The 64,982-nt window shown below is 52.7% G+C and overlaps 1 protein-coding gene across 1 annotated transcript; it reads left to right on the top strand.

Moving 5' to 3' along the window:
* The first annotated feature begins 30,817 nt into the window (after window positions 1-30,817).
* Window positions 30,818-64,669, top strand: FAM167A (family with sequence similarity 167 member A). The gene is made up of 4 exons (XM_030879184.3): window positions 30,818-31,040; window positions 36,821-36,920; window positions 46,647-47,426; window positions 63,026-64,669. The coding sequence occupies exons 3-4, from the start codon at window positions 47,058-47,060 to the stop codon at window positions 63,287-63,289; spliced, it is 633 nt and encodes a 210-aa protein (XP_030735044.1). The 5' UTR covers window positions 30,818-31,040; window positions 36,821-36,920; window positions 46,647-47,057; the 3' UTR covers window positions 63,290-64,669.
* Window positions 64,670-64,982: the final 313 nt, after the last annotated feature.

Genomic DNA, 64,982 nt, shown 5'->3' with positions numbered 1-64,982 from the left:
CATCGTATGAACCAAGACAAGCAAGTCTTGGGTAGAAATCAGAGGTTAGTGGAATTATTGATGGCTCATATCTATTTCCAAAAATTTTTTGTATTATATGATTCTTATAGTTTTAAAGAAAGGAGGTAAATGATAAATCTGTACGAAATCAGCCTATTCTTCCAAATGGCTGTGGCGGATCTCCTGTTTCTAAGTGGCCCGGCCCTTTCTGTGGCTTCCCTGTGAGCAGGTGAAGAAGGAAGGCCCCCGGCGGACCTGGTCAGAGCTCCGCAGACCTCACGGAGCACAAAACCCCAGGCTGCAACTGGAAGAGCGGAGAGAGCGCATCCTTATTCCTAGGCTTGGGTCCTCGTCATCCGAGTCTGGGCTGACAGGGAGACTGGTTCCTGCAAACAGCATGAGGGATTTCACGTCTAAATGTACGTGACCTTCTGCTTTTTAGATTCCCCCCATCCACAAGCAGAGTCAGAACTAAAGGACACACCCAGGTGACAGACCACTCCCCTGCCAAGCTGGAAATAGACACAGGGTCCCCGCAGGGTCCGCATGGGTCCTGGGAGTTTAGCTACTCTCACAACAGCCACCAAGAGAAAATTGCCAAGGATCTTCCTGCAGTGCAGCCAGCTGGGGGGTGGGGCGGGGCAGCAGCAGCTTCATCAATAAGGACTTGACCTTCTTAAGGTCATGGTCAGCGCACTAGTCATTAGCATGGAGGCTCCACAGCCCAGCTCTGACCTCAGGCCTGGCTCACGTCCCTCAGGCGAGCTCCTAACCGCCTCCCTCTCATCTCTGCAGCCCTGCAGCTCGGGGGTCGTGAACCGCGAGAGCCGCCATCACCGCATCCTGCACATGTGGCTTTTCCTTCCCAAAGCGCTCAGCACAGGCAGGGCTGCCCTCCTTCTGCAGCTCCTCCACCGAGGCTCTGCTGGCCCCTAGAGAGATGAGTGGCTACCTCGTCTGATGGCCCCGAAGCCCGTGGCAGGACCTGGGGGACAGCCCCGTCACAGACAGATCAGATAGGGGTGGGCACAGCGGGTGCACATCTGACCTCACAGAGACTCTCGTTTCTGCTCCCTCGGGGCCTCGCGTGAGTCTGGCTTAGCGCACGTGGATGTGGATGCCAGGGTGTGGCACCCTGACAGCCTTGACCCGGGGCAGAGGCTGGAATAAGACATCCCAGCAGCGGCCTGCGTGGATAGAGAAGTAGGATCAGATAGGCCACCTCAAAGGCCTGATTCCCTTGAGCTCCCCACCCCCAACCTCAGACCCAACCCTGGAGAAAGGGGGAGGGTACTGAGCTCACTGGGGGTTTTTCCACTACCCAGCAGAAACAAAGATGCTCAGACTAGATGTTTCGTTTTTGCACACTGAGTGTGGCTGAGATTCATACCCTCCCACATGGGTCCACACTCTGCCCTGACCCCCCCCTGAGCCCACCAGACATCCTTCCAGAGGCAGCAACACCTTCATCATAAACTTGCTGAACCCGTGCTGCTACCGTCTGTGAAGCTGGTGTCCTTGTCAACAATTTCAGAGGTTCCCCTTAGCGTCATTGTTCTCACAAGCAGGACATTCTTCTTCTTCTCTATTTGAGGGTGAGGGGATAATAAATGAGCCAAATACTGATTCCTGAGTGTTCCCAGGCTGTGCGGCCTTGGGAAAGTAAAAGAGAGTAAAGCAAGGAAACAAACTCAGCACCGCGCTGTCCTCCCCTTAGGTTGGCAAGCGCAGCACGGGAAAGCTTCAAGGCAGTCTTCAGGCCAGACAGACGGAAGTGAAGAGTGACGAGGGCCAGCCCGAGGGCCAGGCCAGTCACCGATGATCTGTGTGACCTCGTGAACGGTACTCTGCTCTCTGGGTGTGTGGCTGGGAGTTGGTGATACAACTGGGGTGTGTAAATGGGACCTGGGATGGAGACCGTGCCACCCAGCTTGAAGCCCAAAGTCCTTTCTCTTAAGCTCCCTGCTGGGCTCCATGGAGGGAGCCTCTAGCCAGGCCCGGGTGGAGGGGAACGGCCATAAGAAGCTCACGAGATTTTAGAGCTGGACCTTCGAGGTCCCACAGGATCTCTCCCTGGGTAGATGGGCATTTCCGGCAGAGAAGAGGATTTAACAAAAGCTCTGAGTTGTGGTGGGCCCAGTGAGCCTGGAGGTGGACGCCAGGAGAGGGGACGGAGACCCAGACGGTCTGGTCTCTGTTCTCAGTCATCGAGAGGAGTCAACAGAGATTTTACCCTGACTGGTGACAGGGCCACGTTTGACCTTTAGAAAGACCTCACTGGCCACATGCAGGATGGACTGGCGTGGAAGAGACTGGAAGCAGACAGATGAGCTCCCAGGATGTGCAATCATCCAGGCTAGAGTAGGGGGGACCTGAGCTAAAGCGATGGAGACCTGGGGGCGCATTTGAGAAAGGAGAAGTCAGTGTGATCACGGTGCTGCCCTCACACAGGGAAGCCTGGGGAGCTCCGGCCGTCCTCTGCCTTTGCTACGACTCCTGCTTCCCCTGCACTTCAGGGCTCCTTTGTAGGAACACTCCACACTCCTCCCGGAGATGCCAGGGGAGCTGGTCACCTAAGCAGGAGATGGGAGGAAGGGCTGGCAGGGCTCCCAGGGATTTCAGACCCGGCCTGTCCTGCAGAGTGTGGAGTCAGTCCAAGGAACACCAGCCCCCGAGGACGGGCGGGCCTGGCACCTCCATCCTCCCCTCTGACTTGCCCACAGCCCCAGTCCCAGCCCCGTGCTCCCGCAAACACGCCGGGCCCGGCTCTGGGTGGGAGAGTGGTGGTAGGTGCTCTCGGCCCTCCCGAGACCCACTCAGAGCAGAAGAAGACATGTCTTGCCATTTGATGACAGAAAACATTGTGCGGTAGAAAGTATGAAGGACTTTGGGGAGGAGGTGCTCCAGCGACTAGATTTCTCCAGAATGGAAGAGGCCTGGAGATCTCTTTACGGGGCAGAATGGATTCATTCACTTTTGTTGCAAATGCAATTTGTTGTGCTGGGTGGTTTCTTGGTGTTGTTGACAAGTGTGTGTGTGTCTGTGTGTGCGTGTGTGTGTGAGCACACCTACATCAACAAGCCCCTTGCCTGCAACAGATTTTCTTTTTCGTCTTTCTAGTATAAAATTCTTAAAACAGGGTCCAAAAAGGACTACCGCACCAAATGCTGCATGCCGGCAAGTTCCAGCCTCCTGAGGCTAAAACCTCAAGGCGTCCCGTCTCAGGGGTGGGAGATGGGGGCGCGCTCGTCCGTCACAGGGCCCCACGGAGCAGCAATCACCACACTGGAAACATCTTTTGAGCACCTGCTCAGGGGAGATTGGCTAGGGGCCCCTCCCACCTACAATGAACTGAAAGTATTTAACCAAGAGAATTCAGCAAAGACCTTAAATATAAAACTTCTGACAATATTATACACCTGGACAAAACCAGCTCCTGAGGCCCGTGTTTTTTTTTTTGTTTTTTGTTTTTGCGGTACGCGGGCCTCTCAGTGCTGTGGCCTCTCCCGTTGCGGAGCACAGGCTCCAGACGCGCAGGCTCAGCGGCCATGGCTCACGGGCCCAGCCGCTCCGCGGCATGTGGGATCTTCCCAGACCAGGGCACGAACCCGTGTCCCCTGCATCGGCAGGCGGACTCTCAACCACTGCGCCACCAGGGAAGCCCCTGAGGCCCGTGTTTCTCTCCAGTCCTTCTTACACCTTTCCCTTCCCTTCATTGTCAAGGGCCTTTCCCATCAACAGGATGAGAAGGGCCACACGTGGTGACGGTGACGCTTTCACAGGCAGGCAGCCCCCGCGGCAGTTCTGATGGCACACGAACAGACGGGAGGAGGGCAGGGCGCACATCACGAGAGGGTGGCTTTCTCTGCAGGCTGCAAGTAGAGGTTCCACGCGCCAGGATGAATGTGGCGGAGCCATTTGCACGGATGTGGCAAACGCCGAGTTGCACCCACCTCGGTCCACCTGCGTGTCCCTCAAGGGGCCTCGAGGAGAAAGGTGTTAAACCCTCCCGACGCCACCAAAGTGTGACCCTCCTATGAGCAAACTCTTGTGCAAGCAAATGAGATCCTCCTGAAGACCAGAAGGAGCGAGCCAGTCACAGGGCCTGTCCCCTCGGCGCTGGGCCAGGAGCCTCTCTGGGGGTGTTATTTTCGCTTCCCGTTTGCGAGTTCTCAGAGGGCACTTGTCTTGGTGACAATGGGGCGTGGAGGACCCTGGGAAGCTCCATCTGACCAGGAGGGGAGGGTGGGAGTGGGCGCCTCTCACTGACTGCCCAGGTGGGAGCAGCCTCAGCGGGGGTCAGGCCGCGGCAGGAACATGGGCTCGCTGAGCCCCATCCTTCCTCCACACCTGTGACAGAGCCACCGGGCCCGGTTGTCAGGGGCGACATCTGCAATCTCAGCTTTGACGGCTGGGAGCCACAGCACTGTGTCCTGCACTGAGCCCCGGTCCCCTCTAGGAAGCGTCTCCGCCCACACTTCTAGGTGACAAGAGTGGCAAAGGCCTCCCCTGCGGGGGCCACCTTGCCTCATTCTTGGAGCAGGTCCCAGGAGTACACAGAAAAGCCACCTTCACCCCTTGGAAGTCAAACAGAAGCCAATCCTTCCTGTGCCAGCAGCCCCAAACCTTCCTGAAATCTGATGAAAGCTGTAAACGATCTTTGCTCAAGACCTGTCCATTCCACAAAAGCTTGCATGCAAGTTCAAGGAGGTCATAGGCTCCATGAAACTCAGCAGGGGTCCATGATCTCCAAGACTTAGGTCGCCAGCTGCAGCAACAGGTGCAGAGACACGCCTGCTGTGGGGAGAGGGTCTCCATCCAGGGCCCTGCACCCCTCCTTTTTCCCTGCCACAAAGCACACAGCAGGACCACCGGATCCCTGGGCATCTTCTGCCAGGCTTGGGACTCAGGAGAGCCCAGGAGGCAGGTTAGTCTCTACTCGGTCCTGCTCAGCAAAGCCCAGATACAGACAAGGCACAGATCTGTACTTTGGCACTGAGATATTATGCCTCTCAGGCAGCCATGTGCTGGAGTCAGCTCACACTGGTTTGTAAGAGCCAATTGTTAAATTTGGGGGGTATTTGTGAGCTGTTTGTTAAGTACATTGTTATTCAAAATTAAAATGTACGAAATTAAAATTACATAAAATATAATTAAATGACATTAAAAATGGAGGTAATACACACTCAAACCTCATCACTTCCTAGATACTTTACTCTTGTCTCTGCCCCTGAAGGTACTTATATCAGTAGTATCTGTAGGGTGGACACAGTATAACTGTGTGCTACGTCGCCTCTTTCCAGCCTCCCAGCTTTGCGTTCAGCCAAGTCATGCTGGCGGCTTGAAATCAGCTACGGCGAGAGTGTTTACACCACAGGAATAGGCAAGGGCTATACATCTGGGCTTGATCTGTTACGCTGATCTTCCCAACTTAAGACAGTGATGGAGAAAATGTTGATAATGTTGATTTCATTTAAAACTATTTGTAGCTGTGAATAGCACCCCCCAAAATGGGGAAAATTTTTAAAGTAATAAAAAACTATTTTCCAATTTAGTAAAGAAGTGGGTCACCACACAGACTAACAAGTGCGGTTCCGACACGTCTTTGTGGTTTCAGTCTGATCTTACTTCTTGGCATAAATGAAAATATCAGTGAAGTTCACGTGCATCGATGGCAACCATAGCTTGACTTTGGATACAAGGGTTTGGCAAAAGTCCACAAAAGCATTCTGTGGAGAATCAATGGGCTATATGGTATTTATAAGAAAGGGATTGTATATATTAATGTTTGTAAATTATGCATCATACATCCTTCATACCAGTAAAACTGATGATTAACTTATACGTGTGAATGTTTGCTTCCCGGAAAGCTGGTAGTTCAGCATGTGACAGCACATCCCTGCTGTCAGTCCCAAAGACTCCTATCTTAACCTGACACATCCCTGACAGCACTGACAGGTGCCAGGGAGTCTGCCAGACCGACCGACAGAAAGACAGACGGACACTACAAAATAGAAATGGCTCTCATTAGGAAAAGGAGACTTCAGCCTTTCCCATAAAGCCGCCCAAATAAAATCATAAAATGGCTCATTACTTTTGGTCCTATCTTCAAATGCAATACTTTTTTATTTTTTAATATTTATTTATTTTATTTTGCTGTGCCGGGTCTTAGTTGCGGCACGTGGGATCTTCGTTGCTGTGTTCAGGATCTTCGTTGCAGCATGTGGGATCCTTGGTTGTGGCATGTAGCCTCTTAATTGCGGCATGCATGTGGGATCTAGTTCCCCGACCAGGGATTAAACCCGGGCCCCCTGCATTGGGAGTACGGAGTCTTAACCACTGGACCACCAGGGAAGTCCCCAAGTGCAATAATTTTTTTAAAAAAAATGAATTTATTTTTGAAAAGTCCCATTTACTTTAGAAATGGTAGGAATAAAAAGAATCTTACCATGAAATAATTTTATATAATCTCTGTAACAATAGAGGCTAGAATAACTGTAAAAACAGACAGTTGAAACAGGCTATTTGTCTAACTACAATAGACTCACAGCTGGATATCTCCCAATAGGTTGGTCTACGCTTTGTACACAGAAAGGGAGCTAATTCTTATTGAGTACCCTCACCACACAGCAGGCTCTTTCCAGAACACTGTCCTGTTTTTGTTTACTTATTTATTTATTTCCTGATGTTTCCAAAAAGATTTGGGGCCACTTATAAAAATAAATATGAAATAACAGGAGAGAAAAGTAGACAAAGAAATCAGACCAAAGGGTAAGTTAGGGCAGGAAAACAAATTTGACAGTAAGGCAGGTACACAGAAATACAGACCCTGAGATGGGGCTCCCCAGCTGCTAATATGGTTAGATGGAAATTCGGCTCTAAGTGTCCTGGAGTCTGAAGCAGCGGGTGGGAAATGACCCGTTGGAAGAGTTGGTGTCTCCCGGGTCTGGAGTCTGAGAGGAATTCTCCCGAGGCTCCTTTTAGGGAGGTGCTGAGTGCCGTGGTGGGCGGCGGTCTCAACAGCGTTGCAGCAATGATGCCACAGTGAAGGGCCTGCCTTGTTTCTTACAGGCGCCTTTAGTATGAGCCAAGCACAGTGTGTCCTTGCCAAGCTGGGTTCACGGGCCTGATTCAGGAATGTGGTTCCCTAAACAGCCCAGGCACTGAGATCCAGACACACAGCTCTCGGCCCAATAAGCTCGACACAGGGGGAGCACCCAAGGCACCTAGATTCGTGTTTCTCAATCTTATTAAACCCATTTCCTCTTTTGAGAAACCAAATCACACTCTCCCTTTTCAAGATTTCAAGATAAATGTTGTGCGTACAAATAAATCTAAGAAGTTACAAATGTGAAATGTGCCTTTTCAAATTACAAGGACTCCTCTTACAAGGAGAATTGATTCTTCCATGAAGCCCTGAATAGAATCTAGATGGAAATATTGTGTCCTCCTCAGCTTCAATTCACCAAAGAATTAGGGCTTTGGAGTTTAATTCTTATAACACTGTGATGTGCTATTATCAACAAATAAAGAAATGAGACTTAAGGGTATAAGTCCCCTACTGAGATAGGTGAGGCTGCCAGTATAGCGTGAGGTCAAACAGTTGTTATTTCAGGAAGACATTTGGTGACATGCCTGAGGTGCGACAGCCAGGAAGTGGCAGGACTGAACCTTGAACTTGGGCCCTTGGGAAGCCCAGGCATCCAACCTCTCAGCTGTAGGACCCCTCGGCCACGGCTGCTTTGTCTCTCTCCTATGCCCAAGTCCCTTCCCCTGCCTTGTACATACAGCACACTGAGATAAAATTAAATTATCCTTCCTAACCATCGGACTTGGTGAGTCCAAATATTTTGGGGTGGACAGATCCTTTTGGGAATCTGATGAAAGCTATAAATGCTCTTTGTAGAAGAATTCACGCGTCCACAAAGTTCAGGGAGCTCACAGGTCCCGTGAAACTTAAGAGCGGTCTGTGGTCTCGAGGTCAGAACTCCTGACTTAATTCATTAAACACAGAGCATCTCATATCCGTGCAGACATGTGAATATATTCGACCATCCCCTGCAGCTGAGCGATCCTGAGAGGGTGAGCCTCTTTGAATTCTGTACCCTCGGAGCCCCACTTGCCTCACCCTGGTCCCGGTGCAGCAGCCCAGGTAACAAGGTGTGCAAAGAGGTCAGCAGAGAGTGGCCTTGACAAGGCACCTGAGATAATCTCTTTCTACCCCATGGTTTTGGGAAGCATCAGGCCTTTGGTGAGGGGGCATGCACAAGCCACACAGTGGCCCATGGGGAGCTGAGGGGCCATGGCAGAGCCTCCATGCTCCAATGATCTTGTTCAATTTAGTTCTCTCTTCTGTACCTGGAGCTGGGTGCAACTGTTTCCCCTTTACAGAGAGCTAGGTCATTTGCTCAACCCTCCCAGATCCCCCATAAGTGGCAGAGCCAGGTCCCAGTGCAGGATTGGCTGACCCCAAGGTCCAGCACCTTCCTCTGGTCCACTCTGCCTTGCAGGAGCAGAACATGCTGAAGACCTAGTGACACCCATCTCCTTCTGCAAGGGCCCCCATTAAAGCCCTGGTGTGGCCATGGTCCCGGAGTCCACTGTGACTAAGGGTGATCGTGAAATCTCACATGCTTTTCCCCCTTCCAGCTTTCTTCCTCATGTCTTAAGCTTATTTGCCTTCAAGAACGTGTCCTTGTTTCTGTCCCTCAAGAACCACTCCACAGGGAATCCACCCTGTGCTGGGCACGTTCTGGGTGCTGGGACTCAGAGGGAAGGGAGGAAGGGCCTGGTCCCTGTCCTGGAGGAGCGCAGGTCCAGAGGGGCAGCACACCAGCAAGCAAATAGCCCTAAGCATGTGCTGGAGGCCATGGGGACACAGGGATGGGTCTGGGCACTGGTGACAGAAGAGAAGACATTGGTCTTCCGATCCTGAGAATCAGGACAAGCGGGACTTGCCTGGATGAGGGGTGGGGGGCCCAGCAGGAGTGCGGACCTGTGGAGGAGGTCCAGGAGCAGTGAGGGAGCAGGGGACATGACAGGGAAGGTAATCTCCGCTCTTTAATTTTGGTCTTCATCTAAGTGATGTGATTTTCATCTAAACGCTATCACCCCACAGCTTCATAATTCTTTCTTCTTTCTCATCTGCTTCCGCAGCGTTTCTCTAATCTGGCTGAGATATCACCTTCAAACAAGGGCACACCTGCTCTGCCGGGCCTGTGGGGTGTGCGTGCGTGCGTGCGTGCGTGCGTGCGTGTGTGTGTGTGTGTGTGTGTGTGTGTGTTGGGGAGGTCAGGCTTCTCTGTCTCCCTGGTACCTTTCCAAACACCTGCCCCTTACAAGCAAGGATGCTGCCCCTAGTGGTCTCATCTGGATACTGCAGATTCTAGGGCAGTGCAGGAGCTGGCTCTTCAAGAGTCCCGGTTCCGCTCTGCGTCCCTCTGGAGATGCTCCGCTCACGGGAGAGCGTCGGCCAGCACAGCTCACTGCTGCTCGGCTGACCACAGATTCTGTGGGGATGGCTGAGCTCAGGATGGCAGAGTTCAGCGGGTATTCCATGCTGGGTCTGGGCCCTCCCTGGCCTCCATGCTCGGCCTCCTACTTCCTCACTGGTGAGGGGCCAGTTGTGGGTAGCTAGGCATGTGCTGGGGGCCCAGGAGCCTGAACCAGCGCAGTGAGCTCTGCTAGGAGACAGAGGTGGGGTGTCGGCCCTAAGTCCCCTGACACAGAGTGAGGGCTCAAAAAATGTGTGCTGCATGAAAAAATAAATGAATCATGAGAAATACTATGAAGAGAGGGAAATAAGGAGCTTTCTGGGAATAAGGTGGGGAGCTCCAAGGCGATAGAGACTTCTATCCAAGAGGATAGAGACTTCCCATACATCCTTCACCCAGCTTCCCCTAATGTTGGCTTCTTTCCTAACCATGGTACATTTGTCAGAACTAAGAAAGGCACAATGATAGTCATTAGACTCCAGACTTTATTTAGACTTCACCTGTTTTTCACTGATGACTTTGAGGTTGTTGTTGGTCCGGAATCCAATCCAGCCCGGATATGAATTCTGGATTTAGTTGTCATGTCTCCTTCCTCTCCTCTGATGTGTGACGGTTTCCCCATCTTTACTCATTTGTCATGACCTTGACAATCTAGAAGGTCAAATAGTCTGTAGACTGTCCCTCAATTTGGGTTTGTCTGACGTTTTCTTATGACTAGACTGGGATTATGGGTTTGGGGGAAGAATAGCACACAGGTGAAGTACTTTTCTCCTTGCAGACAAAGTTACGCAATAAATACAATATGACTTGTCCCTGGAGATGTTAACTTTGTGGCCAGGATTCTCCACTATAGTGTTACTGTTTTTTGCTTTCCATACATTCTACTAAGTCCAGTTCTCACTTAAGCTGAGGGGAATCAAGCTCCCTTCCAGGAGGGAGGACTATCAACATATATTATATGGAATTCTCTATAACTACGGAAACGCGGTGATAACTCTTTAGTTCATTGGTAATGTGGGCAGTTGAGGCTAAACACAGCGGTGAACACAGTTAGGAAATGACTAGAAAAGTTGTCAAAATCCTAGAATGTTTAAAATCCTTTCAAAATATGTTGTCAACTGTTCTTTCCTTTTCACAGTTGGCCAAATAGATCTCTTAGCCCAAAAGGCCATCGTTAAACCTATTCCATCACCCTACCCCCACATGTCTGAAAAATGGAAAACCTTATTTAAAAAAAAGAAAAAAACCCAAAATGAAACAAAAGCAACAGCCAATCGTTGACCTTGAGCCAGACGCTCCCATGCGTCACCGCTGGCCTCCATCAGCTCTGCACCATGGTACCTTTACTCTCGCTTATAGGGAAGCTCTTGCCTGGAGCCCACAGCTGCCGTGAGTGCCCACGCATCTCGCCACCACCCGGTCCAGCCTCCTCCTCTCTTTCCTCTGTGGCACATTTACCACCTTTTCCAGCTTAGAAAGCCTGAGAAACAGAATCTACCCTGGATGGATGAACTTTTATAAATCAAACAACTCTCTAAAACAGAAATGAACAAACAACAGGGCAATCTGTTCATAGCTGCGGCTCGGATCCTAAGAATGTCTTCTCTCTCCGCCCATAACCCCCATAGCAATGTTCCTGCCCGGTCTCCCACCCACAGGCCTCCGGGCACTGTTGGCACCATTTGAGGAAATGAGACGGTCGGGAAGGCAGAAGATGCATCTTACCTTGGCAATGCTCAGCGGCCGCTCACCATAGCTCTTCAGATCCCCGCGCCTTGTGGGGCAGTGTCCTTCCAGCTACAGCCAGCAGCTCGGAAGCAATCCCAAAACAGGAGCCCATCCCAGGTGTCTCAATCCGTTCAGTAGCTCGTAGCTTCCTGCTGACGATGGCAATCACCCGGCCGAGGTGGCAGGCTCCCCGGTCTGTGGTCACAGCTGCCCCCAAGGAGCCCCGCCCCTCCCGCCAAGCCCTTCAAAAGCTTCCGTGGGCTCACTGGGTCCAGGAAAAGCCTGCGAGGAAGGCCCACAAGCAGCTGGTCTTTCTCTGGGCCTGGGCCGCATCGGTAACAATGCCCCTAGGCCACTGGGAAATTTTCTCATGGGGTTTTGATTGAACAACACAGATGTTGTTTTTCCTGCAGCAAAGCCTGGCAGAGTTAGTAACCTCCAAGCTAACTCGGCAAGGTATTTCGCTCTGCTTTGCAGTGTTTGTCTTCAAGGCAAGAAGGAGCCTGGGCTCTGCTGCCTTGTGCCGTCTGGGTGGGCAGGGTGGCCATTCTCCCAGGCTTGCTGGATTTTTCTTGTCTTCCAGATAGTCCTGACAATACCTAGCCCATGGGATACTAAGAGCACAAACGACAGAATGAGTGAGAGGCGGCACAGAATCAGCTAATTCCCTCGTTTCTAGCACCCTAGCCAGTCCTTGATTTTGATCTCAGAGCCTCTTCAATTGTGCTATTTCACTCAGCTGTGAAAACTCAGAGGAACCGAGAATGATGCGGGTGATGGGGAAGGACCCTAACACCCAGAGTGGTGAGGTGCTGTCCTGTACCACATTGGCAGAGGGACCGATGGGACCAAGAAGGTTGCTGAGATGACCTCTGGAGACTTTGCTGGTCCAGCCAGACATGGTGAGCCACTGGACACCTGCTTTCTGACGCACAGACAAAAGGGAGCCAATGGGTGGCTTCCTCTCCTGCCTTTATGTCTGGGAACCTCAGTGAGGGTGCGGCAGGGATAGAATTTAGACAGATCTTCTTCTACTCCTGCCCTGGGACCACAGTCCAGAATTTCAGCTTCCTTATGGCGTTTCTCTCCTTGGATTGTAGGACTAAGACAGTAATTCTCTGCGAGTTCCCGGTAGGAAAGAGCTTTTTGACAGATGTTCATGGCATCAGCAGCAGAAACATGGAGTTCGTGGGTTCTAAGGCTCCTTGCAAACAGTCTGCTTCATTTCTCCCAAAAGGTTTTTTGTGAGAATAAATGGATTAATATATAAAAAGTCTCTATTACAGTACTTAGCACGTAGTGAGCTCCAGATAACTGGTAGCTGATGTGACTATGCCTAATCTAAGTCCCAAATCTGATCTTTTAAAAAAAACTGCTTTGTCTTCTTCTATCCTTGAGAGCAAAGGGACCAGAACAGGGCCCAGAACCAGCTGTGCTCACTGAATCACAGGTGTTATTATTTTTGTATTCACTTCCTGACACCTGAGAGTTGGACCTAAACATTTAAACACAAGTTCAAGGACTCCCAAGCTTATGATTTAAAAGTTACTGTTTGAGATGAGATGATTCAGTCTTGTTATTTCAATTCAGTTAACACAACAGACTTTGGTGATTGTTCGCCCTAAGCACACACCAGACGCTGGGGATACAGATATAATAGGCACGGCTCTCCTCTGAGGGACTCAGTCTAAGGAGCCTGGGAAGGGGTCTGGTAGACAGACAAGTATCATGGGATGTGGTAAGTGCAGCCATAGACGCCTCAACAAGGCACATTATTAGAACAGAGGCAGGAACAATAACTCCATCAGGGATTATTGGGGGATGTTACCAAGGGGACGGCCTTGAACATGGTTTATCACTAAGGATCCTGCAAATTCTCAGAGGCAGACACCTGGGTTGAGTCTTTTACTAACCGAAGGTCCAGTGACGCTGCCTGAATTACATCTAATTTTTTTTTTTAATCTGTGGGGTTTGAATCTGTGGGTTTTGAAGAACTTTTATAGACTTGGACCCAAGGATACAGAGAGTACAGCAGGGAGCAGGAAATCTACCTTTCTAAAGAGAAAATCCATTTCCTCAAACTCAGACTGATCTATTCAAGGTGAGGGTGAGAGGGGATGTGAGAAGTTTGCAGGGCAGGGAGTTCAGGTAAGCTGGTTTTTACATGATCTGGGGAAAAAAAAAACCTTCACCTTTCTGTCCACCCCCAACAGACAGGGGTCGGAAAAAAACCCGAAAATGTATTCCAGCAGCCACTCAGAAAAGAACAAGGAAATGACCTTGCTCTTGAGTTTCAGTTGTTTAAGCAGAAGTGAAAGTTACTTTCTGCTGCTTTCATCCTGACAGTCATAGAATCCATGCAAAAGGCAGGGGGAGGTAGGGGGCGAGGCAGGGCAGAAGGTGGGCAGCAGCGAGATGTGTTAGGTGAGGCTAGGGGTGTCCTTAGCAGAAACATTTGTTAGAGCACCCTGGAGAGGGCTCCCCGGGCTGCGCTGAGATTAAACCCCAGCTGTGAAACCCCCAGCTCGGTGTTCAGCCTGGCTGGCTCCCCCATTTATTTTTGCACATTTAAAGTGATTTATGCAAAATTCGGAGCTATCCTTCTATGTGTTTGCACCAGCCTTCTGACATCAGTACATTTCTGAAAAAATCAAAAGCTGTGGGCAATAGAATATTTGAAAGGAAGAAACATTGAAATAATCCAGTCCAAGATTCCCTTAGGAATGGTGGTATGAGAAGCTGGTCAATTTCCCCTTGAAAAAAACAAGTGTAAAAACCAGATAAAGTTGTTAAAACCAACCATTTAAAGGCACTGGAACATGACCAAAGGCAGAATAACAAATTGAGAAGTGTTTAATCTTGAAAAACTGCTCTTGCGGCACAAATTGAGAAGTGTTTAATCTTGAAAAACTGCTCTTGCGTCAGAATGGCCATGAGTCTGTGGTCTTCTTGCGTGGAGTTTCTATCCCTCACTCCCACGCCTTAGATTGGGTGATGAGAACCACAGCTCTACTCGTGGGAATGATGGACTTGTTTGAGGGCTGTTAGTGAAAACCAACAGCCAGGTGGAGGTGACAGATCTGATCTGGAATGGGGAGGTGAAAACCTGCCGTTTATGGGTTAAAAGGTCATGGAATCAGTTCAAGACCAAAGTGAAAAACTGCAGCTTTTCTGGCTTGAGAATATAACTTCTGTCCAGAGTGGCCTGCAGATCACCCAGGAATGTAATGGGGGTAAATCCTGGAAGTAAGTTAAGAGAGCCCCCAAAGGGCTGAAATAATAAACTCCCCACATGTCCCTCACTGACTCCTAAAATACACACGAGGGCTTCCCTGGTGGCGCAGTGGTTGAGGGTCCGCCTGCCGATGCAGGGGACACGGGTTCGTGCCCCGGTCCGGGAAGATCCCACATGCCGTGGAGCGGCTGCGCCCGTGAGCCATGGCCGCTGAGCCTGAGCGTCCGGAGCCTGTGCTCCACAACGGGAGAGGCCGCAACAGTGAGAGGCCCGTGTACCGCAAAAAAAAAAAAACAACACACGAGTCACAGAGACCAGAAAGAGTCCAGCAAAAAATGAAAACCAAAGGAAACCTAAGGACTTACTGTAGATTTGAATTTGTTCCTCCAGCCATACACAGCTTGGGCAGCTGAAGGTAGAAGGCTCACATGTTCAAGGTTGCTGAGCGTAACCTCTCTCCAAATTAAATAGTGCACAAAAAGGGAATACCCTTAGGGAGCCAGACTAAAAAACAAAGTAAATTACTAAAAGTAAAAACTACACGGTGATATCAATGGCTGCACACCATGGAGGAGACCACCTTTGCAATTCAAGTGCAGAAAAGTTAATAAAGCAAAACACACCTTTCAGCCAAATGAAACAGAATTCAGATATAAAACAATTCACGGCAATGTCCAATTTTCAGCTAGAAATTACTAGACACACAAAGGAACAAGAAACTCTGACCAGAAAAAAAGCAACATTATGATGCCACATGGACCCAGATGCTGGATTTAGCAGACAAAAACTTCAAAGCAGCTCCTATAGTTATGTTCTAGAAATTAAAATAAAATATACTCAAAGAATTAAAGGAATTTATGTTAAGAATGTGTCAACAATAAGGGAATCTCAACAGAAAAATGGAAGTTGTAAAGAAGAATCAAGGGCTTCCCTGTCGGCGCAGTAGTTGAGAGTCCGCCTGCCGAGCAGGGGATACGGGTTCGTGCCCCGGTCCGGGAAGATCCCACATGCCGCGGAGCGGCTGGGCCCGTGAGCCATGGCCGCTGAGCCTGCGCGTCCGGAGCCTGTGCTCCGCAACGGGAGAGGCCGCAACAGTGAGAGGCCCGCGTACCGCAGAAAAAAAAAAGAAGAATCAAGTGGAATTTCTAGAGTTGAAAACTACAAAAACTGAGGTTGAAAATTTAGTAGAGAGGCTCAACAACAGATTTGAGATGGCAGAAGAAAGATGCTGTGAATTTGCAGACAGAGCAATAAAAGTTATGGAATCAAAAAAAAAAAAAAAGAGAGAGAGAGCAAAAAGAGTTAAGAAAAATGAACAGAGACTTAGAGACCTGACAAACGATGTAAAATGTTCAAATATAAATGAAATAGGAGTCCCAAAAAAGAGGAAAGAAGAAAAGACACAGAAAAACTATTTGAAGAAAAAATAGTTGAAAATTCCTCAGTGTTAGTGAATGACATTAACTTAAAGGGTCAATGCTATGGTCTAAATAGCATTTTGGGTGTTCCCCCAAAATGCATGTGTTGAAACCTGATGCCCAATGTGCCCAACCTAATTAGGAAGTGGAGCATTTGGGAAATGATTAGGCCACGAGAGTGGAACCTCACGTAAATTGGATAGAAAAAAATCCCCCACTTTTATTTATCTGGAAAAGAATAAGAATTAGTGCCCTTATAAAAGAAGCCTGAGAGAGCTATCTCCTCTCTTCCACCACGTGAGGCTCGAGCAAAACGATGGCCATCAATGAAGCGGGTTCTCACCAGACACCAAATCTGCTGGCACTGTGATCTTGGGCTAGCCAGCCTTCAGAACAGTGGGAACTAAATTTCTGTTGCTTAGAAGCCACCCAGTTTATGATATTTTGTTATAGCAGCCCAAACACACTAGCACAATCAGAAAACGAATGAACCCAGCATAACATAGACACAAAGAGAACCATACCGAGACATCACAGTTATACACTGACAACCAAAGAAAAGAGATTATCTTGCAAGCAGCAAAAGAAAAAAATGATCCATCATATTTACGGCAACAACACAATTAATGGTTGACTTCTCATCAGAAACAAAGGTGGCTGGAAGGCAGTGAAATGCCTTTTTTTAAAAAAACATCTTTATTGGAGTATAATTGCTTTACAATGGTGTGTTAGTTTCTGCTTTATAACAAAGTGAATCAGCTATACGTATACATATATCCCCATATCTCCTCCCTCTTGTGTCTCCCTCCCTCCCACTCTCCTTATCCCACCCCTCTAGGTGGTCACAAAGCACCTAGCTGATCTCCCTCTGCTATGCGGCTGCTTCTCACTAGCTATCTGTTTTACATTTGGTAGTGTATATATGTCCATGCCACTCTCTCACTTTGTCCCAGCTTACCCTTCTCCCTCCCCATGTCCTCAAGTCCATTCTCTACATCTGTGTCTTTATTCCTGACCTGCCCCTAGGTTCTTCAGAACCTTTTTTTTTTTTTTTTAGATTCCATATATATGTGTTAGGATACGGTATTTGTTTTTCTCTTTCTGACTTACTTCACTCTGTATGACAGACTCTAGGTCCATCTACCTCACTACAGATAACTCATTTTCGTTTCTTTTTATGGCTGAGTAATATTCCATTGTATATATGTGCCACATCTTCTTTATCCATTCATCTGTTGATGGACACTTAGGTTGCTTCCACATCCTGGCTATTGTAAATAGAGCTGCAATGAACATGGTGGTACATGACTCTTTTTGAATTATGGTTTTCTCAGGGTATATGCCCAGTAGTGGAATTGCTGTCATATGGTAGTTCTATTTTTAGTTTTTAAGGAACGTCCATACTGTTCTCCATAGTGGCTGTATCAATTTACATTCCCACCAACAGTGCAAGAGGGTCCCTTTTCTCCACACCCTCTCCAGTATTTATTGTTTGTAGATTTGTTGATGATGGCCATTCTGACCGGTGTGAGGTGATACCTCATTGTAGTTTTGATTTGCATTTCTCTAATGATTAATGATGTTGAGCATCCTTTCATGTGTTTGTTTTCAGTCTGTATATCTTCTTTGGAGAAATGTCTATTTAGGTCTTCTGCCCATTTTTGGATTGGGTTGTTTGTTTTTTGATATTGAGCTGCATGAGCTGCTTGTAAATTTTGGAGATTAATCCTCTGTCAGTTGCTTCGTTTGCAAATATCTTCTCCCATTCTGAGGGTTGTCTTTTTGTCTTGTTTATGGTTTCCTTTGCTGTGCAAAAGCTTTTAAGTTTCATTAGGTCCCATTTGTTTATTTTTGTTTTTATTTCCATGAAATGCCATATTTAAAGTGCTAAAAGAACTGTCACCTAAGAATTTGCTATCCAATAAAACTATCTTTTAAAAAATGGAGGTGAAAGAAATACTTTTCCTGATAAATAAAACAGAGAATTTGTTTCTATCTGACTAATCCTACGGAAAAAACTAAAGGAAGTCGTTATAACTGAAAGAAAATGATACCAGATGGTAACCAGTTGACAAAAGGAAATGAAAAGCACTGACAATGGCAACCATGTAGTAAATTTAAGAATATATAATAATAAAAAAGAATATATAATGATATATTATCTTTTCTTAACTTAAAAAAAACATATGATTGCTCAAAGCAGAAATTATAACATCATACTGTGGGTTTGTAGCACATATAAGTATATATGCCAATAATAGCACAGAAGAGGGTGTAGTGAGAAACGGAGCTACATTGTACAGAGTTTCTTTTTTTAAAAATTTTATTTATTTTTTGGCTGCGTTGGGTCTTTGTTGCTGCGCACGGGCTTTCTCTAGTTGAGGCGAACGGGAACTACTCTTCGTTGTGGTGCACGGGCTTCTCATTGCAGTGGCTTCTCTTGTTGCAGAGCATGGGTTCTAGGTGCGCGGGCTTCAGTAGTTGTGGTGCGTCAGCTTAGCTGTTCTGCAGCATGTGGGATCTTCCCAGACCAGGGATCGAACCCATGTCCCCTGCACTGGCAAGTGGGTTCTTAACCACTGCACCACCAGGGAAGTCCCCAGAGTTTCTTTTTGTCACCAAAAAATCAGTATTAATTTAAAGTAGATTGTGATAAATTGAAGAGGCATACTGTAATCACTAGAGCAAACATTAAGGAAAGAAATTGAAGAAAGGTATAAAAGTAAAGAGGAGGGCTTCCCTGGTGGCGCAGTGGTTGAGAGTCCGCCTGCCAATGCAGGGGATACGGGTTCGTGCCCTGGTCCGGGAAGATCCCACATGCCAGCGGAGCAGCTGGGCCCGTGAGCCATGGCCGCTGAGCCTGCGCGTCCGGAGCCTGTGCTCCGCAACGGGAGAGGCCACAACAGTGAGAGGCCCGCATAGTGCAAAAAAAAAAAAAAAGAGGAGAAGTGATCTCAGCAAGTTAGCACACTAGGAAGTCCCAATGTTTGTCCTTCACACACACACACACACACACACACACACACACACACACACACTAATAAAGAACTACACGCAGATGAAATAGCATAGCACTGGCAGAGCTCTGAATGAAAGAAAGAACTTGCAGCAACTCAGTGGAGCACAAAACCCAAGGATGACTGCATAGAAGATCGTAGGAGGCATCTTCCTCGGATCACCCCATCCCCCAGTCTGGCACAGCTCAGTGGCAAGAGGGATGCCCTCAGCAGGACCTTCCCACATGGGGGAAGGGAGATCAGGAGGACCACAGCAGCCCTTGTCACCACTGAGACACCAAAAGCTTTCACCACTGAGGACTTCCACAGAGTTTGCTGACACTGACCCCAGCAAACGGAGATGCTTGGAATCCACACTACTGTGTCTCCCTGGAGAAGAAACCACTGTTGTGCTCCCTGCCTTGAAAGGAGCTGCCATTGCATCCCCCCCAAGGGCCAGAGCTGCCATGTCCCCACACCATCCTCCCCTCTCCAAAACAGTTGTACCCATGGCCAAGATCCTAGCTCAGAAGCCACTCTGTATACACTTGACATTGGCACCACCAGCACCACAGCAAGTTCACTGTGCCCTGAACCTCAGAGCCATAGTCACTCCATGTGTGCCTGCATCTTGGACACCGGTATCGTTGTCACAGCAAGCATGCCTGCACCCTGGATCTGGAGGCCACAGCCGCTCTGCACGTGCCAGACCTGGTCCTATGACCACGGCACACACGACTGCACCTCAGACTCCAGTGCCACCATGGTAGTGAACATGCCTTCATGCCAAACGCAGCACCGAGAGGGATCTTCTTGACCACAACATCTTCCTGCGGGGAATAAAGAGAACCAGAGCATCCCAGCAGCCTTCTCCAAAGAGGACCCCAGCCAACTCTCACCACCACCAAAAACACCCACTGAGTGTTCAGCATGAGGGATAAAATCAAGTATACCACTGCATCGTAGAATTTCAGAACAATGAAGTAAAGAGAATACCCATCCACAGGCCTCCGGAGAGAAAAACAGGGGACAGAGGACCAATGACCTCAAAGTAATCATGGAAGCTGGAAAATAATGGAACAATATCTCCAAAATTCTAAGGAAAAGTTATCTCCAACTTAGAATTCTGCCTTAAGCCAAACTATTAATTAGGAGAGTAGAATAAAGACATTTTGGGGCAGGCAAGGTCTCAAAACATCGGTTCCACGTTGCCTTTCTCAGGAAGGGACTCGGAGATGTGCACCATCAAAACGAAAAAAGAAATCAAGGAAGAAAAAGACTTGAGATCCAAGAAAGAGAACAGCCAAGATGAGAGAGGTGAAAGAGATTCCCAAGAAAATAATGAAGAGAAATCTCAAGAAAATAACTGTGATGCAGGCGTAGGAACAACCCACGCATTTTGGAGTAGGTCAGAGGGCTCTAGGGGATTTTTTCAAGAAGGTGATATTATCATATTGCCCAATACGTTCGAATGTATTAAGAAGAGACTTACACAACTAGGGACAACTAGCTTGGAGGGTTGAATTAATGATAAACATATAGATAATTAAGCAAATGAAAAATTAAGTCAATTATATCCAGGGAAAGTTTATTATCGTGTTTGAAAAAAAAAGTGTAGTATACTATATGGCTCAGCTGCGAGTAGAATTTATGTAATCATAATACAGACACTGAATACTTATAAAAATTACATGGCTCTACTGGAGAGATGGTGAGATAAGGAGGGTGTGCTGGAGAGATTGAGAAGAGCTAAATTTGCTTCATAATAAGAAATCAAAAGGTCATGTCTGAAACCGAAAAAAATCAAGAAGTAGCAATCTAAACCTGCTACTGATATTTGGTGAAATGGGGGTAAATGTCACAAGCATCTGTTGAAATTTCTGAAAGTATGGAGTCTGGAGAGCAGAAGAGAGCCGGCAGCTGGCAGAGGCAAAGGAGCCTCTCTGAGTCTTCAAACTACATACATGTATGACCCTGAGAGACACTAAAACTAGATTAAAAAAAAAAAAAAAAGGAGAAAGAGAGAGAGAACAGGATGACACAGGTTATGGGGCGGGGGGTAGGGGGCAGGGCAAAGCTTCTGTACTCACAGGTGGACTATTGCCCAGAAGCAAAGGGAGATTCTGGGACAGCAACCCTGAAAAAAATCTTGAGGCAGCAGGGAAATGTGATCTTTAGCAGTTATCCAGAAGTTCACCAAATTGCACTTATCCCTAATCCTTGGGAACTCCAATAGGAAAAGGACTTGTGTTTTTGTTTTATTTTTTTATTTATTTATTTTAACATCTTTATTGGAGTGTAACTGCTTTACAATGGTGTGTCAATTTCTGCTTTATAACAAAGTGAATCAGGAAAAGGACTTGTTTTTTCAGAAATAGCTCCGTTCAAAACTGGAGAGGGTACAGGGCCCATCATTAAGGTTTTGAAAGTCATAACCCCTGGGCCCTAGAGGAGGTGTCTGCAGACAAAAGGACTGGAAAGCACACAGCAATGGCTTGCCAAACATTTTTTTTTTAATTGTGACCTGCAATTTACATTACAACCCAGTACACACATGTAAATAACTCAATCTAAAGTTTCACCCCAAATTACCTATTCTTACCTTCCATTTATTCTACTGTGTTCTATTCCTAACCCTTCCCCTTTCTTCTGTGTGCTTTGTTTTATTTCATTTTTTAAATGCTGGTTTTGACCTACTAAATGTCCAGCAGGCATCCTCTCCATCCCTTTTCCCCAGTCACAGTGGATCCTACGTGCTCCGTTTCCACGAGATCTGGCATCTGCCCGCTCACGACCACCTCAGTGCTCTCACCCCGCACAAGACATCACTGGCCTGGACAGTGGCGTTCTCTGGACACTCCCCCAACCCCGGTTCTCTCCCTGAGTCACCCTGTTTTATTTTTTGGATGGTACTTATCTGTAAGTAAAGTTACCGTGTTGATCGGTTTATCTGATGGCTATTGCCCGTCTGTCTCCTGCGCTGACTAGAATACAGGTCAGCCCCACAAGAAAAGGCCTTACCGTTCTCGTCTGTCACTCCGTCCCCAGGGTCTCCAGCAGTCCTCAGCACACCGAAGGTGCTCGGTCATAGCTGGTGAATGACTGAAGAATCCTCACCGGGGTCCTACCGTCCCCATTTTCCAGGGCTCAGAGAAGGAAAGAGATCTGCTCGGGCTGCCAGCTGGCGCGCAGGAACATGAGGACTGGATCCCGGGGCTCCTGACCCACAGGCCAGTCCGCTTTCCTCTCCAATGTGCTGCCTCCTGGAAAACTCTTCCCAGACCTCCAACCCACAAGCCCGCTAATGACCGGCTTGAGCTGAGAGCAGCTGTTCTGGGAGCTTCAAACCCTGAAGGCTGAGCTGCCGCAAATCAGACTTTCTCCGTAGTTTAAAGAGAGATCGGCAACGTCTGCAGCTTGGCAACTCTGGGCCCTCCCTGGACCCCTGAGAGGCCGCCCCGGCCTGCTGTGGCCACCCCTGATGGGACACGGCCGAGTCAGTGGAAGGGCTTTTGGGGCTGAGTGCCCAGGACGGTCCTGGGCCCCATGCAGGACAGTAGCAGAAGCTGAGACCAAGCCTGGTGACTCAGTGGAACCCAGAGCAGAAGTTCGAAGGCCCAGAGCACGCAGGGAGAAGGCACAGGCTGCCTGGGTCTTTGGGGCCTCAGCTCTCCTCTCAGGCTCCCAAGAGGGGGGTCGCCACTGCTCAGCCCTCAGTACCCTCCATTTAACTCATTTCTTTCCCCAGACTCCGGTCCTGCCTCAGCCCTGCCCCACATTCCAGCTTAAAACAGTCTCCCAAACAGGACACACTGGAGTTTCTAGCCTACTTGGGGGCCTACAGCCAGAGCGGCCTAAGTTCACGCTCCCCTGCTTCAGCATTGGGAGGGACCACCTCCACACACAGGACTGAATTCCAGGCCCGGAAAGGTACGGGGTAGGGGACCGCTTGCATGGCTCTGCCCCTACTCGGGTCACACACGTTCCAGGTACCCAGGTGCAAACACCTCAGCCCCCTGGACCTTGAGGGAAGGTGGGGCAAGTTGTGGAATTTTCCCAAGTCATAAATGGAAAACATTTTAATGTCCTGAGCTCAGCAGTCAGGTTCCCATGCAGGCTATGGGGCACTTAGAGAAGTGCTCACTCTCTCCTCGGCCTCTTCATCTGCAGAAAGGACAGAGCAAAGTTGACCCTTCGCTGATTTCCTGCAAAAGGAGACGGTATAATCTACTACCCTCTTTTAGCTCCTGAGAAAAGAGGGTTGATCACACAGGCCCTTTAATGACAGGGGAGAGAGAGCCCCTGCTGTCTTTCTGTAAGTCAGTGTCAGGGAGGCTAGTGGTGGCCAGACCACGTCCCAGGTGAACCAAGGGAGCCACGTCGACTCGTGCCTAGGACGGGAGAGGACAGACGACCCAGCTCTCAAACTACCCACCCCATCACCAGCAGCCCATCCGGGACACTCTGCCATCCCTGGCTTAGTTTGTTTCCTTCCATTTCTTCTTTGGCAGAGGAAACTAGACACAAGGTGGTACATTCAGACCACAGAACCATCCTGAATATTTTTCTTCTCTTCTCTTTTCCTCCTTTCTTCTCCCCCACTCCTCCCCTTTCTTTTCCTCTCCCTCTCTCTCTCTCTCTCTCCTCCCCCCCTCCCCCTTCTCATAAGCCTATGGCATCATCACAACAACCATTTTCAAGGAGGGCTGATTCTGTTTGCTAAACATTTTGATCCTATCATGAAACATTAACCTGAAAGTGACTCACAAGGGGTTCTGCAGAAGTAATTTCTCTGTGTGTTCACCATCTGTCACCCGTCCCTTGGTCTCCCACATCCTTGAGAGCATCAGTAGGCCCATCTCAGGGTGCTTCTCCCTGTCTGCTGCCAGTTCTGTCCTTGGACCAGAAACAGTCCTAGTCATGAGATGGTAGTCAGGGTGGTGGCAGGCGACCCTGCTAAGCGCTGGCTGCGTCCCCGCCAGGAAGCGCCCTGAGTCTGTGCCTGAGGACTGAGGCTGAACCACGGGGTATGTGGCTCTGCTCCGTGCTCTGTCCTATTTTCCTAGTGTCAGGTTCCAAACAGCTACTTCATGTTCAAGGAAGACAAACAAGGCAGCTAAGGCACTCGGGAATCCTGCCGGCTTGATCGTTTCATGTTTACTCACGCTGCGGTTTAGGCTAGAAAGAGCCACACGCACGACCCTTCTCAGATGGGGCACAATCAGAGGATCAGTCGGCGCACAGACATGGTAAAAAAAAAACATCGTTTACTGGGTTCCTACTCTGTTCCAAACTTCTGTCAGGCGTTTTATAGGCATTGCTTCTAATCCTCACAACGACCCGTAGTGGGAGGCACTGTCATGTGTAGGTGAGGAAACTGAGGCTCAGAAGGGTTAGATATTTGCCCAAAGCCGCCCAGCAGCAAGTGGCAGAGTCAGGATCAGACCCAAGGTCCCCAAAGCCCGAACTGGGCACTCAGTACACTTCGTCCCCTCCTGGCTGGTCAGGATGGGGTGGGAGAAAGTGTGTATCCCATTTGCTTCAACTTCTATGGGGGCAGTCAGTTTGAGTTGATCTGGGGAGAGCAGTTAAGCATAAGGGAGATTAAGGAGGTCTGTCCTTGTGGTACAATTCTCGGAAAGGGGTGAACATGAAGACCCACAGACTGGTTTCCCCCAGAATCCCTCCCCAGTGATGGATAACAAGCATGCCGTTATCTTTTTTGACTTGGCCCTGTTTCTGCCTCTAAAGCCCATGCTTATGGTCTAGGTTTTCTTAGTGATAGAAAGATCAACTTTATCCCTGTATGTGACAACTTCTCCTGACACCCATCCTTGGCCTCTGTATCGTTAGAGATTGGCTGGTGGATATGAAAAGAATAAAGTCATCGGCCGCTAGGAGCACTGCTGAGCTCGTGAAGCAACTGGGAGTCGGCGGCTGTGCTTCCATCAGCCGGGAGCACCTCACCCCACCCCACCCGCCAGACTAAAGCAAGGCAGAGAACAAGCAGGCGCTACCCAAGATATGGGGGTACAGCCTTGTCTGTGAGTGTCTCACCTGCTGGCTCTCACCCCAGCCTCATTGCAAACCCACAGGACTCTTTCTCTCTGTCTAGCTGGCCTTGACCTCTTGCTGACCCAGACTTGAAGTATCTGCCAGGCCCTCCCACTTTGCAGCTTCTGGTCCTGCCTTCTGCCCAGCGTGATACATTCTATTCGGAGAGTGGGGAGCATCATGGAATCCTGGGTCAGAAGGTGCCAGAGCTTGAACCTCTCGTTCCAGTGATTTGACAAAGATCTAATGAGTAACAGAGCCAGGACTGGAGCCGGGATCTCCCGGTTCCTATCCAAGGCTCTTTCCATCATTCAAAGGGGGTGAGATGATGCTTAAAGGCTCTCCTCTGACCATCAGGGCTGCTTCACCGCCATCATTAGTGGCATCATTTCTTCTTTCCTTCCAGAGTTGGGAGTGCCAGGGAGACCTCATTCCAGCTGTCACTCAAATGTGCTGGTGCTGGGCCTGGAAATATCCTGCAGCGTCTTCTAGATGGTGAGTCTTACAAACGTCCATAAGATAAAAGCGCAAACTCTGCAGGACAAGCCACGGTGGAGAGGGGAGTGACCGGGTGACAAGAGTTCACACTTGCGTGCAGTGTCCTGGGCTTCTTAAACAAACCAGCAAGCCGGGCCTGTAATCAGGCCCACCCTCAATGTTTGAGAGGCCCAAAGCCAACACGTAAATGGAGGCCCACGCGCCACGTGTCCAAATATTTGAGAGCTGTAAACCAGGCTAACGAACTGTTAGACAATGTTTGTTCTTTCCTCTTGTCTGGACAAACATATCTTTATAACAACCTCAAAGGCAGGTTTCAATTCCAAATCCTTGGACTCCTGCAACGCCAGGGGCAGGGAGGTGAGGTCTCAGCCCCACCCGTGGCCTTCCCTCTTTCCTTTCTGACCTGAGGGCCCTTGCGCTTATGCAGGAGAAGCCCCATCCTGAGGGTCCAACCTTCACCCACACTCCGGAGACCAGGAAAGAGGCCTGCACGGGCCCAGATGCTGGCCATTTGGGCAGGAAATTCCTGGATCCTGGATGCCTAGAGCACAGAATAAGGAAGGAACAGATTTGGAGTGGGCACGTTCTCTGGCCTCATGGCCCCCTTACCTGGAGGAGACCCAGAGCAGGGCTCTCTAAAGCGTGGGCTCCAAGGCAGGCCCTCTTGCCCATGTATAAGGCTAGTACTACTAAAATGAGTTCCATTGTACAGATGAAGTAACTATAACTAAAATTTGAGTGATGCCATACAGGCGCACGCCAGTCACAGAAGAGCTAGGACTTCAACCTGAGCCTGCCGGCCTACAGATCCCCTGCTGTGCCCCTTCCCCCAACACCCTGCGGTCCAGCATCCCCTGGGAAATGCAGTGAGCCAGTCCCTGCCAGACTAGTAAGATGGAAACCATCTCTTTATTGGTCTTTCCTCCTGTCTTGTCCCGTCATCCATCCAGGTTTTCTAAGACACAAAAGCCGTGACACTCATCCTTCTTAACCCCCTACCTTCAGAGTCATGTTCAAAGACCTCACCTTGGCCCGTCATGTCCTCTTGCACCCTTCCTCTCAGCCACGGTCAAGCCCCTTCTGGCCTGAACACACTCTTGCAAACGCTGTTCCTCTCCTGCCACGCTCCTTGTCAGGCCTCCCCGCTGCCTCTCCTAGCCAGCTCCTCATCTTCCTCAGCTGGGCTTAGACGGCATCTGACGCCTGCCCAACTCCAGTTCTAAGGTAGATGCTCTTTGTTAATTACTTCCTACACCAATAAACGGCAGGCACCGCACCCGATACTTAGCACCGGCTGGTACGGAGCGAGCCGCCCATAAATGCTCATTGACCGCCCCGCCCCCCCCGGGCTCCCTACAGGATGGCAAGCTGGTCCCCCACCTCCCTTCAGTGCTTCTGCCTGAGTCAACCTCTTCTGAGAGATAAGGGCAGCAAAGAGCCATTATCCTTGCCAACATCAATGCCTCCAAATGACAAACACTTCCTGGATCCTCTTAAAATGCTGGACCCATGATGGAAATGTCCCTCCCAAAGGCAGATGGTAGAAACTAGAGGACTCTGGCCGGGGACTGCGAGTTCTAATTGGGGACGGTGTCAGCACCCTCCGTGTCTTCCGGAAATAGAGCCAAACAGAAATTTCTTCTTTCCTTCCTTCTCTCATCCAATGAATGGGGACCAAATTTTCATCCCCAGGAGGGATACACAGGAGCCTTAGACAAGGGAGTTTGTCCATGAGTAGCTTAAAAAGGCTGGTGGGAACAGGTAAGGCTAATTTAGACTTCGGGCTGTGGGAGCTGAAGACGGCAGAGACCCATCCCAGGTGTGCATTCTTTGCATTCCCTGGGGGAAAGGCGCGTCCTTACAATGGTCTGCCAGGTCCATGGGATCTGCCAGCACCCCTGCCCTGTCACATCCCTGGCATCATCTCCCACAACTCTCGTCACCCACCCCTCACCCCCGCACTGCACTCCCGCATGAGGCACCGCTGCGCAGGCACGTGTGCCCACAAGGTGCCTCTGCATTGGCTGTGCCCTCTGCCTGGAACACCCTTCCTCCCCTCCCCTCCTGACCAACTCCCTCATCTCCGTCAAATCTCTGCTCACAAGTCACCTTATACATGAGGTCATCCCCGGCCATTGCACGTGGATCGAGCGCATTGTGGTTACTGAGGCTGCCCTGCCCATTGCTTGGAGGGACTACGGGGTCAGTGCGCTGCAGAACAAAGTGCTCTAGATTCGGGGTCAGACCAGCTGGGTGACTTTGAGCAAGCCCCCTAAGCTCTCCAAGTTTGGTGTCCTCACAGGCAAGGTAGGGAGAATAGTTCTTGAGTGCCCTATTTCACAGGACTTCTGTAGGATCAAAAGATGCCTCACTCATCTTGCCTCTTGAAAACTAACTTGGATTCCCTAGGATTGATCCAAAAGGCAACTTTAGAATCAGTGCGCTGTCACCAAGTCCAGACGTACTCTCCCAGGCTTGGCCCAACGTTCCCTGATCCAAAGGGCCACCGGAGGGGAAGAGCTCCCAGGTGGCCCGGCTGCTCTGGGCTCCAGCCCTACCTCACAGCACCTCATATAAAAGACAGCTCCATTCAGAGCAGGAGACATCAGGTATGTACCCCAAACACGGGGCCATCTTCTCTTTGTCATAGTGTCTCTTGACATTGCTAATTACAAAAACTGTTCGCTGCAGAAAATGTAAAAAATTAACGCCAGTCTGTAGAAGAAATGTAAAGTCCTCTGTTATCGCACCGTCGAGAGAAAAGCCACAGCTAATATTTGCATATACCCTCCCAATCTTTCTTCTACACATATAAGAGAATTAGATATTATTAGAATTAAAGCTTTCATCATGTCTTGTTTACTTTGACATTGGATGTTCCAGTCTTATTTATTTAGCATGAGATCATTAGCACTTTCCTACGTCATCAAATTTGTTTTGAGAATGTTATTTGGACGGCTACATGCTATCCTGTGCCAGAGCGCGAACTATAACTCAGTTGACCCCGTCCTGTGGTTAGGCAGTAGACGCGAGACTGTTCCAGCAGAGGTCGGGCTCTACTTCCTCTTTTTCCCGTCTCTGCCTTGCTGACTCTCCTGGTTGAGGATCCAGGCCTGTATGTACCAGGCAGAATGGGAAGCAGGGGGCAGAGACCCTGCCTGCCCTGGACAGGCTGCCTGTCTGTGTGAAGACAGAAGACAATGTACTCACAAGAAGCAGGAGCTCCATGTCGAACGAGGGGCTGGGAGGGTGAAGATGGGAGACAGCATTTCCAGATGGGGTGGGACGGCTCCACTAAGGAGAGCATTTGTCACATGCTGGGGCCGGAATACACTGGTGAGCAGTGGTGCAAACGCTGAGTATTCAGCCAGGGACAGCCAGCCCAGGAGGATGCTGAGTTCCTGAGCGGGACCATGCCTTCTGCCTGCAGACATGATTCCTGCCCCTCAAAGCCTACAGCCTCGGAGGGAGACAGATACTAATCAAATAGCCTCACAAATAAAGATAAAATGACAACTGGCCCAGGAAGGAGAGGATCACCTAGGTTCCCTCAGGAGGCAGAAGTGCGGCCCGCCCCCTGCCGGAGGAGCAGGTGTGAAGAGCATCGGTCTGGAGAGCAGAGCGTCAAGCTAGGCCAGGCCCAAGAGGTAGGCAGAGCCAGGCCACACGGGCCCGGTGGCCATGCTGTTTTTTGTTTTTTGCGGTACGCGGGCCTCTCACTGTTGTGGCCTCTCCTGTTGTGGAGCACAGGCTCCGGACGCGCAGGCTCAGCGGCCATGGCTCACGGGCCCAGCCGCTCCGCGGCATATGGGATCCTCCCGGACCGGGGCACGAACCCGTCCGTCCTGCATCGGCAGGCGGACTCTCAACCGCTGCGCCACCAGGGAAGCCCCATGCTGGGTTTTGACCCTGGAAGGGATGGGAGCTGTTGGGTGTCTGTAAACAGAGAGAAGCCAGGATCGGCTTTCCATTCTGCGTCTGCTCCGGCTGTGGAGGAAAAGCTGGCTCAGGCGAAGAGGTCGGGGGCCAAGAGTGGGTGCAGGGCCGTGAGCAAGGGGCTGGTGCTGGAGCTGGGGCGAGCTGACGTGAGCCAGGGCAGCGGCACAGGGGACGGGAGGAAGTGGAAGAATTGGATCCGTATTTAGGAGCTAGAGTCAAGAGGTTGGGTCAATGCTGTGACTCCCCAGAAAACCCCTGTTCGGGCACACTTGCTGCTTTAGCCCCACCAGCCCGTTCGCATGAAGAGGTGCCCCCATTCGTGGGATGTCTCCTTAGACAAAGTCCTTAGCGGATGTCCTAGAGAAGAGGGAAGGAAGGGAGTGGGACCGGGCCCAGATGGGGAGTTGCAGTGAAGGACAAGGGGACAGCACAAGTGTCTCAGGCACAGTGGGGGCCGAGTCCCACAGAAAACAAGGCCAGCCACCTTGGGTCAAGTCACTTTGCAGTGTGTACACCTACCCTGGAAATAACGACGCCTGCCCTGCACCCCCAGTGCTGTTGTGAGCATGGCAGATGAGATAACTTTGAAGGACCCTGCAAACCCCAAGAGTCTGGGAAAAGAACTTGGCCATGTCTAGGCTGCCGCAAGAGTCAGGCAAACTTCCAGTAGTCAGCCCTGGGGGACAGAGGTCCCAGGAGGAAGCAGAACACCCCCTCACCCCCTCCCTCCCCTACCCCCATCTGAACTGGAGTCCCCTGTCTGCCGTCAGAACTGATCCCAAAGGCCAAGCTGTGGTTAGCGGAGGAAACACATGGTCTGGGGCAGGCCCCCCTGGGCTACTCCCGTCTGGTCTGGGAGACAGATCTGGAAGAACGTCTGTTTCTACTTCTCCTCTCTGAGCCTCAGTTTCCTCATCTGTAAGCTGGGGATGCCCACATCTGCCCCACCGAGTGGCTGTGACAGTGTTGTGACACGTGCTAGGCACTCAGTATGGGCCTTGCTGCTGGCAGCTGGAACTCAAGCCGCTGGTGGGTGGAGTGTAGGCTCTCAGCCTGCCGATACCGCTGGAAGGGGGTTCTCCTGCCCCTCCACGCAGGCAAACTGCTGACAGTGGCGAAGCCACGTGGCCACGCTTGGAGGAAAACTGCCTTGGTTTCGGTTTTCTGTGTTTTCGTTTTGTTTTGTTTTTTGTTTTTTTAAAGCCTATTTGGGTTTGGTTTCGTCTAGGGTTTGGCCATCGCGTGTGCTTTGCTTCTACTTGCGGCAGGGCAGCTGCTCGGTTCGGGTCCTGGCCGGGAACGAGCCGCTGGAAGGGCTTTAGGACCCGGCGCGCGCCTTCTGGCCTGGCGCCTCCCCGTCCCCGGAGCCGCGGGCGGAGAGACTTGAATGAGAGGCTGGAGGGGTTCGCGACTGAAAGGCTCGCGGTGGAATAGCTCCGCCGTCGCCAGGCAACCGCCCTGACGCAACGCAAAAAAAAAAAAAAAAAAAGAAAAAAAATCCCTTAAAAAAAGAATAGTGCTGAGAATTCCCAGAAGCGAGAGAGAAAGGGAGGCAGAAGCCGGCTCAGCCTCGAAGCGGGGGCCTTGGGCTGCGGACGAGCGGGAGCCCGCGTCGAAAGGAGGAGGCGGGGACCTCGGTGACACCCCTGGAATGGGCCTCGGAGCGCCCCGGAAGGTGGGTTTGCAGCAGGGCGGGGACGCTCCCAGGTCTGGGGGCCGGACTGGGGATGATGTGTCTGTGGCCGGCGGCACTGCCAGGGGAGTGCACTTGCCAGTCGGGGCGCCGCAGGTCCTCAGAGCTGGCAGTGGCGGGGAGCAGCCCAGTCCGGGGCTGGGGGAGCACGGACCCCAATGCGCCCTGGAGCGGGCACCGCCCCCCACACACACCAGCCCGCAGGAGATGAGGTCCTGCCTCACCCGCTCCTGGGGGCTCGCTCCCCTCAGGGGGAGCGGGACAGCTCGGCTGGACTCCATCTCCCATATTCCTGGCTGGCCCCTTCCAGGAATAAGATCTGGGTGGAGATGTGAGGTTTGAGGTCTGAAAGGGAGGAGCCCCACTCAGTCTCTCCGGGTCTACTCCCAGACCGCTGGTCGCCTCCAAGCCCACCTGGTCCCCTCTGCCTACTTCAGGCTCAGCGATGTGGTTATTCCTGCCCCCAAGGACGCAATCCCTAACTCAGGAGAAGTGACCCAGGGCACTTGGGCCCGAGGGTGCTCTGAAAGGCTGAGGCCAGTGCGATCAGAGGGAGCTGTACAGCCAGAAGGGCCCCTGGGAATGAGAGGGTCAGCCCTGCGGCTGGGCACCCAGGTCACTGGGAGAAGGCGGGAAGGTCTGTGGCCCGAGGCCAAGGGGCAGGTGTCTCTGTGCACCAAGTCGGGTTGTCTGTTCTGCTTTTTAAAAAATCCCTTATTGCTGTTTTTCATTCCCTGCCCCTCTGGAGAAGATCTGGAAGGTGAGTTGCTTCCAGGTCGGTGGATCACGGCCACTGTCTTAAACCCGCAGGCACGTTCTCCCAGATTAAGTTTCCACCAGCTCCCAGCGGTTCCTGGTGAATCCCAGGTGGAATGAGCCCAGGTCCCACCAATAGGGCAATCCCCAAAGTGCCCGAGGGAGGCGTGGCTCTAAGCAGCTTCCTTTCTGATGCCCCAGAGACAGTCTTGCTGATGGAGAGTGGAGAGCTGGGCAACGTCCAGGGAGAGCAGAGGTGGCCTGACCGCATCTGCAGGGTGGGAGCTTCTGCTAGCGGAGTTTTAAGGGGCCTGGCAGAGCAGCTACAAGCTGTATTGAGTGCGTAAGGATGACGGCTCTTCTTTCCTAAGTGCACTTGCCAGCCGGGCACTGCTTGAGAACCCTTCACACCCGCTGGGCGTTTGACCCTCACAATCACCCTTCGCGGGAACATTATACCCCCATTTTGCCAATGGGTCTCCGAGAGATTCAGTAACTTGGTGCGGCTCGTGGGGCTGGTGAAAAGAGCAGAGAGGTTCAGCTAACGAACGTGCTGACTCCTAAGACAGTGCTCTCAAAGGAAGGCTGCTTTTGGACATCTGATCAGAGAGGCCAGAGAGGGGGAAGAAACCAGTCAGACCCAGACCAAAAGAGAGCTGCGGGGCGGGGCTTGTCCTGTGACCTGGGAACATCCCTGGCACCTCAAGGGCCCTGTGGAGCCAGGAAAGCAGCCAGGCTCTGCATTTGACCTGGCTGGCTTCAACCTGCTCCCCTGAAGCCGGGAGAGAGAAGGGTCCTCCCTCACCCCCCTTTTCCTCCTTGCCCCCTTGAAGACCCCCAACTTCTCATGCACTCGCTCCTGTCTTGTCCTCCCAGTTACATGCATGGATTTCCACTAAATTAACAATCCCACCTCCGTGTCTACCCGCTTGGTCTCCTTACAATATGGACTCTGGCCGGGAAGTAAATTAAGGCAGTGCCTAACTATTGCTGAGAGACTTCCACCGAGCCCCAGGCCGAAGAGGAAGAAACTGCTCGTCAGGCTGTTCACTCACACACGCAGGCGGCTTTCTTTAGGTAAATTTTGCCCATGGATAACTCCCTCAGCCCTACAGAAGCGTCTGGAATTACCAGCACCCTCTGGGAGCTGCGCTCTCCCCAGCAATCGCTCTTTGCCTGCCTGGGGCATAGAGCTATTTGCAAAGGTGGAAGATGAATGATAATGGAAACAGCTTGCTCCCTGGTTTGTAGACTAGGCGGGACAGAGTTCTCACTCACAAATCGGAGACCCTCTAGGATTAACCAGGATGGCTCTTAATATGCGCATGCACCCTGGGATTTGGACTGGGGCGAGGAGAAAGGAAGGAAAAGCAAATTCTGAAGAAGACCTCGAAGCGGCGAGCATGGGCTACATGGAGGGCAGTGGGCATGCGGACCCGGAAGGATCTGGAGGTGGGCAAGGGGTTTAGAAGGAGCTTTGCCATCAGCCTGTAGAGTCTGAGCCGCCACAGGGGGTCAAGTTGCCGACAAGAGTTAGGAAGACTGCAAATGTCAGTTTCTACGTGGCTAGGACAGCTGCCCCGGTGCATGAAAGCCCGGTGCTTCCACACTCTGCCCCCCAGCCCCTCCACGCTTGTCTCTGGAGAGGTGTGGGAGCGGAAGGAGACAAGACGACAGAGAAATGGAGAGGAGAAGTTACAAGTGTGCACTGCCTCACTCCTGGCTCCTTTCCTCCTGAATGCTACCTGACGGTCCCCCCACCCTGCCCCCCCAGCTATGCTCGCCCATGAAAAACTCCTTAAGGAAGGGAATGCAGAGCACAGCAGCTGGTCTCCCTGTGGGCACACCCATCCAGGAAGGTAGGGGGGCAGTGAGCTCCCCAGCATCAGGGGTCGCTTCACTCCTGGCCCCTGCCCAGCAGCCTTTGCAGAGCCCTGGGGAGGGGCGGGATTCAGCTTCTCCCGGGGCACAGACTGAGCTCCCGCTTCTTCAAGGCCATCTCTCCAGTATGGCCAGAAATTCCCCTCAGGTATCCTGATCCAGATGTGGGAGCTGGTCATGGGTTCCCAGAGACTATGTCATAGGGCTCGTCCCTTGGGACCTGGAAGGCCCAGCCCAGAGCCGATTTCCAGGTACATAATGGGCCCAGACGGTGACCTCCACGGAGGCCGCAGCTCAGGGCCCACTGAAGGCTGAGCTTGTTTCCTCATTCCAGGAAGCCAGCAGGGCCTGAGTGTGAGGCAGGTACTTCAGCCCCAGAAGGCCAGCTGAGGCGGTCCAGGGTGATGATTATGCAGGAAGGTTCTAAATCAGGATCCTTGAGCGGGAGGCCACTTCGCGCCCTGGTCGCCCCTGTCCATCATCAAGTCAAAGTGACACTACCTCCCTCGTCCTGGGAGCATTTCCATGCGCCTCACCCTGGGGCACCGCCTTACTGTACACTGTCCTACTAGCTTGGTCCAAATTCTCAGGTTCTGTTGTGTTGTTGTTTGTTTACTTGTTTGATGGCAGACACCGACAGCTTTGAGGAAGGTGAGAGCAGACCTCCCTATCAGGCCGGATGGAAATAAGCCTCAGACTGAATTCTGCCACACAGACAGACATTTTTTGAACACTGTTTATTTGCCAGCGGGTCCAGCAGAGTTCAGACGGCCTGCTCTGTGGGCTCAGTGAGGTCACAGCCATCTGTCTCTCTAGGAGCCCCGACCATACCTCCCCCTGAGGTCTCACCAGATGCTTTCACTCTGCTCCTTCAAGAGTCAAGAGTGTCTCAAACTTCGTTTGGCCCGCATGTCTTGAATACCTCTGTTTTCACCTAGGAGACTGCGCTTCTAACGTTTACCCTGCGAGTTCTCAAATGTCTCGTGCTGAGCGGTAAGAAAGACAGCCAGTCGCTTCCCAGAGCCCCCTCTGCAGAGGGGGGACCCTACACCAGGCTGCCAATGCCAGCCGGGGTTGGGGTGTCCCTCGTTGAATGCGGCTGGTTGCAGCTGGCCCGGTGATACCACACAGAACATCTCATGTCTGTGAAGGGTTTTAAGATCAATCATGGACATCCCACCAAGGAAGCAGGACAATGGCCCTGTCCTCAAGGAGGTGCAGTGTCTGATCAGAGCTGCCGACGAGAAAAGACCACTCGTGCAGCCCAGAGTCCTGGGCAGGCAACAGCGTGCTGTCCTGCGCGTTCTGGAGTGCACAGAAACATGTGGGCTAACGTTAGTGGTTCTGCAGCCAGGAGAGGTCCAGCCAAGCACTGTTGTGGGCAGGAGGTGACCGTCCTGTTAGAGGCATAACTAAGAATTCACATACACTCTATCTCATTGGATCCTTCCAAGGCTTTGCAGTTGATTCCACTATGATCCCAAGGTCATAGAATTAGTAAGTGTCCGGGCTGGGCTATCAACCCACGTCCACCAACACGCAGCCCTGTCCCATCCCTATAACCTGCTGCATCTCTCTGTCCGGCTCCCGATTCCTGCCCTCTGTGAAGTGTGAACTCAGGCAGCTCAGCAGCCCAGCTACGTTCAGCTCAGCTGACCTGAGAAGGGAGCAGGGGCACACACCCTACTTTCTGTTCTCCCTGGGCCCCGGAGCGGGTGCAGGGCTGCACTTTGGATGAGCTGCAGACAGAGCTGGAACGGCCCCTCACTCCCACATCCTTATGACGGGCCCTGCCCAAACACAGGGCAACTCTGAGGGCCCTCCAACCCCCTGAGAGGTCAGCACGCCCAAACAGACTATGCAGGTGAGGTGCGCTACATAAGCGAGTGAAACTTCTTAGGAGGTCCTTGCCAAACCACTGGGCTCTGGGACTTTCGACGCAGAGTAAAACAGAAAGCCAGTCGTCCCAACACTCTCCCATTTGAGCCGGAGCTGGTTGTTTCTGCACATTTGAAGCTGGAGCCTGTTATTCTGTGGACTCGGACAGTCCTGACTCTGCCTTGGATGGGGGCTGAGACAAATGCCAATTAGGAGACACTTTGGTGGGGCGGACGTACCCCACGGGGGAGGATGTATAGCCCCAGCGTCTTTAGCTGTGAAATGGTGCCTGAGTTTCGCTCAGCTGTGAAATGTTCCCTGTTCTTAGAGCCAGAGCACCCGCCCGAACTGCCTTCTACTTTGATCTCTGCAAATTGCTTTAAAGGCCACTCTGTGTCTGCTTTCTCCCCCCTAATCCCCGTTGCCATGGCCTTTGGCCAGAAGAGTCCTGCGGTCACATGCAGCAGTTGGCTGGGCGGCGACAGGCTGCCTCACCCCTCCTGAGCATCTCTGCCTCGTCAGGGTTCTCACGGAGGAGAATCTGTGCTTCGGACTCTGCATTTCCCATGGCTAATCCCCCCACTCCCCCCGTGGGACCCTCCGATTCTCAGGCACCTTTCTCCCGGCCTGTCGGGGTGGAGCAGCCCTTTCCCAGGGCCTCGCGGCCTTGGAAGGGACACGGCGGCGACGCCGGGTGACCCGGCAGGCCCCCCGCTCCTTTCAGCGAGGCAGTAAATTAGATCTGTGGCTCCTGGGAGCCAGGGCCTCTTCCCGACCCACAGGGACGCACAACTCTTTCCTGGCGGTTTTCTCAGCCACTTCTTTCACTGGGCAAAAACGATAGGGAAGTTCCGCCTATCCCCAGCCTCGCGGCAGGAGGCCTGTGTGCTGTTCTCCGCGGCAGGGGGCAGGGTCCATCAATTATTCAGCGTGGACCGAGCACTTTATGCAGAGGCCTTAACAAGTATTTTTATAGACTCTTGTCTCACGAGGTCCCAGAGAGACAGAGCAAGGTTTCTAGACAATGGAAGCTGCACTTGGAGTCCAAAGACGCGGGTCTGAGCCCAGCCAGCTCCCTGAACAGAGCTGTGTGACCCCAGGCAAGTCTTGAAACGTCTCTGGTTTGTGATTTCTCTGGGGTCTAACTCTCAGGAAGGCCGCTCCAGCCCAGGCCATCGAAAGTGGGGAAAACGTTTGTAGGCTGCAGTGTGATTTCCTAATGTTTGTGATTGCGCCTGTGATTCCAGGTGTGGACGCGGGAGCTCTGAGTGAGAAGCTGAGCCGTGGCCATTAGCACAGGACGTTGCAAACCGAACTTCACTGGGAGGAACGCCTGAGAGAACACGGGTGAGTGGGTCCCTGTGCCCCCTGCCAGTGCGATTTCATGACGAGGTGACAACCCCACCGGGTGCCGTGGTCTAGGCTCTGTGCTTATTGGTGAGGAAGGAAGTGTCAAGGCCGTTCCACCCAAACCATGCATTTGGCAGGGGAGAAGCAGAGCCCTGAGGGGAAGTGAGTGGCCGCAGGCACTCGGGCTAGGGGTGGGCACGTGGTCCCTGGAGCTGACGCCCCGGTCAGGGACTCCTGTTTCCCACCCGGGTTGGGCCTGTCCAAAACGGTGGCCCCATTCCCCTTCCCTAGCAGCGGTGCTGGGACTCCTGGAGCAGGCAGTGAGGGAGTGAGGATTGCAGCCCGCCGGGCCTCTCATCCCCGGTACTGTAGAATAAGGTGGTGTTTGAATTAGGCTCAGAGACTCATCAAATTCAAACCTGAGGCTACGCGGAAAGGCCAAAACATCAAGTTGAGACCAGTCTCCCAAACCCACCCCGGCCCCCCAACTCAGACTCGCTAGAAACATTCTGACCTTGAAGCTGCAGGAGGTCTTCTACTGGGCAGGAAACCATCTGGAGGTGTGAACTTGTTCACTAGCTCACAGCACTGCCGTCCTCAGCATTTATTGAACGTCTGCTGTTTGCAGAGCCCTGTGCTCAGGACACGAAAGAGAAAGGAATGCCCTTCCCATCGAGGAGCTAGACAGTGGTCAGGGAGCCAGACACTCCCACGGTTCAAGGTCACACAGGCCAGGGTGCCGTGCGTGTGACAGAGGCCAATGCCGGAAGCAGTCAGAAAATGGCCTGGAAGGTGGGGTATCCTGGAGCGTTTTGGCCAGCCCTCAGCTGAGCTTCAGAGCAGAGCTGTAGACCCAGTGAGAAGGGAGTTCCCTGAAGGGCCTGTGATGGACAAAGGGATAAAACCGACTGCCCAGAAAGTCCTCCTTCTTTCATTCATCCAATCACTCATTCACTCATCCAACAAGTTTATTGAGCACTTACTATGTGCCAGGCACTGTTCTGAGTGCTAGGATCACAGCAGTGAACAAGAGAAAGTCACTGCCCTCAGGGGACTTACATTCACCGTGCAACATCCTAGTTCTGTGAGTGAGGAGAGCTATGAAGAAAAAGGAAGCAGGGACATCTCAGTGGGCGGGTCAGAGCTGGTCTCTGTGGAGGTGACGTGTGAACGGGTGCGTGAGATCAGGCGGAAGTCAGTTGATGGCGCAAGGCATGAGGGCAGGAGCACAGCCTCAGGCTCTTAGAGGAAATGGCTGGAGTCTCACAATGGTTTGTGGCAGGAGGAGTGATCCAGGCAGCAAACGGGTGGCTTCCAGGAAGTGGAAAGCAGAGGGCTCTCCTGGTGGCAGCTCGCAGCCCCTGTGGGCGTGCCCTCCCCTGAGGGGTACATCACCGGTGCATGGGAAGAACCCAGGTACCACTCCACTTCCCTCACTAGCATCCCAGAGCACACACGCAACAATAAAGCACCACCCCCAACACACACACCCCCACACACACCCCGTCCCAGCTCAGTTTGCCTCCGCCATGCGCACACAGTTTGTACCCGGGGTCCTGTCTCTGCATCTTGTCTTCCCCCCCATCTCTGGCACTCCCAACACCAGCTCTGACCAAGACCTGGAATAAAGATGAGCTGGGAAAGATGATCTGTGAAGGGCCAGACCAGCGGGTGTCCCCTCCTGCTTCGGTCACCATGGCAACCTCAGAGGAGGCGAGAAAACACGTTCTCTGGCAGCTCCTGGAAGCACCCTGGTGACCATGGGCCACAGGACTGTGTCCCCAGCCTCTCAACCCTGGTCATTAGGGCTCCCTGAGTCTACAAAACACAGACGGGATTTCACAGCCTCCATCGGCCACCGGAGGTCAGTCCTGAGGCCCAGCCCTGTGCGCTCAGTTTAAGATAAACATCAGGGTTTTATGATTAAACCTAAAAAAGCCTGCCTCGTCCTAGCTGCACTTCTTTGTCCCAGACCTACCGACCTGTCACCCACCTGGAAAGAAAAGGGACTCGCTGCTTTGGGAAAGGAAAGAAAAAGGTTCAGGTGTGAGCCATGGCCTGAGCCACGCTGAAAGCTTATAAAACGCAGTGCAGTTGCTGGAGCCCTTTCCCCCCGACTCTGTCCTCAGCCCGGCGGTGGCTGACAGGGTGGACGCTGCAACACCTCATTTCAAAAGAGGGGCCGGCTGAGACCCAGACAGGCGAGGCGAGGTGACTCCCCAAGTCTCAGAGCTCCCGCTGGAGAGGGGCTCCGGTCCCAGAGGACAGACCCGCAGCCCGGGAAGCAGGGGTCCCCTTTGTCCTCAGCCCTGGCAGCCCCTGACCCGCCCTCAGGTCACGGCCTGTGGGTAGAAGGTGGGGATGTGTGGCCCTGCTGAGAGCTGGCAGGCAGGCCTGGCCCGGCTAAAGCCAGAGTGGGTGCCGTCCCTCCCTTCCTGCAGCCCCTACTCCCAAGACGCTGGGCGGCCCCTGAGCCCTGGGCCCGAGTCCGTCCAATGAGCGTTTTAGGCCTGGTGACACATGTAACACGCCCACAGGGCGGCTCTCTTTGGGGGACTGATGGGTTGGGCTCATCAGTCCGGGGCCTGAGGCCCACAGAGGTAGAAGGTGGATAAGCAGAGGCAGCACCAAGCAGAGCCAGCGGCCCTGCCCTCACACCCCCGCCCCCGCGAGTGGGCCCCGCTGCTGGGTCTGTGTCCTGCGGGGACACTTCTGCAGTGAAGAATCGGCTACACGGTGGCTGAGGCCCTCACGGGATCTGAATTTCCTCAGCAAGGCAGGTCTGGCAGGGATGGGGTGTCTTAAGGGTCCGTTCCTGCCTTTACCAACCCCACCCACAGCCCCTGTGTGTTACCCACCGCTCTGCTGCTGGGGGCCAGGGCGGGCCTGCACGCGTGTGCAAGAGAGTCTGCGCTCTTGTATCACCAAACCTAAACCCAGAGCGTGTCAGCTTATGCACGAGGACCCACGGGCGGCACTTCTGCTGGAAGGAGCAGCATACGTGTCAGTTTATCCCTGTGGAAAACTGTTATTACATTCTCATCAAGCACTGCCTGTAGTAGATCGTAAATTAAGAAACATATGAGGGGCTTCCCCGGTGGTCCAGTGGTAAAGAATCCGCCTTGCAATGCAGGGGACGTGGGTTCCATCTCTGGTCCGGCAACTAAGATCCCACCTGCCGTGAGGCAACTAAGCCCACGCGCCACAACTACTGACCCCACGCACCACAACTAGGGAGAGAAAACCCCCATGCCACAACTAGAGAGAAGCCCACACGCCGCAACGAAAATCACGCGTGCTGCAATTAAGACCCAATTCAACCAAAACTAAATAAATAAATTTTTTTTTTTAAAAAAAAGACAAGAAACATATCAACTATGAATGCGGATGGACTCTTGGTAAAAGCTTCTTTGAGTCCACAATGGTCATCCGCTCTCTGGTTCTCAGCTGGAGGTGGCACCCTCTAAGGGACACGTGGAAATGGGGGGAGGGAGCCTCTCTTGGTATTCAGGTGGTTTTATGACACTGCTTAGCTGTCAGTCCTATGCTTTGCCTCCCCCTCATTTCAGTCAGCGCTCCTGGTTATAAGCAACAGAAAGCAGTGTTATTGTAAGGTGTACACAGAATTGGCAGGAGGTAGAGACCCAAGAGAGAAAACAGGCAGAGTCGGGGCAGCTCAGAAAACCGAGAGGCGAGAGGGCCCATAGTGATCTGTCTGAGACCCACTCATCGGGGCACTAGGTTTTTATTCACACAAACACCCCCTCCCGGAACACTTCTGACACCAGATGTGTGAGTTTCCCACCCCAAACAACCCTCCAGTTCTCTGCAGACACCAACTGGGTGTTCTACGATTTAACTCAATTTTGACACTATCCAACTAAGGGTAGCATCAGACCCCACAAGTTAAGGACTCAGTCCCACAAGACTGTCCCCCACTTCACACACCAATTGCAAGTCCCAGGTTGTCACCTGAACTTCTGACCAACTGGCTGTAAACCAGGAATTGCCCACAACCCCTTCCTCAGATTCAGTCATCTGCTTAAATAGCTCACAAAACTCAGGGAAGAATTTAGTACTTGTATTTACCATCCAAGTGAAGAGGTCCATAGGGGGAGGGGTGCAGAGCTCCCGTGCCCCCTCCAGGTGTGCCATCCCCCCAGTACCTCGGCGTGCTCACCAACCTGGGAGCTCTCAGAACCCCTTCAGTTGGGGTTTTATGGAGGCCTCATTGCATAGGCATGATTGATTAAATCATTGGTGGGTGGTGATGAGGTCAACCTCCAGCCCCTCTCTCCTCCCCAGAGGTCAGGGATGGGGCTGAAAGTTCCAACCCTCTCATCGCAGGTTGGTTCCCCTGGCAACCAGCCCCCATCCTGAGTGGTTTCCAACAGTCACCTCATTAACATAAACTCAGGTGTAGTAGAAGGTGGCTTCTTATTACTAACAGATGACCCTCTTTGCACCTGAATGCCCTGGAGCTGTTTCAAGAAGTGGGAACAAAACTGAGATACTCTAACAAAAAATACTCTTATTGCTTTCATCATGTGGAAAATTACAAGAGTTTTAAGAGCTCTGTGTCAGGAACCAGGGATGGAGACCAAATACATATTTCTTATTATATTACAACATTACCCTCCCACAGTCCTTCAGTAAGGATGGTTTGGCTAAGATGACGCCACATCCCCTGCACTTGACATCTTCCTCCAAGGTTCAACGTCCCTCCGTCCTGGCCTCACATGCCCCAGACTCAGAATCCTGGACCTGAGCAACTGATTGGCCAAGCTCAAGCCTCATGCTCAACTGTCAACATCCACTGAGTCATTTTATGTCCTTTGTCCAACACACGCTTATGTTGGTTCCAAGTGTCAGGAACCCGCTTCAAAGTAGGAGGATATATCAAGGCTCTATAATCAAGGTCAGGTGGAACTGCTTCCCACAGGGCCCACTTGAGGGCCTCCAGCTACCTCATCTGCTTGGCTTCGTTTGCTAGGCAGACCCTCTCCCTGTGGTGAGCAGCGGGGCCACGGCCGGCTTCTGGGTGGTTCTGACACAGCCACCCAGGGGGGCTCTGACGGGCCAGTTTGAGTCATGTGGCCACCCTGAGGCGAGAGCTGTGACTTCCTTCCAGGAAACAGAAATGCTCTTTCCAGGGGAGGGAGGGGACACTGGGCAGAAGTCCCCTCACCTCACGATGCTGGGCCTGACAGCCTGTATCCAGGCGCCCGAGGTCAGGGCAGGTCTCGCGAGGACAGGTGGGGGAGCCCAGATCCCCTCTGCTTCTCTGAGCCCATCCAGATGCGGGGGGAGAGGCGTCCGTGCTCTTTGCTTGTTCATTCACGAACGTTTAAAGAGAGCAGCTTGGCCCTAAGGGCTGGGGGTTCCAGGGTGCAGAGCCTGGTCCTTGCCCTGCTGAAGCTCAGAGTCCGACAGAGGAGACCATGCAGAAAGTTCCTGGTAGAAATGCTGTGGCCCGAGAGGGCCGCTGAGTCCAGCGTTATGAGCCAGCCTGGAGCCGGACTGCAGGGTTCCGAATCCCACCTTCTCACTTAGTTCTGTGACCCCGGGCGAGCTACTCAACCTCTCTGTGCCTCAGTCTGCTCATCTGGGTCACGGAGACAAGAATAATATTGCCTCGTGGGGGTATTGTGAGGATTAAATGTGTCCGTGCACATTAGCTCTTAGAACAATGCCTGGAATGACCTGCTCTGAGTAAGCGTCAGCTAATGTTGGGATGACATAATTGTTTGCCCGATGTGGTCTCGTTGTATCCCCGGGGGCACACACAGCTTGGGCAAGTCAAGAAAAACTTGAAGGGGAAAAATCCCTGAGAACTGAGGCAGAGAAGGGAGGGAAGGGCATTCTAGGCCGAGGGGACAGCTTGTGCAAAGTCACGTGGGCCGTGACAGGGCCTGGTACTCGGTGTTGGAAGGATTGCGTATCATGGAGAAGAAATGAGAACCCCGTAGTGGAAGGAGCAGGCCTGAGCCTGGGGATCCACACAGGGAGAGAGTGGCTTGGAGTTTCTTAGGAAAACGTAGGGCAAGAGGGAGGGAGGGAGGGAGTGTCCCTTGAGAGAGGGCCGGAGAGACAGAGAGAGTGAGAGAATGGGTCAGCGCATCCTTCCCTGCCCGCAGAGGCCAGCTAGGAAGTGGGTTTGGAAGTTGTCCAAGTGGACAGACTAGGTCATGATGAGATGGGGTGTTGGCCGAATGACTGGGCTGCGCCCACCTGGCTCCCCCAGCAGCTGGGGGAATTAGCTCACGGCTGGCATGGCAATCTTCGTGGCAGCAACCGTGCGCCCAGAGCGAGCCAGGAGCGTGTTTGAACAGCAGTCCTTGTGTGCTGCGTGGGTCCCGAGCGCTGGCACGTTGCTGCTGCAGGAAGGCTGACGTGCCCCCGGGGGCTGTCTTCTGCTTCAGGAATTTCGTGTTCCCCTGCAGCCCGGTGGCCTGCCTGGCGGGGCATGCCTGGGCCTGGTCAGATTACCATCCGGCCCTGTTTTTCCAGATGCCTCAGGCCCCAGGTCTGGCAGCCTCCTGTGGCTTCCCTCCTCGGGCTCTCTGCCTTTGCCACGTCCCCAGTGAGTGTCACTTTGTCTAGGGCTTACTGTAGACCAGGCACTGTTAAGGACTCGATATTTGTCACCTTATGTAATGTTTAAAATGACCTGTGAGGTTGATGTTATTACCCTGGGGCTGTGGCTTCGTGAGCCAGGGACCTGGGCAGCCCACAGGGCCCTTGAAAATCTTTTTTTTTTTAAATTAATTAATTAATTTATTTATTTGTGGCTGCATTGGGTCTTTGTTGCTGCGCGCGGGCTTTCTCTAGTTGCGGCGAGCCGGGGCTGCTCTTCTTTGCGGTGCGCGGGCTTCTCATTGCAGTGGCTTCTCTTGTTGCGGAGCACGGGCTCTAGGTGCACGAGCTTCAGTAGTTGTGGCTCGCGGGCTCAGTAGTTGTGGCACACGGCTCAGTAGTTGTGGCACACAGGCTTAGTTGCTCCGTGGCATGTGGGATCTTCCCGGACCAGGGCTCGAACCCGTGTCCCCTGCACTGGCAGGTGGATTCTTAACTACTGCGCCACCAGGGAAGCCGGAAAATCTTTTTAGTTAGTACTTTTTAATGAGGCGCCCTGATTGCATTTTGCACCAACCCCAGCAAATTACATAGCTGGTCCTGGTTCTTCCCACTTGTCAGGAGAAGACACAGAAGCACAGAGTGGTCATGAAGCCACATGACCAAGATCACAGAACTGGGACCCTGGGGGACTGACCCCAAGGCCTATGCCCTCTGGAGTAGAAAGAGGCTGACCCGAGTCCCTCAACCTTCCCAGCCTTGATTTTGCCATTCTCAAAATGGGGTGACCCCTCCTGCTTCTCAGGGCAGCTCTGAGGCTGGAGAGAGAGGACGTGCACACTCGCTAAAGCTCAGCTGATCAACGGTCAGCACCGCTGATTCTCAGCGCACTGGCGTTCCCGCCAGTGTTTCCAAACCATCCTGACGCCTTTGTGCCGGTCTTCTCTGAACTGATTTAGAAACCACTAATTAAAATAAGCTCCCCCACCCCCCACCCCCTGCCCAGGAGGCAGCTACAAGAAGGCAGTCGTAACTGTCCCCTCCACACCGCCCCCTACCCCGTGGCGCTGAAGGAAGACCCTTCCTAACAGGTCCTCCCTCTGCAGGCAGGGTGCAGGTGGCAGAAAGGGGGAGGGAGACAGATGTCCCAGCAGCTTCTTCTGCTCACAAATCTCAGGGCTCATCTGCAACTAGATCCTCTCCAAAAAGCTTCGCTGGAAATAACCGGCGCTCCTGGTCAGTGGAGCACGCCCTGTAGGTAAACACCACCCCGGCACCCTCCAAACAGACTCTGGCACCTCGGCAAAGAGGCAGATGGCGCCTGGGAGGGGCCCCAGACTGCGGCTAATAGGTCTTTAGATTTGGAGAGATACTTAAGAAGCCTGTGTGACGGTGAGGCTGCACAGAAGACCCCCATGAGAACACCCCAGATTTGCAGGGCATGCTAAGCCTGCAGAGGGTACATACAAACCTTAGTTGTGCCACTCCCCCAAACCTAGGAGGTTGCTATTATCACCCCCATTTTACAGGTGAGGAAACTGAGGCTCAGCTAGCCTGGCAGCACCTACGGCCAGACCATCTGATCCCAAGTCTAGTGTTTCTGTCTCAAGACCAGCGGTTCTCAACCCTGGTCATCTCAGGTCACTTGGGGAGCTTTAAAATATGCTGATGCCTAAGTCCAGCCACGGACTTACTGAATCAGGACCCCTGGGATGGCCATGGGACTTGTGTTTGTGGAGGTTCCTCAGGGGATTCTCATGTGTGTGGCTGGAGGCAAGAGCTAGGTTTCCCTGCCGTTGGTTGGGGTGGAAGATTTCTTCTCATTCCCGGGCCCAGGCTCAGAGCATCCCTCTGGTCACATGCCACTGCAGGAAGGGGTTGCAGGAACCATCCGGAAAGACAGCAAGCTCAGCTCTTCTTGAGGAGCTCCAAGCCTCAGTGAGAGAGGAGCCCACAGTCTTCCTGGTGGCCCAGCCTGCCCACCATCGCCCCATGCTTGGTCCCCGTCACCCCAGACAAGCAATCACAACTCTTAGTTTCAGCTTTTCTCCTCAGGCACACACAAGTCCATGAAAATCTCTTCCTTCCCCGCCTTTTCCACACCAAGGGCGGCATCCTCTCCAGGCTGCGAATATATATTTTGTTTCATGTACGCTTTATCTTGGACATTGTTCCAGACCGATTCAGTCTTTTTCACGGCGGCCCGCCCTCAGCACAGATTTTTAAAGCTCACCCTGAAAGCCAAGGGCTCCTCTCCTTGGCCCAAGTCAAATGTCTCCTACTCTGATGGCCCATCTCCACCTGCCAGACACTGTGGGATATGGAGGCTGGGAGCCCGGGGCCTGATTCTGGCTCAGAGCTACTCCTCTGCCTTGTGACTCCAAATTATGGGGCAAGGGCCTGGCTCACACCTCCTCCCTGGGGGTGGGAAGGCCAAAGCGGATCAGAAGACTGCAGCCCCGGCAGGGGAGGCGCTGCTGTGTGGGCCTTTTAGGTGAATGTGAGAACCGTCTTTCTAGAAGGTGAGTCACAGCCTCGCTCCGTTTAACAATCTCCCTCAGCTGCTGCAGGTTTACTTTCTTCCTCCTCTGACGAGCTGAGAGATAAGGTGCTGTTCTTGGGGAAGGAAGCTGAGAGTGTGCAGGAGGACTTGCCCCAAAGGGCTGGAGCCTAGGACGGGGTTGTGGTGGATGGGGCGGGGCGGGGTCGGGGGTGCCTGGACCCAAGGCTCACCCGCGTCTGCATGGGGACGCCCTCCGCCCCTCCAGACAGCCTGCGCTCAGAGAGGCCTGAGACCGGCTCTGTCCTTTCTAATCAGCGGGAGCTCTTGGGTGAGTCATTTAACCTCTGAGACTCAGGCTCCTCTGCGTGAAACGGGGACAAAAAGAAGTAATTACAGACCTGCAGTGAGGAGTAAATGAGATAATAGAGGTGGAAGCATTTCATACGTGGTGAGACACTGTACAAAGTCAACGCTTTTATGATGAACTTTTTTGCATGGACTTAGGGCGTTGAAGTAGCCTCTCTTCCAGTCCTGAACTAGCAGTCAGCACCCCGTGTCTGAGCCTCTCTGAGCCTCAGTGTCGCCTTCTGAGGCCGCCTCAAGGGGAGGGGTCAGCACTGACATCGTTCCAATCCTTCCTGCAGGCCTCACACCAGCCAGCAGCTTCTCACCGCCTGCCCTTCCCTGTGAGGAGAGGGCTCTGTCCCGCATCCCCTCCGGTCTTCAATCTGCCTTCACCTCCAGCACTGATAGATCTGCTTGGCAAAGCTGCCTCCAAAGATTCCTGCTAACGCTTGTCTGTTCCTGCATCTTGCAAAGCATGGCGCCCACGGCATCTTAAACCCAGATTGTCTGCAGCTGCTCCGGTGGACACTGCAGCTTCGCCGTCCTCCCTCTGGACTCCGGGAGCTGCGCCCGTCCTAGCGATGCCCTCGAGACCCTCGGCCCCAGCTGGGTGAGACCCTTCCAGAGCAGGACCCGACCTTGCCACCCACCAAGACTCCCACGGTGCCCTCCACCACCTCCCATGTCTGGCTGCCCAGGCAGGTTCTAGAATGTCTGTGCCCCAGAGCCGAGGAGAAGACGCAGTCAGTGGGGAAGAAGGGCCGGCAGGCGCAGCCCCGCCTCCCGATGACCACCTCCGGAGCCTGAAGGCGCTCACGGAGAAACTGAGGCTGGAGACCCGCAGGCCCTCCTACCTGGAATGGCAGGCCAGGCTGGAGGAGCAAACGTGGCCCTTCCCGAGGCCGGTGGCCGGGCAGCGGGCCTGTGTGGAAGAGGGGCCCCCAGGCCCCCCAGGAGCGCCCAGGCGGCATCCTCAACCTCATGGGATGGCCAGCCAGGATGATGGGGCCCCGTGCACGGGCAGGCTGGAGGGCTTCGAGAGCATCGATGAAGCTATAGCCTGGCTCAGGAAGGAACTGGTGAGTAAGAGGCTGTCCCTCCAGGAAGCCCCAGAAAAGATGCCATTCTCTCTCTGTCTCTGTCTCCACCCCTCTGTCTCTCTGTCTCTCCCCCATCTCTGCCCCTCCCAACGGCACATTTTCCTGTTTAGTCAAGGCTGGGCCTCATTACTGTGTGGGTGTATGTGGTCCATGTGCCCATCAGCCCCCAACCACAGGTCCTTGTGGAGAGCCTGAGCCCGTGTTTTTCATTTTTAGTTTGTTGGCCACGCCTTGCAGCATGTGGGATCTTAGTACCCCGACCAGGGATGGAAGCCTCACTCCCTGCATTGGAAGTGTGGAGTCTTAACCACTGGACTGCCGGGGCAGTCCCCCTGAGCCTGTGTTTTGAAGGTGTCCCCAGCGCCACTCCTGGCATCAGAGTCCCATACACTCCTTCCTGGACTGTGACTGCCCCTCTTCCTCTCTGAGTCCCTGTCACCCTGCCACCTGCCCAAGCTGCTGGCCGCTCCTGGGGCCCTTCATTCAGCAGCCACCCCCTGCCCCACAGCGGGGCCGCGTGAGGCAAGGACAGGGCAGCGCGGGCGCTGCTGTAAGCAGCTCGGGCTCAGCCCAGCAGCGCTCTGCCCACACTGACGGGTGTACAGGGAGCTGCCCGGGGGCAGCGTGGCTCATCAGGCCTGGCGGGGGTGAAGGCTTTGGGCTGAGGCTCAGAGGCTGAGTAGGAAACTGCCCAGACGTTACAGCTGGGAGGGCATCCAGGTGGAATAAGTGTGAGCATTGGGCGTGCGTTGGGAGCCGGGGCCAGCAGCTCGACCTTTTTTCTGCCCACGGGCACGGCAGGCTCCCATCAGGGGCGTCGCTCAGCACATGAGAAGGGGGTTGGCGTGCAGAGCTGTGCGTCCGTCGCCCAGGGGAGAATCACTGGTCCTGGGCATGGTGGTGTCTCAGCAGAGCCAGGTGTGACGCTAATCGTGTGCTTTCAACTCCTGCCCCACCCAGCCCGTCACCTGCGGCCCAGGTCACAGCTGCCCAGCCGGGCCACTCTGGCCACAGGTGAGCCAGCAACCGAGGGCCAACCGCCTTCCAGAGCCTCCAGTAGCTCCTGGTCCCGCAGGGTAGGCAGAGGCCTGCCTGGTTTGCTGGGCAGAATCCTGAAAAATAAATCCCCTTTGGGGCCTGGAATTCCTTGTGAGTTAAGGTAAAGAACTGGGGCCAGGAGGGCTCAAGGACTCAAGTATCTGATTAATCAGACATCTTTTTCGGTTTTAATCTTTGATGTTGAGACTGTTTCTCAAAACACGTCTCCACTGGTAACTGGAGTGTTAGTTGCTTGCAGAGAAGACGCGGCCGCTGGGGATTCGCGCTGCGTCTCCAGACTCCCCAGCGCCACTGGGTGCTCTCGGGGCGTGTAAGAGGCGAGGACGGAGGGCCACGAAGCTGCTCTTTAAATCCTTGAGGCTGCACTGCTTTGATTTGTTTTCATAAAGAGGAACAAAAAAACAGTCCCATCAGTCAAGGATTCAATTAGTTGGCATTGGGTTCATTTGAGGTTTGATGGCTTCTGGGAGTGGAGGCTTTTGCTTCTAAGTAGGTTAGCATCCCGCACGGGTCCCCGTTGGGGGTGGAAATCAGAGAAGGAATTTCCTGGATGTGAACCAGTAGGGCATTCTCTCAAGTTGTCCCCCACGTCCGCCGGAGGAGAGCCGCCCCTCAACCCTGGCTGTATGTTACACTTACCTGGGAAGCCTTGAAACCCCCAAATCCTAGACCACACCCCAGACCAGTCAAACCAACATCTGGGGGTGGGCCCCGGGCCTCAGTAGTTTTTCAAGCTATTCTCAAAGTGCAGCGTGGGTTGAGAACCACTGCCATAGACCTACAGGCCGTGCTCATTTTTCTTGCCAAGCCCATTGCAAGCCAAGCAGCGCGAAGTGCCCCGGCCGGAGTGCGCTGGCTGAGGGGAGGAAGGTGGACCAGGCCAAGGGCACCCAGGGGTGACGTATGGAGTCATACTCCACAGGCAGGGAGAGCAGCGTTAATCGTCAGGACTAACGTGGCTGCCTGAGGCTGTTGTACATAAGTACAGTGAACTTCGGCATTATTAATAATGCTTCGTGTTTGCGTATTTTCCCCCTTTCCATGCCACTTCTCTGTGCTGCCAAAGGTGGGTAATAAGCATAATAATAATAATAATATCAAGATTTGTTACCAACTGAGTGGCTACCGTGTGCCAGGTGTTTCACATGCATGACTTAGCTCTTCTGAGTGTCACATCACCTCCCTGTTGCCCCATTTTACAGAAGAGGAAACTGAGGCTCAGAGGGGAATGTAGCAATAAGTGAGAGGGTAGAAATTTGACCAGTGGCCTGTCTGGTTGCCTCGCCCAGGCTCTTCTTAGCCACTGTACTACATAGTGTCTTCCAAAGGCAGTTGATTTTGTGCCATGACTTCACAAAGATGTTGGCAGTCGATAGGTGAGGCAGAGGGAGAAACAGAATTGAGAGTCCAGCCCTCACGCTGTGGTCTCTTTTGTTCCTACAGCAGACCTGTGCAATTGCTGTTATGTCTCCATTATACAGATGAGTAAACTGAGGCTCGTAGAGTCAGACGACCTGCCTAGAATTATATGACTAATAACTGGTGAACTCAGCCTTCACCAGTGAGAGTACAGCTTTGGGGAGAAAGGCAGGGGGTGAGAGGTGTCCCTCCCACAGGGCCCCATCGGGCAGGCCTCCTCCAGCTGCAGGTAGAGAAACTCTCAGAGCAAAGACTCTCCAACTCTAATGGGAAGATTCTGATCTTGTTAAAATGAAGATTCTGATCTTACAGGTCTGGGATGGGGTCCATGATTCCAAATTTCCAACAAGCGCCAAGGTAGTGCTTGCTGTACTGCTGGTCCACGGACCACACTTTGAGAATCAAGGACTGAAAGGCAGGCAAGACTGGGGTCAGAGAACCAAGAAGGGTCCTCAGAGGGAACCCCCAAGGGTCCCCAAGCCTGTGCCCTAAACCCTGTCCCTGCTGTAACTGTCCTCTGGGCTTGGGCTCAGCCAGTGGGCTCCGGGGATGAAGCCACGGCGTCCCACACCGAATGGTCCAAGAGCTGAATTAGTTCAGAAGACTTTAAGTCTGAGGTCAGAGCAGCCCAAATGCAGACCAGCAGGCAGGCCAACTGAAATGTGAAGTTCCGCCGCTTCTGAGATTAAACAGTAACAAAGGCGACCTATAAAATCCTTTGACTGACTTGAAAACAGAGTCGAACATTTGATCAACACGCCCACGCTCCTGTTTTGACTCTCAGTCGAAACATTAAACTTCACGTCATTGTTTTCCCTAATTCATCATCTGTTAACTCACTGAAGGTGTCATTACAAATTAACCTGTTTTTTAAAAATAGTGATTTCAAAAGTGGTTTCAAATAACCTTTGTTTTATTTTAAGCCCAGAGTCAAGTTTTCTCTATACCGGGGCAGGCTCTCTCTACCAATTTATCAGACCCGTGTGCAAATTTGTCTTTTCTCTTGGTGTGGCCAAGGAAACGTGAAACATCTGTAATTCAGTCAACTGTGTAGCTGTTTGCCCCACATGATGCCGTACTCAACTGGCTGGGAGTTCGGGGTCAGTCGTGGGTTTGTGCCCTGAACGGGTCTCTGACCGTCAAGGGCTTATACCGGAGCCGTTGATGAAACCAGCGAGGTTCTTGTTGACAGCGCTGACCCTCCTAGAGGCAGGCGATGTCGGGTCTGGAAGGATGGGTGGTCCAACCCTATCTCCTAGGAGGTTAGCTCAAAGGCAGAGAGCGACTGCCTGAATCTCGGCTTATTTCCAAGGCCAGAGAGGGTCCTAGCAGCTCCCTTGGGGTCCACCCTTCCTCTCAGCTTTCACTGCAGGGAAAGTGCAGTCACTCCTGACACCCCCAGGGACCTGCACGTAGAGGGTTTTCCTTCAGAGTAACATGTTGGGGGTACAAGGAAGGTGGGAATCCTTAAGCCCTGTTGGCAGTGCTCCTTCAGCCAGGAAGGCTTGACCTTCAGCTCCCTGTGTATTCAGGAAAGGTGTCACCATCCGGCCACGGCAGGCAGGGCTGCCGCCTCTGTGCCCGGCAGCTTCGGGCCACCTGACTCCCCAGGCTGAGACCCAGCATCGTTTACTGGGGAGACCGACTCAGAGCCTACCGAAGTGGCCCTCTGCAGCTCTGCTTGATCCAGGCTGCTCCCGCTGCCCGAGGCCACAGCCTCCAGCTTTCCACCTTCAGGGTGGCCTCACTAGGTCCAAGTGGCCTGGAGTGGGGCTGGGGCAATGCTTCAGGAAGGGGTGAGCTAGAAAGGATGTGGCCCTGAAGCTGTGCGTCTCAGCCCTCTAGCTGAGCCTGAAATTCAGAACACGTCACAAACCTCTGATTGCGTTTGGCCCCAGAGCTTGCAGCCCAAGAGAAAGAGGGACACTCCCTTCTGCCTCTCTCTTTAGTCCTGCTAAAACGCTCCCCTTGCCAACATGAAGGATAAAGAAAAGGGAGAAATCGTCTACTTGGCCTGTGCGGTGCCAAAACTAAAACCAAAACAAAACATTCCAGCTTCCTAAAGTGTTGTCTTTGCGGCGAGAATCCCTGGCGTCAACAGGTATTTTTCTTTTAGCCTCATGCAGGTGTTTGATCCCCACAGACAGAGCCCCCCGCCAAAAAGGTGTTTATGGTTGTTAGAAAAAGGGAAAGGAAATCTGACAAGTTTTAATTATTCTAAGGCCTGCCATGGCAGGAGGCCCGTAGCCCTGGACCCAGCTGGCCTCTCCGGGTTAACCCTCTCTTGCCTGTGCCGCCCGCTTGACAAGCACGTGACTGGTGTGTCCAGGCACAGCCCTCTGAGGCCAGTGTTATCCACTGCTGCTGAATGATAGCGGCCGAATGACAGTTCGAGCTCACTGAGCATCTTCTGATGGGGATGGAGGTGAGAGGCGTGAGGGTGATAGCCACGTTAACCCCGCCCATCTGGGGGAGCATTTTATGGTCCTCAAGGCATGTTTACATACAGTATCTGAGTGAAACGGCTTGGAGGTATTTTCTATTCCCATTTTACAGATGAGAAAACTGAGGCTCAGAAAGATGATGAGCCTGAGAGTCAGAGAGGTTAAGTGACTTGCCCAAGGTCACATGTAAGGGTGTGGCTGAGCCAAGACACAGACCTGCATCTCCTGGCTCTGGACCCAGGTCTCTTTCCTTTGTACTGGGTACAGGTGCTCACATCAGATGTTCAAGTCAGTGGGCCCACGAGTTGTCAAAAAGCCCATTTGAAACTCTGCTGATTTCAGAATGGGGGGACTTCCCTGGTAGTCCAGTGGTTAAGACTCCTACCCTCCAATGCAGGGGGCGCAAGTTCAATCCCTGGTCGGGGATCTAAGATCGTGGCGCGGCTGAAAAAAAAAAATCAGGCCTTGATTTTAGAACGGGACATGTGTAAGGGGTCACAGAGAGTTATTAGCAACGCCTCATAACAACCCTATGGCAGGGATGGGGGCAGCCATGCCCGGTCCATAATGAGGATAATACCTTGCTCAGAGCTACCCAGGGGGCTGCTGGCTGAGCTGGGGTTTGATGCACAAGAGTTTCTAGCCCAGGTGTCACTTTGCCCGAGGCTAGGTCTCCTCTGCATAGCAGGGGCTTTCCACCCATCCACTCCTGCCGGGGGAAGCCTATCTCGTTAATCTGGCCAGATACCGCCCTTTAGCAGTTACTAAGGAATTGCTAAACAAAGGGGCCTACAAAGGAAATACTCCAAAACATCAATGACCTTTATTTCTGGGAGCTGATATTATCCTTTGGACTTTTCTGTAGTTTCTGAAATTTCTAAAATAGAAATATATATGATTAGGGAGAAAAAAAAGATTATAAAAGTAAAAGACAAAAGACGGGAAAGAACTAAGGTCCTCTTCTTGCCAGTGTAATTGGCACACATGCCTCCCCTCATAGCTTCCAGGTTAAATAAGGCATCGGATCTCTGAGAAAAAGATAAAAAAAGGGATCTGCCATTGCTAGACATCCCGCACTCGGCACTAGGTGGGGACTGTTGACCGGTGGGATGAACGTGGCTCCAAATCAGGAGATCCTGCCTGCTTTCCATCTCTTGGCCACCTCGCAATGCAGAGAAGAGGATGGGAGAGGGCAGGGCTAGAGGCCTGATGGCCGCACTTAACCAGAACAGCGCCAGGTGGTCCTGGGGCTGTAAGAGGCAGGCGGGCGTCCTTCGATCCAACTTGTTCGTTCAGTACGAGCTGTGTTGACCAAATGCCTGGGCTTAGGTGCTGGTGCCGGTGGGGACAGGGCCCTTGTCTTTATGGGCCCCCCCCTTTGTGGATGAGACAAACATGTAAACAGTGACACCGTGAGACAAGAGCTATGCTAGAGGAACAGTAAATGTAGTCCCCAAATGCTTTGGGGTGTGAGGCCCATGTGGAGCTATCACCGAGGGCCAGGTACGGTGGACTTTGAAATTAACCAAAGGAAGTACACATCCCTAACTTCCTTAGCAACCAGATCCACGTCTCCAAGGCTTGACATTAGCCTTCTCCTTATTCCCATTCCCATTGTCCTGTGATAATTAAAACCCAGCTCCTCGGAGGGGCACCCTCCCAGCTGTGGTAACTACCCTCCAGGCTAGTGTGTAGTAACTGCTGGATCAGGCTCCCAGCCCTCTGTGGAAATGCAGATGCCGTAAGGCTGGGACTTCACATGTGCCTGCAGGTGATTCTAATGTGACAGGGCCCGTAACTGGTCACAGGTGGAGTCAGCAAAGCATGCAGTTTGTAACTAGATTAGACGTCCAGTCAAGTTCTGCCTCATCCTGGCTGTGTGAGTTTAGGAAACCCCGTTAGCCTGGCCCTCGGTTTTGTCATTGTAAAGCGGAGATTATACATCCTACCCGGCAGGGGGTTGTGACGGGACAGCGAGGCGGGCACAGAGGGCAGAGGGCACCTGCTGGGCTCCCGAGGTGGGCAGGCACTATGCACGCACATCCATGTGCCTCTTCTATGGTGGCACTAACACCACCCCCATTTTAATGGGTGAGGAAACTGAGGTAAAGTGACTCGCCTGTGGTCAACCAGCAGAGCAGGGATTGGAGCCCAGATCTGCCGGCCTCAGAACCCCTGCGGCCCAGCCAGGGGCTCCCGAGGTCAGAAGAGGTGAAGGCGCATCGTGCTTCACGAGGCTTTGGGCCGTCAACACCTCAGACGTAGTTCATGAGTTGAGCAGTCAACTCGCTGTCTCAACTCCTGGAACTCTGGGCTGTCGTTCTCCAATGCTTCCCGATTCTGCACTCTTTCAGGCGCTCTCCTGCCTCTGAGAAGGACACTCGTTATCCTGACACAGAGGGTGGCACACAGGGTCTCGGGACTGTTCACGGCCGAGGTGCCCCTGGGCTGGACTGTCCGTTTCCGAGGGGTGTGTTATTTTACAGGCTCTGGACCCACCCTTGCCCCGGGGCTCCTCCAGGGGCTGAAAAGCCGGCACTGCCCCGAGGTGTTGGCCGCGTCCCCAGGCTCAGGCGTGAGCCAGACTCAGCCAGCAAGCTGACAAAAGCCAGGGAAAGGCCACCGAGGCTCCCTCCAGGTGGCTAAACCCTCGGCAGCAGGGAGATGGTTTCCAGAGCTGCACCGAGGGTCTGGCACTCGGGGGGCACCGCTCCCGACCGCTGGCAGGGCCAGGCCAGGCCCCAAGGTGCCCAGGAGCCAGGGAGGGGCCCGGGTGGCAGGCGGCCCTGGCTTCTCTACCTCCCACGTGGCTCCCCGCAGGCCGGGCGCCCCACCCCTGCCCCGGCACAGGGACTGAGGAGGACAACGCCTCCTCCTCCCAGAGCAACTGCTTCGCGCAGTGCTGGTTACAACTATGGAAGGAGCCATCGGTGCTCGAGCAGGAAGGAACCCAAGGGGTGGTGAGCCTTCATTTTTCAGCCAGAGACGGAGATGGGTGGCGAGGTCCTGCGAGTGTCCACTAGCAGCTGCTGCTCGGGGGCTCCCCCTGCCCTCTCTAGCCTCTCCCACGCTCCGGCCGGCGGCCCCATGTCGGTGCTGGACACACTGCATGGCGTTCAGCAGTCCCCGAGTTTTCCTGAGCACCCAGGGTGTGCTCGGACTCACCCCCTAACTCTGGCACGTGAAGGGGAGCCAGGTCACGGACGCCCCACGGGCACAGCAGACACCCTCCTGAGATGGGCTCTGAGTCCAGCCCAGCACTGAGGCTGCTGTGAGGCCCCTCCCGGGGTGAAGCCCAAACCATTATTCCCTCTAAGGAGGCAGGTTCCAGGGTAACGGAGCGTGAAATGACTTAGGAGAGCTAATGGCCTTGCTCATACTTGCAGAGAACAGATTTGCTTCACTTCCTTTGGAAAGCACAGGTGGGAATCTATATATAGAAACTGCAGGTGCAGGGGCACCTTAATCACTCATAGGAGACCTAGTTCCACAGGGCTCGCTTCCTGACTCTTGGGCAGTGAGGGTTCCTGGGCTCACTTGGTGTCAGACGTGAAACTCCCAGCCCATCCGTTTCCAAGCCGGGGAGCCCAGAACCCAAGAAAAGTCTAGAAGTCCCCACACAGGTGCTCCAGGGGTCTTCTGGGGGCTCCCTAAGGATGCCAGGCACCTCAGCCCTGTTCCGTCACATTTGACAATGGCCCTGGCTAGAGCTGATCTCCACGCAATCCCTTAATGAAGCGCTACTCCTGCCTGTGCTGGTGGGCGCTCCCTGCAGGTGGAAGTTCAGAAGGCAACCCAAGGAGCTCATGGCAGAGCAGGAAGTGCCGGGGGTGGGGGGGGGGGGGCGGTCTCGTCTCTGTCTACTCTCTCACCTAGAGACACCCTAGCAGGAGAGGCGGGGGGGCCAGCCCTCCCTGCAGTCTTGCTTGGGGCTCAGGGGGAATAGCTGTGCTGTGGGCCCCACTCCAGCAGCCTGGCACAGGGGGTCACCATCCCGGGGCTAGCTGTTGCCCAGCAAGGCCCCCACTTGCTGTCCAGGGCAGTGGCAGGGAAGTTGGGGAAGTCCCCAGCCCACCCTGCGGGCCTGAACCCATCATGTCCAAGCTGAGGACACCCCTGCCTGGGAGATGCCTCCACGGCGAATGCTGAGGTGCTTCGGTGTTCCTGGCTCTGTGACTCTGGACAGACCACTTGGTGACGAGATGCCAGTACTGCCCTATCAGCCCAGCCAGCCGTACTTGGTATTGATAACAATGGGAAGGGCGACACAGGTGTCAGGTGTGAGCAATCACCCCCAAAGTGTGTGGGAAGCATGGGTTGGTGACTAGTTCTGCTCCAGGCAGTTGGGGAACAAAGGAGAATCACACTGTCCTCCAGAACTCCTAAACCTAGTAGGAGAGATAAGAATGTCGTATGGGAAATAAGAAAAAATAACTGACGGCTTAGCTCTATGAAGAATGGATAAAGTGGAACTAATATTTGTGGAACCCCGTGTCCTGGACCAAGGGTCTTATATATGTTTTATTTACTTAATTCTCAGAACAGGCAGGCATTATTATTGCACCCATTTCACAGATGAGGAAATTGAGGCTCAGGCAGCTTGAGCAACTTGCCCAGAGGGGCACCTCCAGTGAGTGGTGGTGAAGGACTTTGGACCCACAAGCCGATGCTCTGTTCATTCTACTCGAGGCCTCTCCCCAGGCCTGGAGGGCAGCCTGGGTGGGAAAGGCAGGGATGGTGTCCTAGGATTGTCCCACCTGTGTAAAATCAAGACCTGGCTCTAGGAGAATTGAATTCATTCATTCGATCAATGCCTTTTTTTTTTTTTTTTACTTAAAAAATATATTACTTTATTCCAACTTGTGTTTCCACCTCAGCCATGCCTTTTGAGCACCAGGCCTGATCTCTCCTGCGTGTTTTACTGTCTGGTGAGGAGACAGGCAATGCTGTGTGTAGGTGTTGCCGTAAGAGGTACCTATGGTTGGGGTGTCACCCAGCCTGCAGGGTTGGGGGGCAAGGGCTGAGCTGGGCACGTGGATGATGGCGTGGGAAGGAGTGGTTCTGGGGGAGGGGACACAGACCCAGCGTGGCTGCCACAAGGCGCCAGGGGCTCAGAATGGGAGTTCAAGGCTGGAGAGAGCAAGGGAGCCAGGAGGGCCGGTTGTACCTTTGAAAGGTTTGAAGAAGGGGAGAAACCTGGCTGCTGGCCTCTTGACTGCAGGGCTGAGTGCAGAGAGTGGGAGGGGGGCAGGGAGGCGCGAAAGGAAGCTGAGGTGCAGGCTGACAAGTGAATGTGGGTGTGCTCATCTGGGCCTGTCTTTCCCGTCTCTCCCCTCACAAATTCCTTTCTTGGGTGTACGGCTTCTAGGGCTCCCTCATGTCCAGGATGCAACCTTATGAGGTGGGGGGAGGTGACGAGCATCCTCTTTCCACAAAGGGGTCGCATCTCCTGCCCCGGGCCACTCATCTCCTTATAGGCTGGACTGGGACTGTCTTCATCCATTCAGGCCGCTGCAGCAAACCATCTCCAACAGGGTGGCTGATAAACGACTGACATTCAATTATCACAGCTCCGGAGGCTAGAAGTCTGGGGTCAGGGTCCCAGCATGGTCAGGGGAGGGTCGTCTTCCGAGTTAAAGACTTCTCGCTGGGTCCTCACATGATGGAACGGGACGAGGGGACTCTCTGGGGGTCTCTTTTTTTTTTTTTTTTTTTTTTAATGCGGTACGCGGGCCTCTCACTGTTGCAGCCTCTCCTGTTGCGGAGCACAGGCTCCGGACACACAGGCTCAGTGGCCGTGGCTCACGGGCCCAGCCGCTCCGCGGCATGTGGGATCTTCCCGGACCGGGGCACGAACCCGTGTCCCCTGCATCGGCAGGCGGACTCTCAACCACTGCGCCACCAGGGAAGCCCCCTGGGGTCTGTTTATAAGAATACTAATCCTATCATGAGGGCTCTACCCACATGACCGCATCACCTCCCAAAGGCCCACCTCCTAATACCAACACATTGGGCTTTAGGGTTTCAACATATGAATTTGAGGGGGACACAAAGATTCAGACCAAAGCAGACTAGAACCCAGAGCCTCTGGGGGCAGCCCTGGGGGCCTTCAGAAGGCACCACCCTGTCCTTCCCAAAGGTCAGCCTCACCTGTGCAGGCGGCAGCTTGGCCTAGGACCTTCCAAGTTTGCAAACCGAAGACTTTATCATATAGTATGTAGAGCTTGACTCTTGCCATTGGCGACGGAGAGTCCCTGCTGGGGCCTGAAGCACCCCCTGCTCTCTGTCCTGGCTCTGGGGCGCTGCTCCGACTTTCCCTCCCGGCAGACAATGGCTCCAGGGGCATCAGGAGAACCCAGATTCAGCCTGTCCCTGCCCCAGCGCCAAGATTGGGGCTGCAGAGCAAGCGGAGGCCGAAAAACATGTTCCAGCCTCTGCCTGAGTCAACGGCATCCCCTGGAAATCAATTCACAAACCCAGTTTGGTTTCTAGGACGTATTTGAAAAAAAAATTAAATTTTCCCAGCATCTAAGGTTGTCATCCAGCAGCACACCTCAGTGACAACCCTCACGGTCTTTCCTCACAGCACGTCTCTGGCTCTTTCTCAGAGGCCAAACCCAAGATCAAATAACGAATCATGGTTTATCCAGGCTTCTATTTCTACACAATGCTGATTAAAACAATAACTGGACGTTTAGTTGAGCTAAGTCATGAGACAGGTTATGAAAACTCTTTCCATGGTTCAAGATGAAGTCTCATAGAGAAGGGAGCATGTTCCGAGAAAACGGCCTGGATTTTATACCCAGTTTCTCTTCAGCATCGATCAGAGGCTCATTGTGGCTGTTGGGCTGGGATAGCTTAGATTCCAGCCTCAGAAATCGGGATTGAACAAAATGCCCTTGATCACCTTGGGATTTTTGTTTTCCTGTCTGCCTGGATACTGTCCATTCCAAGAGCTGTAAGAAGCAAATAGATCATAAGTAATGCACCATATAAACAACAATATTGGCCAAAGAAAAGTAAGAATTTCACCATGTAGGACCTTTCTCTCCAGGCCTAGGTGCAGAATGTTGAAATTGGGCAGGGCCCAATAAAGTTTTGAGCCTTTATTAAAAAGACTTAGATGCTGGCCCTAAAACCTGGCCCTGGTGACTCAGCTATCAACATGAGTTTAATGCTCTCCCTGGCAAAGGCTCAGCTGTGGGATATGCCGATTTCAATCCCCCCTCCCAGGGTGGCCTGTTGCCTCTGCAGGGTAAAGTTACTTGTAGGATTCTCAGAGGCGCTGCCTGTAACTCCAGCAATCCTCTAATTGCGGTATAGTATTTGGTGAAAGGGTGTGTTGCCACGGGGTGAGAAAGTACACACACCACGGGGGTGGCAGCTGACCCGTGGCCCTGTTGCAATAGCTTGGCTGTAGCCAACGTGTTTGATTCTCTGAGTCAGATAAGAATGGCTCTTAGGAGAGGCTGGTTGTTTCTAAGGTGGAAGGTGAAACCCCAAGGGAAGGAAGAAGTAACTAAAGGTGGTCATCAAGCTGCTCTGCAAGAGGAAGAGGGAGATTTCTTGGGTTTTGCTTGAAGGGATAAGGAGGCGTGAGGGGCGGTGAGGCTCTGAGAGTGGGGAGGGGCTAGAAAGGGGGCATCAGGGAGGGTGGCGGTCGGGAAACTCAGGACAGAAGAATCTAAGTGTGTAGGTGGTGTCTCTTTATCCGAGTGATGTCTCTTTATCCGAGTCCCATGGATCACTAGTGATTTCCTGGAGAATTAAAAGAGGGGCTGACTCCTGCCTCTGGACTGGCTGGAATAAAAATATTTACTGGCTGCAGTAAAATGGTGCAGAGAACAGTATGGCGGGTCCTCAAAAAATTCAACATAGTATTAGCATAGGATCCAGCAATTCCACTTCTGGGTATACTTCCAAGAGAAGTGAAAGCAGGGACTTGAACACGTACTGTGCACCTGTGCTCATAGCAGCATTATTCACGAGAGCCAAGAGGTGGAAGCAGAACAGACATCCATCCATGGATGAAAGGATAAGCCATGCGATGTATACGTTCCGTGGAATGTAATTCAGGCTTAGAAAGGAAATTCCAACATGTGCTACAACGTGGATGAACCTTGAGGCCATTATGCTGAGAGAAATATGGCAGTCACAAAACGGTAAATACTGTACTGATTCCACTTACACAAGGTAATTGGATAGTCAAATTCACAGAGACAGAAAGTAGAATAGTGATTGCCAGGGGCTGGGGGGAGGGAAAATGGGGAGTTATTATTTAATGGAGACAGAGCTCCAATTTTGCAAGATGAAAAGAGTTCTGCAGATGGTTGGTGGTGACAGCTGCACAGCAATGGAAAAGTACTTAATGCCACTGAACTGTACGCTTCAAAATGGTTAAGAGGGTAAAATTTTATGTTCTGTGTACTTTGACACAATTGAAAAAATCCTGGGGGGAGAAAAGCCTCTTAGCCCTGTACGTTTTGCTTAGGTTTCTTCGGGGGCTGAGAAAACTCATTTCTATATGGATTTGGCTTGACTACAGTGGAGTTACCTCTTAAGCGGGGACTCAGTTTAGGGTTTAAGTGTGGAGTCCCCCTTGGAAAATTCCTGTGTGGCCCACAGAGTAGGTGGGAAGGGGGCCAACGCTGCTGCTTTTCCTTGTAGCCCTGGAACAAACACTGTGTCTTTGAGCATCAGGTGCAACGTGGATTTACATTCATGAGTCATAACGAAATACGTCTTGCAAGCCAGTCCTAGGGTGGGCTGCTCATGCTGTGGTGGGCCCTCAGGACCAAGCTTAGTGAGGAAACAGAATGATCAGCCTCTTCTGGTGTTGGGCTCCAACAAGTGGAGGGACATGCATCACCTTCCCCACAGGAAGCCGTTTCCTTCCCCTCATGCAGAGGCGAACGCCTCCAAGCTCAATGGGCGTGTGAGGTGTCTCCACCGAGGTGGCCTTTGTCCAGCCCAAGGACAGACAGATGCCTTACTATCAAACCACCCCCCCACACACACCTTTCAGCTGACTCTGATGGGTTTTCAACACTAAATTGTTCTCTGACCTTGGACCAGACCTACTGGCCATAGAAAAATGGCCCCTTCCCCCCACCAGGCCTCCCTGCTGACCACATCTCACAGGTACTTCCAGACACCTGCTCAAAACTGAAATTCTCCAACTTAAAAGGATCTTTTCAGATTGAAGATGCAATCCCTGAGGCCAATGCCTTGGTTCAGATCCGAGCCATAGGGTTCCTAGCTTTCAAAGAGAACTATCTTCAAATTACAGGATACCCCAAAGAGAAGTGGTTCAAGGCAAACTCACAGAAGACCATATTAAATAAAGCAGTGGTGTGAGCTGGCACTGGCTTTCAGACAAATTGGACCCCCATCTCCTACAGAAGGGCTTAGGCAGCACCTAGCCCAGTTCTAGGCATGGCTGGAGGCTCCAAATAAGTGAATGAATGACCAGCTGCCCTCTGGTGAGCCCGCCAGCGTTGATTTGGCACTATTCTAGATCAATACAATTTCTGATTGGCAATACATTTGGGTTGTGATGCCCAAGGATTGAGAAGTAAACTAATGAACAGGACGCTATGAATTTTAACCCTGTTTTCCATTAAACACTTTGCTGATCCCCGGGCAAGTCTTTCTATCTTGGTTTTTCTCACCTATAAACTCTGTATAAGAGAGATCTGTAGAAGTACATCAAAACATGGAAGAGAGAAAACAGAGCAGTGAAATGCGTACTGGTGAAGTCGCTAATTTTTCTACCCCGAAATGCACTTGGTTCCAAGGCCGAATTCTTAAATGTTTAAAATGCATTTAAGACAGACATTCTTAAGAATGCAGACATTCTTAAATGTTTAAAAAACAATGTGACGGCATACCCACCACCCAACATAAGATACAAAACATCATCAATAGAGTTGAAGCCCCTGAATACCTTCCCCAAGTTCAGTCACTGCTTCCTGCCCAAAGGCAACCGTGCTCCTGAATCTGGACAAACGTGATAACCACTGCGCTACAGAAATGACGCCTGAATTTGGTGTTTATCATTCCCGTGCAATTCTTTTTTTTTTTTTTTTGATGTACGCGGGCCTCTCACTGTTGTGGCCTCTCCCGTTGCGGAGCACAGGCTCCAGACACGCAGGCCCAGCGGCCATGGCTCACGGGCCCAGCCGCACCGTGGCATGTGGGATCTTCCCAGACTAGGACACGAACCCGTGTCCCCTGCATCGGCAGGCGGACTCTCAACCACTGCGCCACCAGGGAAGCCCCCGTGCAATTCTTTATACCCTTACTCCATTTATATATATATATATCTGTAAACAGAGAGACAGCTGGAAATACCTTTAAGCCAGGACTGACACGCATGTCTTCCAGAAGGATTTTGACACAGTATCTAGCTTAGCACAAAGGATTGTTTGGCAAGCACATCCTTATTTGTCACCTCACTCTCTGTGTCTTTTCACCTCCCTGAGCTGGGAACGGGCTACTCTCTCTAGGTGGACCCCAAATGGTGATGCAAGCCCTTCATTAGGTCTCCTGTTAACGGGCCTGGGCCCGTCCGGGACTATGGAGCTGAAGCACCGACCCCCCACCCCTCTCCCCGGCCCAGCTCGGCGCTGATGCCTCCCCCATCTTCCCTTGCAGACGGAGATGCGGCTTCAGGACCAGCAGCTGGCCCGGCAGCTCATGCGCCTGCGCAGTGACATCCACAAGCTGAAGATCGAGCAGACCTGCGACCTCCACCGGCGGATGCTCAACGACGCCACCTACGAGCTGGAGGAGCGGGACGAGCTGTCCGACCTCTTCTGCGACGCCCCGCTCGCCTCCTCCTTCAGTCTCTCCGCGCCACTCAAGCTCATTGGGGTCACCAAGATGAACATCAACTCCCGCAGGTTTTCTCTGTGCTGAGAAGCCCTAAACGGGGCGGTGGAGCCGGACTGAGGGTTTGGGAGGTGGACGGTGGGGGGCGGCGGGGGGCGGGGCGTGGGAAGGAAGCTGAGGCCCAGCTACCCGAGCGGGTCTCCCCGGAGGCAGGGCGTCCCCGAGACCTGTGACACGTGCTCTCAGGGCCCAGCTGTGGAGCTCAGTGTCCCCATGCCTGGCCCTGGTTTAATACCCAAAGAGTCCTGCAGAAGGGCTGCCGCATCCGCTGTTCAGTGAGACCTGGGTCCCCAGGGCACACGTCTCATCCTCCCCTTAGTGACCCACATTCCTGTTTCCGGAATCACTGGTGCTATGACCTGGGAACCCAAAGGGGGACCAAAGCTGTGATTCTTGCAGAAGGCTTCCCCAGGTGCACCGACCCCCAGGGGGAGGTGATTAGATGTTAGCCGCGCCCATGTCACTGTTGCTGTCCTCTAAGTACTGGCTCAAATTCACCCTAAGTGGGTGACTCAGCAGCCTCGACAGGGACCCACCAGCAAAGGAAGACCAAAAGGAGTAACACGTGGAGCTCGGGGAAGCAGGCGCCAGAGCCGCAGCCAGTGCCCCGGATGAGGTCTCCGACCTCGGCCCTACAAGTGCGGGGTACACTGTTTCCAGTGTGTGTGGTCCCACCAATGTAGCTGGGGGGGAGCAGGCACACCCGCCCTCTGCTGCCCGTTCTGGCCACGCACACCAGTCCCAACCTCCAAAGAGCCCCTTTGCTGCCACGCTACAACCCTGGGGAGCACCTAGGAGTGGATTTCCCCGGGGAGGGTGGGGCAGCAGAGGCCTCCTGGTGTATTCCGACGGTGTCACCTCCGTCACCTTCGTGCCCTCCCCAAAAGCTCGCCCTGAGCCTCCACTGAGATTCTGTGCCTGACTTAAACAACTAATTTTAATTGAATCAGACTGTTACTAACCTGTGGCTAACTTGTCAATAACTGTTTGATTTTTGTCCAAATGGCGAAGCCAGTGGGTAGGTCAAGTACAGAGGTTCAGGGTTTGATTTTAGAAGATTCTCCCTCAAGACAAGTGGGAGGATCGGCAAGGTAAGGACTGAGACCTCAGCAAGTTAGGAAGTTACCCCAGTAGAACGCCCCGTGCGGGGGGTGGGGGGGTGGGCTGACCTTTGACCCATCTAGCCGAGCCCTCTGCTTCATAAGGGAGTGAGGCCGGGGGAGGGGAGTGGTCTCCCTCGGGCTCCGCGGCTCTTTAGCCGCTGTAGAATATTGATGTGTTAATAATAATCATTGTTAATTACGCTACACAGATCACGTATCCATGAACTTGAACTCCAAAGACGGTACTAATGCTTTGCCAAACCCACGGACTGCCAACTGCCACTCTCCACTCACTCAGCGCCGTCACCGCCCCCGCCCCCCGCCCCCCGCCCCCCCCCAGCCGAGTTACCAGTCCTACTGCGTCCGGGTTCCACTGTCGATGTGAGGCGTCCTGTTGCTCTGTCTTTCATGCTTCGTCTTCCTGTAGAATTTCAGTGGGGCCCAGGCATGCTCACACACACACACCGTGACCCACACTGGGGAGCGGTTGCTTTTCTCTTGTGGGCCAGGAGTGGGAGTTTGTGGATGGTCGGTCCCTAGTTAGAAAAGAATTTGGTGTTTTCTTGTGGCTTCCAAGAGCCGGAGGGTTTACGCTTCCTTCAAAGACGGTATTACCA

This window comes from Globicephala melas, chromosome 6, assembly GCF_963455315.2.
Source record: "Globicephala melas chromosome 6, mGloMel1.2, whole genome shotgun sequence".
Lineage (NCBI taxonomy): Eukaryota > Metazoa > Chordata > Mammalia > Artiodactyla > Delphinidae > Globicephala > Globicephala melas.
Note: the sequence above shows the minus strand (reverse complement) of the source record. Positions and strands in the feature narration are given on the sequence as shown.

Excerpts from the sequence above, each read along its gene's own strand:
- FAM167A (XM_030879184.3), top strand. The coding sequence starts at position 47,058 with ATGTCTGTGCCCCAGAGCCGAGGAGAAGACGCAGTCAGTGGGGAAGAA. Across the intron at positions 47,427-63,025 it reads CCTGGCTCAGGAAGGAACTG|ACGGAGATGCGGCTTCAGGA; the intron begins GTGAGTAAGAGG and ends CTTCCCTTGCAG.